Source organism: Scophthalmus maximus, chromosome 22, assembly GCF_022379125.1.
Source record: "Scophthalmus maximus strain ysfricsl-2021 chromosome 22, ASM2237912v1, whole genome shotgun sequence".
Lineage (NCBI taxonomy): Eukaryota > Metazoa > Chordata > Actinopteri > Pleuronectiformes > Scophthalmidae > Scophthalmus > Scophthalmus maximus.
In genome coordinates, this window is record NC_061536.1 from 774,867 (window position 1) to 846,955 (window position 72,089).

A 72,089-nucleotide genomic window follows, 5' to 3' on the forward strand; every position below is an offset into this window, starting at 1 on the left:
TGCTAGTCGCGTTTCTGTGTGTTTTCGTCCCCTGCTATTTTAATCGTTCGGATTTTTAACTATGTTCGATGGTCATTGTCATAATTTATATTAGCTTTTATTTGAGTCTCTGAGCTTTCTGTGGGTATAACCCAACCCTCATGAAAGGAAGACGTAGCTTAATAAGCCCGACCGGGCCGGTGACGTAGGGCCTGGTGTCGCGTATTTGTTCGGCAGGATTCTCGTTCTAGACCTCTGCCATGTCCTCGCCGTGTGTTCGTTTATTCAGAGGGAGAAAACAGTCATGAGTTCAATGCATTCAATCAAATCATGTTTATTTGCTCCAAGCAATAACAGTACTTACAGTGTCTCTGGGTTTCTGTCTCACGAGTCACCAACCAGGGCTGGATCGCAGGACAGGAACCCGATACAATAGTTCATTCGCTATTTATCCCGTATGGTGGGCGCGGTCTGTGCGTGGGCGAACCGCCTGACTATATGTCTGGATTTATCGTAATCGTTCATTGTGTAATTATTTTGCTGTCCTAGGCTAAATTTGGTCTAGACAGAACATCTTGTGACATCTACTGTCTGTATATACTGTATACATACTGTCTGTATGTTAATTAATCTAAAGCACGTAGTGCGGGCTCTGCAAGATTCGTTATAAAATCTGAAGTATAACGTATGTCAAGTTTTATAGGTGTCAGTATTTATTTAGCTTTATGTTATTCCATGATTTTAGATATATGTCATTAGTTAGCTATATGTTAGTTCAGTGCATTGCATTATTTCCATTTAAAGTGTTATTTCAATACAACAGTACAAAATGTTATTTCAGTATTTCAATATTTCAGTACAATTTGACGCAGCTAAGCGGGGCTAAAGTTAGCAACATCACTGGTCGTTTCATGTAATCTGTTACTTCTGCCACTATTCCGTTTGTTAACATTTAGCATTAAACAGTTCAAAGTATCAGCAATGTTAGGACAGGACTAATGGTACTAAACACTCATGGTTTATGAACGTATTTACGACAAAATAATCAACAAAATGTTCTTACCTGTAGGGAGCCACGAAGTTAAAGTGTGTTGGCCTATGTGAACGTCACGACTGATTGCTGCAGTAGAACGATTCGCATTGGCTGGATGGGCGGGGCTAATCATACTCAATTCCGGAAGTGTGTATCAATGTGTACTGGCGAAGTCTTGTCGATAGGGGGAGCAAGGCATACACACATGATACACACAAATCTCCCAAATCCTGACATATGGAACCCTCTCTGAAACTTAGCCGGAGCATTCTGGAGGTGTTCTTGAGTTGATTTAAATTAAAAAACTTGTGGGCCCCGAATTTTGGGCCCCACATGTGACGTGGTCCCCACGAGATTGGTGGGCTAACTCCTTTTTGGCCCCACAGGTGATGGCATGGGAGAGCACACACACACAAGCACACACACACACACATTGATTCTGCATTGAGCAAAGTATGACTGATGTATCCCACCATGATGGCGGAGGATATAAGCTGTCTCAGGTAAAAATTTAACATTTATACATCAAATATGTGGTGGATTTGAAGATTTGCTCTGATGTTTTCAGAGATGTGAGGGTTTGCCAGCTAAAACCAAAATCTCATGGCAAGTTTGTAAACTAACTGTTTTATGGGGAGCTAGCAGTAGAAGCTGAGTTAGTTTGAAAATTCCATGGCCAGGGCTCCAGATTAGCTTATTCACTAGGAGCGCTGTAGCCCATTAATGACAATTTAGGGGCACACCTTAAATCGGCCTGCAACGCAATTAGCCACATTTTTGCCCATTTTAACTGTATTACTGATAAATGCTCTGGTAATGACAATTTACAGAAATTATAATGTGCTGTTTTATTTTAAGTTCACAATGTCACTATTTAATTGAATTGAATGAGGAAGAAGGGTCAGTGGTTATATTTTGCCATTGTTGAGTGAGACGTTAGTAGGGATTCATGCAAAAAAAATAATTATCTGATTGATTTTTTATTTCTTTTTCTGGCCAAGTCATTTTCCCCATCTACCTTTTTAGAGGCAACTTTTTTCCACCATGCGGTTGCTTCCTGTAGGTTTTCTGTAAAAAGGTGGATAGTTTGTGCACAACTTTGACCCTCAATGCCTTCTAAATAAGTGAAATTATGATATAAAAGCAGCACCCCATACATTGCTGCTGTTCTGTAACGCCTCTGCTAGCGCACCGACATCAGGCCCATCAAGCCCTCGGAACTGGCACGATGAGGTGCGACTCTTGGAGTGGAGGGGAGGGGAGGTGAGGAGAGGGGCGACACCGAGACGTCCGGTCTGGACGGGGACGGTGAAAGGGATAAAAGAGTGCAACGTTCCGGTTAAACCGCACCAGGGCCAGCCGGGAGGCCGACCACGGGTGCAGGAGAACATGGAAGGCGAGTCGGGAGACCCCTGCACGCCCGTAACCCGGGCACCACCCCATTGGCAGCGGATGTGGATCTATACTGATGTCATGCGTGGCCTCTCTGGAATCTGATGGACGGAAATCGTAGCGACTGAGAACCTTTTAATTCCTGCGTAGACACACCGAGTGACCCCTGCAGTTGACTTATCACTCCCGGACTCCCCCCCCCCACACACACACATTGGCCTACACTGGCAGTGTGCAGACCTGCTCCCTCGTTGTCTGCACATTTGCATGTCGCACGCGTGCGAGTAGTTGTAAAAAATACTCGTACTGTCTTAAAAAATGATTGCATTTGCAGTCTGGAGCCCTGAGCGTTGCAGAGAAACGGCAAGCATCGAAAAAACTGCCCACCTCCTTTGCCAGAAACTGCATATACGACAAAGACCACGTGCAAGAACTAGCTAAAAAGAAGGAAGCAGATGGATCAGATGTAAACATCGGAGCTGCGGTTCACAGATGACAGAACTGCGAGAACTCAAGGATTCATAAACGGTGTGTAAATGAAAAGCCTTGTTTACAAGTAGCACATAAACTACTATATTCCTAGCAAACTTGACCTGATGTTATTAGAGATGAGACAAATGTCTGCAACTCTGTTTTTTTTTTTTTTTGATTATTGATTTGGGGAAGTTACATTTCATTCTAAAATCCTTTTTTTTATAACTGTTCTTATTATTAGTAAAAATCTGCCATTTGAAAATATGAAAATGTTTGCAAACTAAGCAGCCAAAAGGGCGATGTTATAACAAAAATAACATCATGGTTTTAATTTTTTTCTGATGACTTGCAATACTAGCTTTAAGTATAAACACATTTTTTGTTTTGAAACAAATCAGCTAAAAACATAAGAAATTCAGTCGCACAGTCTCTTCAACAAACACAGAGCTAATGTTCGCATACAGTAATAAGCCAATTGGATACAACTGGTGAAATCTGCAAGTAGCATTCATATGTCATTTCATTTGTCAAAAAGCTAAATCCACAGTTACAAATTAACTGTTAATGACATAGCATATCTCAGAGATTATTGATCGCTGCTTTAGCACATTGAGTGACATTAAGCCTTTTCACGATGACTTGCAATACTAGCTTTAAGTATAAACACATTTTTTGTTTTGAAACAAATCAGCTAAAAACATAAGAAATTCAGTCGCACAGTCTCTTCAACAAACACAGAGCTAATGTTCGCATACAGTAATAAGCCAATTGGATACAACTGGTGAAATCTGCAAGTAGCATTCATATGTCATTTCATTTGTCAAAAAGCTAAATCCACAGTTACAAATTAGTAATTAAGAACCTGCTTTTGTTTACTTATGTCTGAAATCAAGGATGCATTGTTTAAAAAAACAACAACCAAGAATTATGACTTTACATCTGCTGGTGAAAGAGAAATGCCTTATAGCTGCGTGATTTTCAATGTTGATAAGTGTTTGCCAAGATGCTCAGTGTTGGCAAGCAGCAGATCAATGTAAAATACTTAACTGTCATCATAACCCGACCACTCTGTAAAAGTCTCATAAAATGCTGTTGAAATTCTGTATAATGTGTAATATATCGTTAAATATAGAATACATCATTTATCAAAATTATTGTGTACTTTCAATATATGAAACTTGTTCCAGGTTTAACACTGATTGTTGCTGCTTTGTTTGGACTTCCTTGTCCTTGCACTTTTTTTATTGTGCTGCACTGCCACTAACCTCTAAATTTCCAATCCTGTACATATCAATGGCCTTAATGTAACATAAATGTCATGGTTTGAAGTTCTAGCAGGACCCAAATGCATGAACAAAATGGTGAATGAAAGGAGAAAAACAAAAGCAAAATACAACTCGGGTAATCCATATATGAAGCACAAGGAGCAACAAAACAAAAGAACAATCAGAAAACATCACAGGGAGCCACGACGGAACAACACGAGGCAAAAGACATAAAAACCTAACAGGAGTCATCACAGACCGGGTGTAGTAACAGACTGGACAATTACAACAGACGATCTGAAAAAGACAAAGGGAATCACATAGACTATATACACAAGGTTGGCAGGGCAAATTGAACACAGGTAAAACACATAAGGAACAGGTGCAGACAGTCACAGGGACAGGAGACACAAGAGAAGTAAAGCGAACAGAAACAAGACATGGGAAAAGGAAGGGAAGCACCACCATGAAAGTGACTACAAAGTAAAACAGGAAATAGCTAACTTAATGCAAGAAACACAAGTAACTTAACCAATTCAGACACACACTGTTACTGCTGCTTCCTGCTCCTTCCCTTGGGTTTGTGATTATGTGTAAAAATGCTCTGTAGGATGTGTGGTTCCCAGTCGGGGATTGGTCCAACCAGGTCCAGGTCCTCCCACTTCCTGCTTAGAGCTGTTGAAGACACTTGGACAATTGGAGTAGCACCCAGCACCATCTTCCAATCGGGGAGCAACAATCAACCTCACCCATGTGTTTATATACTTTGTCAAATCGCCACTTGGCATGGCTGCGATTATTCTGATTGGCTTGCCAATGTACCTATAGTTGTGCTCTGTTTTCTTAGCGATAGATACTAGTTGTGTGCTTCTTGAGGTATTCACGTGCACTACCTGGGAGACAGGGCCAGGAGCTAGATTAAATTCCAGATAATTGCTCTCACACTAAATATTGCCTGTTTAGCCACACTAGGGGCCTGTACTACGAAGCGAGTTGAACATATCCAGGATATGTTTTCGTTGTCCTGATTTACTTAACCTATCACTGACCATCCTGGATCACCTGTAATACGAAGCTGGATATCAACTGTCTCAGTCAACCCTGGGTTTTCCTGTCCAGTTATGAGCACATTCATGTGAAAGAGGCGGAGTCGTTAATTACAAGCGACATCGTCAGAACCATAAATAAAGTTTTTAATATGATACGAAAATACAACGCTGATATGTGCAGGTCGATTTGGTTTAAGCGAAAAAGTGACATTCCACAAAGTGAAATGAAAATTTAATATAATCAAAAAACTAAAATAAAAAAAGACTTACACCTATGAAAAAGATCTGACCTGGAATCCCATAATTATGTTATCTTACATTAAGCCTTTTCCTTCTTCTATTGGGAAAACACTTATTGTAAGATAATGTCCAAGATTATAGTATTTTGATTTATCACAGGTGTTACTGTTAATGACATAGCATATCTCAGGGATTATTGATCGCTACTTTAGCACATTGAGTGACATTAAGCCTTTTCACGTTAAACTTTGAAGTGATGTCAGACTGTTTCTGCTGCTGAAGCGGAACAGAGTAAGTAAATCAGACCGAACTGTTCATTCATGATCATGAAGAATATTGATCAGTGTGTGGATCATTTTCCTTTGCAGTTTGTGAATATAGCTTTGTTACTCAATTTAAAATCTCTGTTAAATAAATAACTTTACAGCTTGTTTCTCTCTTTGTTGTTGTTGTGATTTTACTGCCAGGGATGTATTCCAGGAAGCAGGTTTAAAAAACTCTAAACTTAAACCTGAACTCTGACTTGATCTACCCTGAGATGGAAAAGTTATGATTTAGTTAGGCGTGTGCCCGCTGATTATAAAAAGCCATCATAAATGGAGCTCCGATACTACGAGTCACCAAGCAGACCATCACAACTACAGCAAATAAGAAGAGACAGTTTGCGTGGGAGGCATTTACTGCCTCAACACATAAGACTGAATAAAATAATCAATCGATTTAAAACAAATCCTTTTATAAGTTGATGGTGTAATGATTAGTGACACTGTCTGGGGTACAGGTGGTCAGGGTTTGGTTCTTGTTGCTCACGCCTGAAAAATGTGAAATCTGAAAACTGTATATAAACATGGAAGTTTTTTGGGGGTTTTTTGAAGCCCAAAGTGGGCAGTTCAGCAGCAGCTCAGCCTTCATCATCATGGCAGGGCCTACCGTGGCCCTGAGGCTGCACCGGGTCGGTAATGACTGTGGTAACGTGGGGTCCGGTACCAGTCGTCCCAGATAACGTTGCATGCGGTAAGTAACACTGTAACTATAAAACAACATTTGAAATTATTATTTGTAACTGAAATTATAATACAATCTTAAATTGTTTTTGTATTAGTGGTAATTTGCGCCACTATATTTTGATTATAATAAATTTAATCATATAAACATAAACTAAACAGAAGTTACATGTGATGGTTAGTTTTCTTGGCATACAGTAAATGTTTTATTGATACTGGCTTGTAGTTTTACTTATTATTGTCGTTTATTTCACTTTTTTGGCCTTAAGGGACATACACATACACCAAACATGAAAATAAAAAACTATAATTACCCACACCACTGTCGTAAACAGTGCACAGATCAAGTTTTCACACTGACAGAAGTCTGTGGTAGTCTACCTTACCTGTACTGCTATAGACATTACTGTACGAGATTATCACTTTAAATGACGAAGAGAAAGGCACTTTTGTATTTGTTAAAAGATGTTTATTACTTTCAGCACATCAGCTGTTGTTGAGTTCACCTGTGATGCTTCCACTTGCTGCACAAAACAAACCAGTACCATCGTCATCTATATTCCGAGATGTAGCTCTTTAGTTCCATTTTATCCTGCAGATGTGACATAACAGTGTTGTCAACATAAAAAAGTGAGTTACACTCTATAGTGGACTTCACATTTTTAATTATCTGAAGCATTTATCACAATCATTTGTTAATGTTATTCCTATAGTCACAATTTGGACGTGGTGATGAGTTTGTCCGTCAAGGTGTCCAGAGAGCTGCAGACCTTGGCGTGCTGTGTTTGGCTGGTGGACTGGTGGAAAAGCCTTTTTCCACTCTGTTCCCACTCCCTGTAAGGAAGAGCAGCAGCTGACGTCCTCATCATCCACTGTTGTGACGACAACCTGAGGTAGATCAGTAGCATCAGGCTGGTCAACATGAAGACAATACAGGTGGTGGACTTAACCCCCTTTTGTCTATCTGTTTAATTGTCTCCTGTGTAGTTACAGGTCTATTTCATACATGTATTTTTCATGTGACAGTCGTGCTTAGTTTTCACTAAAGTCACACCAACAATCAACAGTAATACTTTCAATATTTTGTGTTTTAATAAACGTTGTGACGACCCCTGTCTATATGTTTGTGTGCTGTCAGTATTGTCTGTCTGCTCAGGTCAAAGGTCAGGAGGTAATCACAGCCGGATCTGGAGCACCTGTGCCAAGTCCTCTGCATCATACAAAAGTCCCAGGTTCCTGTTGATCGCTCTCTCCTGCTGCCAGCACCCACAGATGTTTGCTTTGTTTTGCTTTGTTTGGTAATGTATATTTTACACCACAACACCCTACACTACATGATCCACAAACACACACATGAACACCACTGATGCCACTGACTTACATGCCTCATATCATTGTTAATCTTGTTTATTTACGTTTGCTATAATACATAGCTTAATTTTGTCCGAGTTCTGTGTCCTTTCTCCGTTTTTGTCATTGCCCATGAGCCGGGTTATGACAATGTTACGACACTTTGCCCAACTGTAGAAGGAACGTTGTATATCCACTACAGGCGATCACAACAAGTCTGTTTCTGCATCATAATTATCTATTGTGTCGGTTTTAGTAAAAAATACCAATCAAACTTCTTGTGTTCTTCTGTTGCATTTTAAGTTACCGTACAGGCGCAATAAAAAAATCCATCAGAACCAAGAACACACCGCATCCTCTACGTTAACGTTATCTTCTGAAACAAGGCTGATATGTGACATTAACACTTGCGTTACAAACACCTTAATGTACCTTGACAGTAAGCATTAATGTTACGTTAACATTGCATTGCATGTATGGGAAATTTAATGTGGTGGACCATATTTTCCAACCACACGCAGGCGCCTTTTTACCGGCTCATGTTTAATTCTGCTGTAAAGTTGGGCATTTTTTTCCAAGAAAACCTGCCAGAGAACAGGTTAGGTTCACAGAGTCGGTTACCATGGTAACTGGCCGAAAGTTCAATTGCTTTCTGGAACAGTAAACCCAGAGTTTCCCTCTTTTCGGGATTGAAAAACTCAGAATTTTAGCAAAACCTACTTTCTGGAATACACCCCAGGCTGCGATCCCGTTACCTTGGGTGTGGGAAACCGACGCAGTATACACTAGGCCAAAACCGCAGAGTTGAAGCACCACCCACTACCACGTCTCTTAAGGTGTCGACGACTGATGTTCTTCCCACACAAAAGCAACAGCTAATGGATAGTGAGGAAATATTCTCTGGCTTTAAAATTGCTTACTGCCCCTTTGAGCCCATTACAAAAATATTGCATGGACAACCTGAAAACATGAAAAAGAGTATTAAACAAACCAAGATCTAAAAAGGACACAAAGGTCCTCCAGGAGTGTGAGGAACATTTGAGAAGCTTACACAACAGAGAGAGTCATTTACATCTCTTTGTAAGGATTATATAAAACTTAACACCCACTAGCACACTATTCAACACCTTATGTAGGTCACGTACAAAGAAGGATCAAACTCACTTCTCCCTTCTGTTTGACTGGATTAGGTTGAGTTGACTGACATGTTTTTTTTTGGATTTCCCCAGGAAGCCATTACAAATCTATAATATTAGTAGAATTACAATGTATGTGTTCCTCACTGCATTATATTGTTGTCAAGGCTAGATTATTTTGGTTTTTTATATAACTGTAAATATAAATATGTGATGTATATACATATGCGTTTGTGAGTATGTAAACATAGTAGAATTATATAAACATGCTATAAACATTGCTGATTGTGTGTCATGGTGAAAACACAATTGATAAATACCCAATTCAGTGGACAGTGCACAATCCATATTTTTGGTGTACGTTATTGGAGTTTATGTTATTGTTATTTTACCGTTAATTGGTTGACCGCCAAATAAGTCGGCACTTACCTGACATTTTCATATTAATATATGTATATGGCTGACAATTTGCTAAAACACTGCCAGTAATTTTAAACATTCAACAACAGTTATTTTCAACAACCGCATCAACTTTCATAACTGACTCAACCAGGTTTAAAGCACAGGCATGTACATAACACACAGAATCCACACACTCATGCTCACATTCATGCACAAATGTTGCCTATGGCATCTCTGACTGGTGACTAATGATGCTTGTACAGCAAAAACTGGAACTTTCACAATTAATAATAGACATAAGGGCAAGCATTTAATGCTAGGAGCCACACTTACCCCAGAATATGACAGCACAACATACATAATTTGTTCAATTATCTAAAATATCTGAGGAGTGTAGCGTGCATATCCGAGGGCAGCAGTTGGCACACAGGACCATGATTAGGCCTGGCAGTACAAGTGTGCCTGTGTGGCACAGTGTGTGTTTCAGAGAGAGAAGAGAATATGCTGTGTGCATTGACAGAATAATTTACTGAGTGATGCTTTGATCCTGTGCAAGAATGTGGATTTTATACTATTATTCTTAACCTGGATGGAAGTTTAAATCAAGGGTATGCGATTTTGGAAATCGCCCGCAAAGTCCCACTCGCTTCCTTCAGACCACTGTCCAAAGCCCTTCTACCCACAACACATGAACACGCACCGCTGCCTGAGTCTGACTGCATCGGCGGAGGAAGACATGAGCGGAGCACAACATAAGCTAACTGACTGCTCGTGGCTCATTCACAAGTAAGAAAACACCGGACATTATCATAATATAAACGTAAACAATGAACATGGCTATTGTTGGTGGGCACATTTGTCAAGCTAACATGTTAGTGATGGGAAATGTCATTGGAAAAAGAGTTCTGATGCAGTAATTTGTTGCTGGCTAGTTAGCAACCGCTAGCTGCAGGCTGAGCCAAAACATAAACAGGGATAGCTGTACCACACAGACAACGTTTGTTTTGAGTTTATATTTTTATTCTTTCTGTCATGTTGGTTTGAGGATGGTAGGCTGACGTCAATTTTTCAGGCTCCGCTTTGCACAGGTGGTCTTAAAGATAGATGAGAGGAACTGGCTTCCCTGGTCTGACAGACGGTTATTGGGGACCCCCCATCTGGTGAGAATTTCCTGGGTGAGTATTTTTTAATACTGTCTCTGCTGTGGCTTTTCGCAGGGGATAGAGCTCTACCCAGAGGGTATAGTAATTCAAAAGATAAGCAAATATACGTTACCATTGGATCTCCTAGGGAAGGGCCCAACTTAGCGTACCCCTCTAGCAACTCTTTTTCAAAAAGCGACTAACAACAAATCTAGCAACATTTTCTGCTGTAATTGGCCGTGCAGACGGTCTGTAAACGAGCGATTCACAGTCCGGACGTCAAGTGACGTAAGTTGACTCCTGCTACTGGGGCAACCACGCCCCCAACCTGAGCAGCACCTCCCCCCTTGAAGTGCGGAAAAACAGATCGTGTCTATGGCATTATTTTCTCCTCGCAAGCGAACGACGACCGTGGGCATGGCCAAAAGATATAATAATGTTTGCTCTGTTGTTGGATGTACAGACCAACATAATGCCGGACTGGCAAACCATCTCTTTTTGACAGACGGAGCCTTTCCAACTGTCCGAGGTGAAGCCTAGGTATTTGTGGAAGGACTGCAGGTAGAAGCTGGAGATGAAACATCAATAGTTTGTTCTGCTGTTGATTGTGAAAGGTGGGATGGAGGTAGTCTGGTTCTGTTTATTCTCGAATGGCACTAAATCCCTCAGCCATACTGTGCAGCTGTTCACTACATATTGTGATTTCTTCCTGCAGCTGGGTGACAGTGGCTACAATTGGAGTCATTACATCACTGATGTCTTTTAGCATCTCTGTATGATGATGATGGAGCCTCCACTTGAGGACTGTGAACTGCGTCCTGAGATACTCTGTATGTTGTTTTAAACATCCTCCATGAAATTGATGTTCTTGCTTCTGCGTCCAAGCAGGCACATGTCGAACGGTAGACAGGTTGTCTAGCATTTCTAGCATTTTTTTATTGTGGTTTTGTTGCTCCACTCTCCACTGATGAATTTCAATCCTAATTTCTTTTTGGCTTTTTTGCAGATCCGCTGACGTGCTCTTTACGTCAGAGATGTCAGAAGGTTTTAATTAGCAAGAGTTTCCTCTCCTGTGAGTTCCATGTCCAAAAATGACAGATTTGTTTTGTCTTTTCCATTACTCTGTCCACTCTCATAATTGTCCTGCTGTCCAGCAGAGGGCCTACTCCCCTGGATGGAGCCTTACTGACTGGTAGATAAAGGAGGAAGGTGCAGTTGGTCCTCCTGGCCAGCAGATGGCAGCGCCTCCCAGGAAAGATCCAACTGATCTATCAACTCTGCCATTTACTGACTTTTGAAGTTGAGGTTGTCTTTAAGAAATTTTGTTTGTTCACTTGAGTGCCTGTTTTCCAGACTTTTTACTGAGCTCTGTATGTTGACAAAACCAGGGTGTGGATTGTTTTCTCTTGGTGTGCACACAATGAGTTTCGAAACACAAATCTGGGCTGCCACTTTTTTATGTAGCGGCCAATGGCTGCTGAGCCAGGGTGCCAGTCATAGACTTGGTCTGACAATTTCATACTATAATATACAACAACCACAACCTCTACAAAGGCAGAGTTATTCTGCCCTCTTTCGGTTAACTGTGATCCTACACCAAATATAGAGTAGTTATACAGCCAGTAACCACACACTCGAACAGCAAAAAACACACGAAGCCAAACGTTAAATTCCACACAGTGTATTACACAACAATCATGCACCTTCAAAAACCACACATAACAATATTCCTCAACACCCTTAAGTGTCTCAGTCTCTATATACACGTCCATATGTAGAAGGCATTGTATGCAGTAGTGGAATTAGTTCAGCAAGAGTGATACCTTCTGTTTGTAGAATCTGTGAGCTGTGACCGTTGTTACCGCCAGTTCCCGGACGACACAAGCAGAAGATATACACACAAACTTCTTTATTTACAAACTTGTCTTACCATTTTTGATTTGTCACTTTTTATTTAGGAAGGACCTGACGGAAGGACTCTACTGGGCTGACCATGTTCTGTCTCCAAGAGCAAAGAAGAAAAATTATACTGTTATGTTATGTACTGTTACACAGCTTTGAAAATATATTTAAATCACAGAAACCTGTTAATGCTTAATGTGCTATCTGTAGTGTATGAGTTATTTGTCAATTAATAGTCAGATTTGAATTTGAAATTTCACATATTCAGTCAGTATTAAAGACAAAAATAGTGAAAATATGCAAATTACCACTAATACAAATATAAAAAAACTTAATTTTTAAGACAGTTTATTTTAATTTCGCCTAGCTTCTTAGCTTAGCCCCTCAGCCTCAGCTAACTGGGTAGCTTTGAGGTAGCGACCGGTCTGCATTCGGCCAACCTCTTTGTCCATATTCAGATTAGCTCACTGACTGCCTTTTTAAGGGAATTCTTTCAAATTTGGTAGAAACATTATGAAAACATTCACTTGGACTCTTTGGCCTCTTGAATGTGAATCCCAGGAAGGCCTCAAATGAATCACTTCAAATTTGACCACACAACACATTTTATAATATTAATAAATGTACATTTGGACTCAAAGACATGTTGATGGTCAAAAGTCAAGGTCACTGTGGCCGTACGGAAAATATTTTTAGCCTCTTGAATAAGATATCTCAAGATCATCCTTTGGGAAGTTCCTTAAACTTTGCAAGACAAGTTTAATTAACTAAATGTAACGCGTGTATCTTTTGTCTGCGTTGTGTTCTGGATACTTTGGAATCTCAGGAGTCAGAACTGGGTTTCGGACCTTTTTATCATTCAGCATCTGTGATACATGACATCCGGTCATGAAAGAGCAGGCATTTTCTTTATATATACACAGTAAATTCACTAAGGAACCACTGTTACATTAATAACAAAAAATAACATGTACTTAATTCATATAAAATTATAACATAAATTGTCCAAGAAACCCATATTTGCTTTTCAGTACATAAAAAAATAGAAACTGTTACATCAATAATGAACACTTACAATTAAACATCTCCACAACTGTGGTACATGACAAAAATACACATTCGTGAGTTGTGTATCTGGGTTTGCGTGGCTCTCCTAATGAAAGGTAAAATGGTGCTGTAAGAAAGACCACGAGACTTCATCAGTAGAAGCTAACTCAGCATGCTAGTGCTAGCATAACCTATTTTCGACACAAATTAATTAAGAAAACACAACTTAGCGGACTCAACTCTCGGTGGAACTCGCACAGGAGTCGTTGGATATTACAGAGATGAATACTTAGCAGTTTGGTCAAATTTAAATCAGAAATAATAACTTAAAATTCCATTTAACAACAGATCGCGGCAAATCAATGCTCACCTCCGGTCATGTAAGAGCAGGCTTTGACCGGAGCGTACCCGCACCCGATTACGCCATCACGCTCCACGCACAACCCCCCACACATACACATGCTTGCACACAAGACTGGCGACAGAACACACAAGCATGAAATACAGTGCCATAATAAAACAAACGTTTCGGTGAAATTCATATGTTCATAAACAAGGACATATTTTAAACATGTTGCATCAAGATGGATAAAAACTGACTTATCAGAATGCTTGAGCAGTGTGAGAACATTTTGGTTATTCACCCCCACCCAACCAAGAAAAAAAAAGGTTTGAACTCAACCTTGGCTCAAAAATCTAGTTCTGTGCTCAACCGTAGATTGGAGAATCGTTACAGCACTATTTGGTAGTAAAACAAGAGCGGCTGCTGTAGCAGTGCTATACGATTCAACAGACTTCCACTCTATACAAAAATCTAGTAATGGGTGCCATTACTGTAGGTATGGCTAGTAGATAAGAAACATTTATTGAACTTTAAAAATTCATACTGAACCATGGGGGCCTGCATTATTTAAAATGTCTCAGCTGCTGAGTCGAACTCCACTTAGTAAGGAATAGATTTTGATGGTTATCCTCTCACCATAATTCTGTGTTCAAATTAGAAAACATATAATTTAGTTACCTTGAGTACCGTGAAAGGGATTGGAAGATTGAAAGGGTTGTATATAAGGCTTAAAGGTATATTGGATTGGGAATGATTCCAGGTGCCAGGAACTTGGAATTTTTTGCCCAGATTAAGCAAACATCTATGAACAAGCCTTGAACAGGCGCGGCTCGTCCATAAAAAATCATCCACCCAAAACTCCTCATAAACTTTTTTTCCATGTTAATACATGATACATTGATTATATTGCTACCTTTTCTGTAAGTTATTCAACATTTTGATTTTTTAAAGTAAAGATAGTAATTTCAGTGATTGGGTCACAATTTAGTGCATCGTGCAATATTCGGGCAGGAGACCTCAGCGCCCCACTGTCGCTGGGAGATTTATCATACCCAACACTTAGTGGTCAAAGATAGAAACTGCAAAAAGTGCAGAATTGGGGCTCATTGGGGAAGGAATGAGTCCTGTCCTACTGCTGTACTCTGCAGCCCTCTACTGTTTTCTTGAGTTGCAGTGACAGACAGTAATAGGCCTGTTTTTATTTACTTCTGTATATGCTCATGCACTTGATAAGTTTCAGCTCCCAGTAGCATGTCATATTAATTTTTTTTTCTGTGTTGTTCAGCTGTGTTTATAGTGGCTGGTTCTTTGTAACGCACACTGGTTGTAGCCTGTTATCTTTTAACTGTGTTGACTACTGTGGCGCTATGCGTGCTGCTTGCTGATATGGTCATGTACTGTTTATTTTCAAATGTCTTTATCAAAAGTGATTACTATAATAACTATGTGTAATACACTTTTATAATAACAATATGAAAAGTGGGCATGGCTAGCAATTGAGTGCCAGTATCTTCCCAACTAGAATTTATGACCACGGGGCACTAATGTCCCTGAATATTGAGTTAACAAAATAATTATTATGTATTTTTCTCAAGAGAAAAAAAAGACAGATACACCATTTTTCCATCTGCCAGTTCACCACTTCACGAAAACTATAATCACAACACAACAGGTGCAGATACCATCAGAAACAAGAAAAGCTTTCAGACTGAGCAAATCATCTTCTCCCCAGGTATGGTGTTGAATGCTCCAGACCTTAAAACCCTTAAAAGGGTTCATGTACAACCCCACTGGGCATTGTGCCAAAGCTTTCAATCATCGCTTAAGACCTACTGTGTGGATTCCATTAGATGATGGATTCCAATTTTCAATTTCAAGCCTTGCTGTTTTGATGGCTTGTGACCAGAGAGAAGTTTTTTCATGCAGTCGTTTTGACTGTTAGTCATTGTCGTAGTTAATTGCAGATTTGATAATTTTTCACAACCACAATTCAGAAAGAGAGGGCCCGGGCTCATTGTTTGCAGACATTTTCATGACATAGCTGTAAAGCAAGCATATAAATATCAAAAGTCTGCTCACCGATAATGATTTATCCTTTCTTACCACAGCAATAATACACTTACATGACACAAACATACCTACCAAACAAAATGATTTACATAAAAAAAATAAACCTTGAATTGACCTTCACCCCTCTAACTTTGTCCGTTGTCATGCCGTCGGTGATATATAAGCAGTAACTTAGTAAGCATTAGGTCAAATTCAATGAGAGATAATGATTTTTTTTCCCCTGCGCATTCTCACTTAATAAAAATCTCTCTTTTTTATAGTTAAGATGGAGCGAGCGATCCTTATGGAAAATAATAAGGCAGAGGGCTGATTGTGCTATTCAGCAGAATTGTATTATATCCACTTCATGGCTGGCATTGCAGACAAATGACCGGTACCACTCCTCAAAGAGAAGGGGAGAACCAAATAAACCCAAAGAGATGCTATCAAAGCCTATCACAAATCCTTCCACCACTATTGAGAACTTTTAATTTGTTTAACTGTCATCGCTGACTACATTTCGAAACCTGTGTTTGTCATCAGAAGAAGTGAAATGCATTTGGACTCCTTGTGATACCCAATACATGTTTGGGATATGTTTACAGAGCTGGACATCTCTGTGTGAATGTGAATGACATGAGGAAGAAGTGAGCCGAGAAATTGGACTGTCTGACAGTATTATAGCAGCTATCAGAACTTGCTGCTGCCGCAGGTCTCATAATCACAGCTGGTGAGGGAAAATGACTGTTGAATAGATTTCAAGCTTTGCCTCTAGTCAAAATATCCTATCTGAAATGAACAGAATCCAAGCTGGTGGCCTGTGGCTTCTTTTTTTTTTGCTTGCAGAAATTATTCACTAATGGGGTGGCTGACCTTTGACATTGTGGGGATCTGTCATTCATTTACGCTAATCCCCTCGTCCAGAGTCAGAATCTGTGCTCATACACTCAGATAGTGCAAAAGAGAAAGAAAAGAGAGAGTGAAATCATTGCCTCATTTGACATAAACCACTGTAAGAAGATATTGCTATTAACTCAAATTTGTTTGAACAATTTTAAACAGGGCTCTGCATCACACAGACACCATGCAATCATAGTGGTTGCAGCCCCAAGGATCTTTGGCTAATTAAATCACCAACCTGCACATCAAAGAAAGTAGCCACATATGTTTATGCTAATGTATACAACATACAGCAAAGCGACGTGTGATTTTACTAATAAACCCTGACACCACCTTGAAGGGCTGAGAAGAGTTCAGTGCTTGGACCATTGCTTCCCATGTTAAGTGAAGCAAATCTAAATCAAGGAGCACCATGTGGGCTACATCCAAATCACATTATTTTTTTTACTCCTACATTTTAAGTGGGCGGACCCAGTTTGCTCCAACTAACTCTGTCACTCATCCTCAAACACCTGACTGAGCCAGTTAAAAAGCCTGTCTTTGAATACTGAATCTGGCATGGGAGAAAAATAAATGGACGTCAAAATTAGAATGTATGTGAGTGGTCCGAATTTCCCGGGATGACAGTGTTGATTTTGTACTTTGGTGGGCAGTGCTGTTTAGACAGGGGAGACTACCTGCCACGGGACATTGTGGGTAATAATGCATTGGCATTGCACCAACTCAAAGTAGATCTGACAGCAAGGGCACAGAGAGCCATTACTGCTTGTCTAGGGGTTTTATGTGATATTTAGAAAAATGTGACGGCCGCTCATTGCTGCAAAATCCTGTTTGTCAGTTGCCAACACAAAAAATGTTGCATACTGATGAAACATTTTATATGAGAAAACAGCTTCACTAATTGAGAAAAATGACTTTATTTAACATTGAAAAGCACTCTTTATTTTACAATTGATATGCCTTTGATCATTGATTGTCTTGTTGGTTCAGCGATGTCCCGGTTGTCTATTCTAATCAAGCTTGTTAAAAACAATGCCAGCGCATTGGAAGTGACAGGATTCACAGCAAATTTGTATTTTCACGCATTTAAATCAACGGCTCAATAACTCAAAAGGTGGAAGAAGAATCACACTGCAAATAACTTTTAGGAAGGCTAATTAAAATAAACCGTGCATGACTTTCCACAACAACTTTGCCACCTTGGCCATTTTAAAACACATTGGGGAAATGTGGACAAATCCTGTCTGCCCTCACATCAATGGCAATACTAATAATAATAATCATGAAAAGGTCTAAATCAACAACTTCTTTATTAATCTCTGACTTCTCTTCCACAACTGAGGTTCTGGGCCTAAGGCCTTTTAATTCCATGTGAAGATGTAAATCTTTAAAAACGGGTCAGTATATATTAACATAAGAAAACCTGATATAATAATAATAAAATAAATTATTTCCTAAAACATCTGGATACTGAAGTATTCAGCAAACATTGTTCAAACAGGAGTAAATAATGCATATATTGAAATGTGTCACCCAGTGTGACAGTGTGGCTAACTGATGTGGTTTTACAGTTTTAACTTGTGCTCTTCAACAATTTGTTAATTTAATTTAATTCATTGATGTTTGTTGATTTGTTGACAATAAGATAAAAATTAATATCACTTAAGTTATTATTTTACATGTTGAGTAAAAATCACCAATAAGTTATTTGAATAACAGTAGGTCATGTGGGTAATGTGCTGTACAACGAATTGATGATTTAGACTAATTTTGTCATAAAAACAATATCTCAAATGCAGAACTCATTTTATCTTTTATGTTTTTATTTTGTTTTGATTTCACAAATTGGTTAGCAAAAGACATTTTTTCCACCTTGGGTAGACTGTTCTCAAGCCACTGCTTTGCAGTCTCCAAATATCATTGTTATGTTCTTACCATTCCATCAGTCTTGTCATGATCCACAAGGATCATGAATTATTAAGTTATAGTGGTAGTAGTTTAGTATGTTTATTTTATTATTCCCCTTAGTTTCTTGATCCTATTTTGTTGTTTCCTGTTTTATTTTGAAGTCCTTTTCCTTGTGTTGCTGCACTTTCTTTCCCATGTCTTGTTTCTGGTGTCTTTGCTTTTTCTGTGTCTCCTGCACCTGTGATTGTCTGCACCTGTTCCTAATGTGTCTCACCTGTGTTCAATTTGCCCTGCCCTCCTTGTGTGTATTTAGTCTCTGTGCTTCCCTTTGTCTTTGTTGGTTCATCTGTTATTCTCCCGGTCTGTTCCTGTGATTTTGCCCCTAAATATTCTCTTCACCACCTCTGCATTTGGGTCCAGTTCCTGCTCAACCCTGACAGAATGCGCCAACCAAGACAATGGACCCAGCAGAGAGTGGCACAACGGTTAGAGGGACTTTTAAAATATCTACAGCTGGCCACAAGCTTCCAACAGGAAGTCACCGTAAGGACTTTGTTGCAGCGTTTGGTCCAGTCAAGACCGTGGCTCGTGGAGTGGTACCCTTGACTAAGGAGAACAGAGACCTCTGTTGCTGGTAGCCTCCAGTCGACCTCCACGTTGGCTAGCATCGGGGTCCTTAGTCTGCAGCTGGTCTCCACGTCGGCAGGCCTGTGGCTTGCTTGCCTCTCGCTGTCCTCTACGTAGGCTAGCATCAGGCCTGATAACCTCCTGCCATCCCCTTTTCCTGCGTGGCGTCGGAGGTCCCTGCCGACGCCTGCTCCACATCTCCAGTCGGTGGGCTGATCAACACATCCTTCGTCGGTGGTCCGGCCGACGCCTGCTCCACGTCTCCAGTCGTAGGGCCGATCGACACGTTCCTCGTCAGCGGTCCGGCCGAACCCTCCTTGTCTCCAGTCGGTGGGCCGATCGACGCATCCCTCGTCGGTCCGGCCCACGCCTGCGCCACCTTGTGTCTATTTAGTCTGTGCTTCTCTTTGTATTCGTTGGTTCGTCTGTTATTCTCCTGGTCTGTTCCTGAGATTTTGCCCTGGTCTGTTCCTGTGATTTTCCCGCTGGCTCTAGTGTTTTAGTTCTGAATACCTTTTGCTACATGTTGTGGACACTGAGTTGGTTTTTGTTTTACGTTGGAAATTTGTACGTTTGTTTTATTAAATATTCTCTTCACCACCTCTGCATTTGGGTCCAGTTCCTGCTCAACCCTGATAAGTCTCACAACTCTGCTTCAATTTCTGTCCATATTTCAGCCTCATCAGCTGATTCCTGGAGTTTGACCACTAGTAAAAACAATAAGTTCCCTCTGGAAATTGTGGTCTATGCACCGAATGTTTACGTCCCTGCGCCAGTGCTTCTTCAATCCATTAATAACTGGTCCTTAGCGGTGCTGCAGAATGTCATTAATGCTCCTTTGAGCCACTGACCGACACATGCTGGGGACAAGGAATGACAAGCACCCCCCCGAAAAAATCTCATTATCCCCAAGTCACAAACTTTACCTGAGACTGAAACCGGGGAGCTTAACCTCCTGTGAGTTTAAGGAGTTTTATTGTCTTTGAATGTGTGAAACATAGTTTTTTATAATGAACCACACCTTTTTCTCATAACATTACATATATTTAACATTGTTTGGCACTGTTGGCTCATCGTCAAACTCTTTGCAGGCAGAACTCAGCTCAACAATGGTTGTTTTAGCTGTGAGAGTTCCCATGGCAGTCTGCAATTCTCAGCAAGGGGACGTAACTCGGTTTGCAGTCAGAGCAGCGATGACCTGCCTTTTTTCCCCAAAACAATAGGAAAAAAGTTGGCTTATTTATTTCTAGTAAAACTTAGTTTGTGACACTTTAATAATATAATACATGCAATAAAAATATTACTTGATTATTTATTTATTTTCACTTTATCAAATGTGGAAAGCACTCGCATGTGTGTGGCAGCACACTGACGAGTTAAGTTTCACTGTTGTATGAAAGTATTTCACTGACATGTATGAACCAAGATGAATTAAAGGAATAGTCACCTTGAGGAGTGTTAGAGAACATTGGTGAGATTAAGAACAAACAAACTAAAGAGATATCAGACTGATATATGAAAAAGGGATGGGTGTCTCTGACATTGGAAGAGGGGAACAAGGACGTAAATATAATATAAAGAGAATCTCCAGCGATACAGATAGATATAATTATTTTGGAGGTGAAGATGTGGTGGCCCAACAAAGCCTTACAGAATTGAAGTATAACAGTAGCTAAATATTTATTTTATAAATATAAAAACAGAAAACATAGGACTGACATTAAAATACGTGCACGGTGAACCTCTAAGGCTTTATGGGCATCATGTTGAAGTTTTAATCAATAATAAAATGAGTTGCTCCTATGCGTGTGTGAGTGTGTGTTAGTCATTTTCCGTTGGTCCACCGTTTAAGTGAAAGTGTGCTTACGTCACAATCTAAATGAGAGGTAATCATTATGTGAAAACAGAAGGACGTGATAATAACTGTGTCCATTAGTCAACACACACACAAGTACGCACACACACACACACACGCACACACACACAGTGACCAGGTGTGGTTTTGATTTTGAGCATTCCTAAGTAAAAAAAAATGGTAATCAGTGTGCTAATCAGACTTATTTACTGTAAATCATGGCTTAATTAATCTTGAGTGCCTCTGATCAAAAGGGAATGTGGGTGGGCTTTTGCCAGATGAAGAGTGCTTTGGTACATAATGCAGTGATGGAGAAAACCAAAGAGTCGCAATGATTACAGTGTTAGAGAAGATGAAAGCTGACAAATAAATGGGCGATGAAAAACGATGCAGTCGACTGGGATTGTATTTTATATGTACTAACTGTAGATGATTTAAAGGTCAAGATCATAGCATCGTGTGGCTGGGGTGGCTCAGTGGATAGAGCAGGCACACATATACTTCAAGGTTTATCCCTCGATGCAGAGGTCCAGGGTTTGATTCCGACCTGTGATAATTTCCTGCATGTCTTCCTCCCTTTCTCACCTAGCTGTCCTGTCAAATCAAAGCCGGAAAAAGCCCCAAAAAATAATCTTAAAAAGATCATAGAATCTAAAAGTTATGATCTTTTTTGTTACTTGACTAATGAGACTAGAGATTAATATTGCTTCTTTGGACAGAAGTAGGACGTCTAACAGTAATGCTGATGCATATTATCAGGGACAAATGTCAAAATCATTCGCTGTCACCATCACTCAGGGCTCCACAATATTTTCCTATCATGTTGTACTGTACCTGAGTCTTGAATGTTATTAGTTTGCCGTTCACATATAGAATGCATGAGACTTTCAGACACGTTCACAATAGCATGAAAATGAAAGTAACATTCAGGCGCGGATAGAGGGCCTGGGTAGAGCCCACTCGCTTGCTGTGAATTTTCGAGAGATTATCCTACTGTATTTTACAATGGGCTCACTTTTACTAGGAGGCCGGTGGGAAAAATTTAGCAAAATTCATGGACATTTGAGTTCTCACATTCAGCCCCTCTGGAAAAGTGCAGGAAAATGTCCGAACTTCAGTGCATGTCTGAAAGCAGCTTTACATTTTGTCCAAATTTTGAGTATATTGTACAATACAGCACTTGCATCCTCCTTTTATGTCAACAAGCAGCAGCAGCTATTAACCGCACTAAAATGGCCGGGGAATTGCCTTATTCATCCTTTTTTAATTTATTTTTTCACTGTCGCTGATGATCTAAAAAATGCTTTAAGGGTGGTTTAAAAGACGTTTCTCCATCTGAACAGTGAGTGTGGTACTTTGGAGCAATTTTCTAAGTGTTATCTGACAATGCAACAGAAAAGTGGTTTGCCTAAGACTCCTTTTTGATCACAGTCATTTTAACATCTCATGCACTCTATTTCTTTCTTCCCCTTATGTGCTCCCTTATGTCCATCACCATTTGTGGTCCATGTTTAGAGGAGTGGACGTTTGAACTGCATCTTTATTCATTGGGGTGCAGAGCGTGAAACACAGGATTAAATATTGACCTCTCTTTGAATAATGCTGCATTTGCATGTAAAAGGGAGTTTTGTAGAGTTCAAGTGAAGCTACGCAGAGAATAAGAAATGCTCTCTTTCCTGTGTCCCCCCACCATTGTTCCTTGAAGCGTCTGATCTCATTTCTCTCTTTATTTTCCCCTGTATTTGTTTTCTCTGTTTCTTACTTGCACATGCATGCACAAAGGCAACACACACGCTGCACACTTTCCCTTCATTTTACCTCTTGTGAAAAAACACACATGCACACTCACTCAATCGTATCCTGCTTAACTCTCTAATAAGCACTTAAGAGAGTGTTCTTTTTAATGTGTCCGCATTTGCTTCATAGGATGTAAATATGTTTTTTTGTGATGTTTTTCCACCATAGAATAATCTGTTGATTATGAATTGCTCACCCTGCAAAATGTAATGTATAAAAATGTTTTCACCATTGCTGAGTGCAGAAGGGGCCTACCTCAAATTGCTTGTGTTGTCTGAGCTACAGACCAAAATCCACAAGTATTCAATAAACAGCATAAAAACAGAATTAAGTTATTTTTCTCCCCCTCCTACTGGGAGACTCTGAATGTCGGTTTTGGCCTGTGGGTTTGAGAAAACACGTGGAAAGCTTCTTCTTGTTACTCAGGTACATTTAATGACCCTCCAGAGAACATCTCAACACTCTACCACTCACTCATAACACTAATGTCACTTGGTACATGCACTAAGACCCAAACCAGGGTCTGTATCCCAACCCCTACCCGAACCAGGGTTTGCCTCCCACTCCTATCTTTCTTCTCCCCCTCTCTCTTCCCTAACCCCAACCCCTACCCAAACCAGGGTCTCTATCCCAACCCCTACCCAAACCAGGGTTTGCATCCCACTCCTATCTTTCTTATCCCCCCTCTCTCTTCGCTACCCCTCTTTCTAGCCACTTCTTCTCTCTCACCCATTTTCTCTCTCTCACCATACTATTAGTACTATTTTGTAATTTTAAGTATCAGTCTGGTAGAGATTAAACAACTGTTATACAACTCCCCTCTCCCACGATATGTTTACATTACATGTCACTAACTGTCTGTGTTTTCTCTCTATCTTAGTGTATCTCTGACTCCAGAGCTACAGGACCCAGCTTGAGTGAATCATTATTATTATCATTATTATAATAATAATAATTATTTTTTATTATTCTGCCAAATTAATTGCTAATTTGAGGCAATTAACGTGCTCCGACCTTCCCAAAACTTGATGCACATGCATCAGAACCAATGAAATATTTTAAGGGTCTTGTTATTATTATTCTTATTACTAATAATAACAACATCATTGCATTTATGTGTCATTATTATTTTTGTAATTATAAGTATCAGTCTGGTAGAGATTAAAGTGACGTTTGTACAACTGCTCTCTCTCTCTCTCTCTCTCTCTCTTCTCTCCTCATGTCTCTCCTCTCTGACTCTTTCTGCCCATCTCTCCTCTGTCCCCCATTTTTCTCCTCACCCCAACCGGTCAAGCAGTTGGCCGCCCACAACTGAGTTCAGTTCTGCCAGAGATTTTTTCCTGTTAAAAGGGAGTTTTTTCTCTCCAGAGCCAAATCGCCAAGTGCATGCTCATTGTGGGATTTGTTGGGTTTTCTCTGTAATATTGTAATATTGACCTTACTATGTAAAGTGCCTTGAGACAATGTATGTTGTAATTTGGTGCTATACAAATAAAATGAATTAAAATGAAATAAGAAAATGCTGTATGAGTCCAAGGTTAGCACTGGGCTTTTTTCCCCCCACCAGAAATAAGTTCCAAGGATCAGATTTCTGAGTAGTTTGCATGTGTTCCATGTTCTTCATTCTTCCACAGCCCAAATACTTACCAATGAGGTGAAGTGTAGCCTTTTTACACAACTGTTTTGCTCATTCTCCACAGAAGTTGGCGAGGTGTGTGGAGGTGAGAATGTTAAACAGGCTGAAGTTCTCCCTCAAGTCTTCAAGCTGTACACCTGAATGCAACATGGTAAATGATTCTGAGGGGAGACTGTCCAAAAGTGTGCACATTAATCACATACAGACGCAGTTCATTCTTGGAAAGAGATCCAGGAAGATGTGACGATTAATACAACTCTCTTTTCTGTCCATTAAATATCAGGCTACAGCCAGAAGCTGGTTATCTTAGCTTAACACAAAGACTGGAAACAGAGGGAAACGGCTAGTCTTGCTCTGTGCATTAATGAACTCCTTGTATCAAAATTTTTCAGTGAGTATAAAATAAAAAAATTAACCAACCAACCACATTTGTTCCTATTGTTGTGCCTGGACATTGGTGAAAGTACCATTTGTCTAATATTTGTCAATATAATTGATCAGTTATGGCTATCAAAATAATACAATATTAATATTAAAAATGTTAATATTAAATAATAACTTTGATTAATATCAAAGTTCCTCGGGGCACCACCCTTCAAAGGAAGGGAAATGATAGCCAATCAATTGATTTAGTCTCATTTACAATATGCTAACTATGGCAGAGATTTCAGCACAATTACTCGTTGTTGTTTTTTTTATTTTACCAGGCTGTGAACCTGTGGCCTCGGGTAGGTGAGACCGGCGCATTTACCACCAGGCCAAAACCCTGAAGTCGTAGTGTTACTCGCTAGTACCTCTCTTAAGGTGTCGGACAGTAATGTTTTACAAACGGCACACGCTGTTGTGTGGTGCGATCTCAATTTTTTTGTGTTCAATTTACAAAGCCAGGTCAGCGCTGGAAAGAAATTGTTTTTTTCCGGTGAACAACCGACAGCTAGCGGACCATGAGGAAATATTCCGCAGATTTTTGCAAAAAGTTTATTGGATTAAGATCGCTTACTGCTTCTTTAACACATAATGAGCACAATAAGATGGAGCACAATAAGATGGATGAGTAAATGTGTTTACAGTGATGAATGAATTTTTCAGCATCATGATCTGCAGTTGTATGGCATTTACTGCATGCAGAACATATAGAGTAATGATCACTCCTTCCACCTCCTCACTTTTTACTCTTCTCTCCCTTTACTCCACTCTCTACTTCTAAGTTTCACAAACAAGCTCTTAGAGCTTACCTCTAACCTCTTCGCCGAGCACAAATCGATTGGCACTTAGTACTTTGTCTGAGAATTAATTAAGTTTTATGTCTTTTAAGAGTTATGCACTCTCAACCCAATTACATCATTTTACTCATGAGGAACTTATTGCATCATGATCGTACCATGATCTGAAATTCCAAACAGCACAAGCCAAGGAATTTGCCGTGCTAAAAATTTACAGCTTCTGTTCACGAGCTTCAGCTCATTCAAGCTCCACTCTCATTACTCAGGAGCCATCAAATCTTCAAGTTCGCTCTTGCAGCAATCTGTCATTGTTATTCATAAAATGTGTAACTATGAATTGTAGGGTGAGTGACAGTTTAATTTTCACCATTTGCATTATGGGCCCCTCTACTTTCAAATGTTAGCCAGTGCACCATCACCTGTGGTCGATGTTGGTGACATTTTTATTAATAACAATAAATCAGGCTTAGGTTAGACTACTCAAAATGTATGTTTTCAAGTTGCTTGTTTATCATTCTGACCGTTTCTGAGAATGTTTTTATTTCTTGTCTTCTCTTGTCTTTTCTTGTCTTGGAATCTACACGTGATCGCATGTGGGAGAAATCATTTTAATCTGACAGTCTGATAGGAATCCATCCCCCCCAAAAATGCAAACCAATAGCACTTAAGTCATATTGACAACCATCTACTCTTGCATTTAATGTGATTCTCAGCCATCAACAAATTTAATTATTTGTCAGTGTAATAATCCAGTGCCGTTTCTTCTTTCTTTTTTCTCACTCTTCAGATTCGTATTTTTTATCCAACTCATCTGCCAAAGTCCTGCTAAAAGCAACGCCGGAAAGGTCAAACAACATTTGATTTCATACCACCATGATGGAATATGACAGCATGAAAATATACAGCTGAACGTGACATCAGCATCCAGATTTTCATTAGAGGGGAATATCTTAATCTTGGCTGTGATTGCAGAGATGATGCTGAGAAGGACTGTAGATGGAAAATGGAGTGTGTGTGTGTGTGTGTGTGTGTAAGGGGGGGGGGTGTAAACAGGCGGACGCATTTCTCTACTGTCTCCACATCAATCTCCTGTTGTCCTGCCCTAATTAGACTTCATTTACTCCCCCACACCTGCTAAAATACCACCGCTGTTATTCACAGATCATCCTGTTTGCGCAAGCAGTCATTCGCAGTTGAGACAAAAAAGCATGCAGTTTGAGGGTTCTTGAGTGTTTTTGTCTCTTTGTTGGTGAGGTGAGCACAGGTCAGGAGACAGGATGAAGACATTTGTACCCTGGCTGACTCGATTGTTTCTATTCTTCATATGCATTTACCCTCTGAGCTGGATAGATCTGATGCATGATGAGTGTCTAAGTAGTAAGATATGCAGACAGAAGCGTCTCACTCAGGACAGGGCAGCATTAGATGGCCTGGAAGAACATTGCATTAAAACATTGATATTTTTGCCCCTTTATATTAATTTGCTCATTCGTGTACTTAAATGTATTATATGTCAATCTGCAGATGCCAAATTAAACTATTTTTCACCAGCAAATTGCCCCCACAAAATCATAAAACCATGCAAATTGCAATAAGAACACTTCCAGTTTATTTAGTAAATTTTTTGTCTGATGTGCCACAACAACCCTATCATATCATATGAACCATATGAACCATTCAAAAAGTGGATATTGGTACATTGACTATCAGACTATTACCACTACTATTACCATTTCTTTTAGCTGTTCTAACCATATATTTGTAAGTTTTATTATGTAAGTTATACATTACATTTATATCGTTATATATTTTCTATCAAATCATAGTAATCTTCTGTCACACCCTCTTTCGTCTGATTCTCAGTAATGTTCTTTGCGTCTGAGATACATTCAAAAGCTGCTTGAGGAGAAAGAACAAATAGTTGGCACAGTTGAACTATTGGCTTTTTGATCCAGCACAGCATGAATAATATGCTGTGTATACTCTGCATAAACAGCATCTTAAAACAGGCCTGGTGTGCCTCTCCAAGATGAATGGAGCTGGGAAAGTCAGATGTGGAGTCTGTGCTGTGACTTTGGGAAACAGAGCTTGTTTGTCGCGTAATTAGACTGCTGGAGAAGTTGTTGTTGTTATTGTCTGTGGGCATGCACGCGTTCCTGGTTGTTGCCTGCAAGAGCAGTATTAACACCGCCATCCTCCCATCTTGTCCACACACACTTGCATGATGACACATTCATTTACACACCAAAATAATGGACATGGCCACGGTGATAAAGCCTGCAGAATATTTTTATATTTAATGGACATGCATTATACATCATGCTGCAAGGTGTCTAAAAAAGACAAAGCTGTCCAGCACAAATTGTTGGCTGAAAGATGCCTGCAGAACACCCACACTTCATCTTCTTCTTTTTTTGCTGGGATAAAATTCTTATCTCCGCTATGGACACCTTGTAAAGAATCGAAATGCAAGAGTGATATCCACAAGGGCGTCATAAATAGCAGCAAGAATGACAAGGTGGAATGTATTTTCACAACCATATGTATGGGTAGCTGTACTCTGTGTTCCTACACATTGGTTGAAGACAAGAATGGTCTCACACAGAAAGAACACTATGACTAAATTTAGTGCAAATAAATCCTAAGGATTTTTGTGATCCCCTGATTCTTCAGCATGAGCTTGGTGCTTTTGATTTCAAGTGAAATGTCTTAATAACCGTTGATTTATGAACAAATACCTACAGAGCTTGTGATATTCCCCTCAGCCTCAGCTCTACTTTTAGTCAGGAAATGTTACCATACCAAGATGCTAAGCTAAAATGTCAAATATCATCAGTGATCATGTGCTTAACATACGCATGGTAACATTTTCAATGTGAGTGTGTTGCACCCTGACATTAGCATTTAACTTAAGGCACCACTTAGTGGAAGGGCAGCCTCATGGACCCGCTAGCGTGGCTATTCAGTTCATGGTTTCTTCTGTGTAGCCACATGGGTCTGAGTGACGTCAAGTTTTGCCATCTACATCTATGTGGACGTCTGTGTGCAGCCCAGACCCACTGCGAAAACATACATGATTATGTTAATATAATACTCCTCTTATAAAGCAATGACAAATAAACTCATCATGCCAATAGCAAGGTCAGATCATGCTCTTATGAGTGATATTTCAAAGGCAACGTCAAAGGAGCCTGTTATGTCATTGTCATCATGTCCGGCATTTCCATGGTAACATATGATGCTCAGCCATTAACCTGCCATTCTTCAAACCAACGTGCACATGAAACACAGCTTTCTTGGCCATTTATTTAATTAATTTAGCAGAAGCAAAGAAATAACCACAAGCTCACCTAATACTTCCATGTTAGAGGAGGCCAAAGCAATGTAAGCTTGCTAGAATGAATGTTTTCTGACTCATTACGTACACTTGTATGAAAGCAGCCAAGGAGGAACCGTGCGATTTTAATTGGAGAGCAATCTTTTTTTTTCCTGACATGCAGCATGTGCACTTTAAACTCCCATTTAAAAAAACAAAAAACAAAATGTCAGGAATTATAATCCCATGTCCAGATTCTCAAAAGATATATCAGTCTCTGTAATGTTGCATTATTTCTCAAGAACTAAACAGCAGTACAGGGATGGGAAAGCAAAAGAGTGGCCATGGAAGGTGAACAATGTTATACATCATTTACTGTGAGTAAACGGAGGCTTTAAATTTGAAAAGAAAGTATTTAGATTAAATATTTTGAAATTAAGATGTAAAACACGCTGCCTCTAGGTCAGTGAGTAGACTTTGGTGGCACTTTTTCTTATTTCAATTTTTTTTAATGCACCAGCAACAGGACTAGCTGGAGGCATTATGTTTGGCAAGAGCTGTTTATTGATGCTTGATGCATAAGGGAGAGAAAAGAGATGAGCAATACAAGTTAACCGTAATGCCACCCAGCTCTGAAGGCTGTCCTTTACAGGGCATTTAAGTATCTTCACATGGCATGGACTTAAAGCTACAGTGTGTAATATTTAGAAGAACTTATTGACAGAAATTTAATATATTGTTCATAATTATGTGTGAATTATGAAATAAATATTGTTACATTAGGGGGATCTGACTTCCGTGTAAGTTGCCATGTTTGCTACGTAGTGTTGAATACGGTTGCATTCAATGGTCCAGAATATGCCTTTCACGTTGAATTTTCAGCAATGCCGGAAATCAGAAACGGAATCAGCGGTGCGCCACCATAAAGTGTCCCTGTCTGTTGCTCAGTTGGTTGCGGTTTGCAACTTTACCACCAGAAAGATCCCAGTTACCTCTGTCCTGACTTTAAGGTTGTTAATCTTGGCTTGGTTTGTTAAGGCAGTCTACCCTATCTGTAACGTCACAGCTATACCAGAAACAGACGTTTGAATGTGACCTGTGTAAAAGGCATTCCTCGAATATGACAATTTTCGTGGAACAGACTAAATGAAAGAGAATGATGTCTGTCCCATTCTTGTGAATGCTTTGTGTCAGGAACACCGTGAGGGAATTTCTTCAAATGTGATGCCAATATTGACTTGAACTCATGGATGAACTGATTAGATTTTAGTGGTCAAAGGTCAACGTGATACATCTGGAATGCCTGGAAGGAATTTCATTACATCTCACAAGCATCCACTTGGACTAAAGGATGCAATGATTAGAATTTGGTGGTCAGATGTCAAGGTTAGTGTGACCTCACAAAGAACACTTTTGCTCAAGAAATCATATGCTAATTTGGATAAAATACACATACAACCTTGAGGTTTTACTACATATATGGCCCTGGACAGACATGGATGTAAACTGCACCTTTACTGGTTGTTGGAGGCTTACAACTCCAAGATGGTAATTCTCTATCCTACTATCCTATTGCTGCTTTAAATTGTGTCACAGAAATGAGTTTCGGGGGCACTAATGTCACAAAATTGCCCAAATCAGTGCAATTTTGTGTAATTCCAATAGCCATTATATGTGAAAGTCCCCTCAAGACTTGATGGGTTACAAAGGTAACAGGAATACTTTTAAAGGACGGGTAGGCGATTTCGAAAATCGCTCGCAATGTCCCACCCGCTTCCTTCAGACCTCTGTCCAAAGCCCTTCTCCACACAACACATGAACGCGCACTGCTGCCTGACTGCATCGGAGGAGGAAGACACAAGCGGAGCACAACATCGCTAACTGACTGTTCGTGGCTCATTCACAAGTAAGACAACACCTGACATTATCATAATATAAACGTAAACAATGAACATTGCTATTTTTGATAGTAGGGCTGAAACGATTCCTTGAATAATTTGAATAATTTGATTACAAAAAATCATCACTTAACGAAGCTTCAAGGCAAAATTATTTGCATAGAAACTTTGTTTAATCAATCTAACTAACGTTGTACCCTGGTGGTTGTACCGCTCACATGTGTTTCCGCATGGATGATTATTAGTGGCGCACAATTGGCTTCTGCTGTTGACACGAGACATACGACCCAGCCCGGATTTAAAAAAATGGATGAAGAGAGCAGCGGAAGAAAACAACAAAAAGTTTCAAAAGTGTTGGATCATTTTGAGATCATTAAAAACTTGGTACGGTGCGTCTATTGTAAAGTCGTACTAGCTTATCACAATAGCACGTCCTCAATGTTGCAGAACCTCAGCAGAAAACACTGAATGTTTTTATCCATTCCACAGAGTGGACCCAATGCAAGGTAAATTAACATTAATTAATGATAAGTAAAATAATAAATATTCATATACACATTTACATACATATTCACCTAAACTCATCTTAAAGCAGAAGAGCAACAACCTCAGAATTTCATTCAAATGAGATAAGATAAGCCTTTATCAGTCTCACACTGGACAGCAGTCAGGTACTAGATTTAAAACAGCTAAATAATTTAAAATACAAACAAAAAGTAGTGTTTGAAAAAAAATTTTTTTTTAGCTCATGACAGGTAGGGGAGAAAAATACTCTACGAAAACAATGTCGGGTTGAGCAGCATGATTTTATATATTTACTAATATAGAATGATTCCTATTGTTTCCACAATAATTCATAGTTTTATAGTTTAGAGCTCCTTTTTCTGATAATATGCAGCCCCAGTAGTTGGTGTTGGAAGTTTATAGATCAAATAGTATGATACATATTTTGTTTATGCAGCAGAAATGATTGCAACACTTAATAAAATGTTAAAGTATAACTATTGAATAGCTGCATGCACACAATCAGTTGGATTGTAGTCTATACTTTTTAGATACATTTGTTTGTTGAATAAGTTTGTCTGACAAAATTTCTTACTAGCATTTATAGAGACAATTTGCCAACTTTTTAACTGGCTTTGTCTGCCTGGTAATTCATACCTATAATTATTATAATTTCACCTATTTTTCAGTAAATCACAGACTTGTATGGACAGCTATGTGCGGCCAGCTGCCTCATGTTCAACTGAGCAATCAGCTGAGTTCAAAACGTTTTGAACATGATTGTCACAGACATGCGCTCGTTATCCATTGTGGAGGATGAAGGTTTTCAAAAGACTTTCAATCCCAGATACACGCTTCCTTCAAGAACCTACTTCATGACGATAGAGAGTAGAGAGAAGTATGAAGAAAATCAAAGGAAAGTCAAAGAACACCATTAAGGAGACTGACAGCATTGCACTCACAACTGACATTTGGACAAGTGTTGCTACAGAGGCATATCTGGGGGTGACGTGTCACTTTCTTGGGGAGGATTGGGAAATGGAGTCCTACAGCCTGATAAAAATCCCCCTTGAAGAGAGACACACAGCTGCAAATATTGCAGAGTGGCTTTAGGATGTGACCAGAGAAAATCTAAGCTGTTGTCCACGACAATGGTGCTAATGTCGTAGCAGCGGTGAATATTTTGGCATGGGCATAAGTGCAATGTGCAGGTCACACCCTGAATTTGGCTCTGCAAAACGCTCAAAAGAACAACCAAGCTATCTCCAAGTGTGTGGCTGCTGCAAGATGCCTGGTCGAGCTGGCATGCACCAACCTAAAGGATAAGCAGAAGCAAATGGGCACACTGCAACACATGCTGGTGCAAGACGTAACTACTCGCTGGAACATCACAGCATCATATGCTGTCCAGGCTGCTGGAACAAAGATGGCCGGTGACTGCTGCACATTCAGACCCAGCAGTGACTCAGAGAGGAAAACACCACTACCTTGATCCAAGCCTAAACAGTGGAGCCTAATAGAGGAACTGAGCCAGGCCCTTGAGCCATTTGAAGGCGCTATGGTGTTCCTGACTGGGCAACAATATGTTACCCTCTCTGCACTTCCACAGCTAGTGCAAAGTCTTAAGAAGTCTGCACAACTAATTAGTTGTGGGAGACAAGTATAATGATTTAGTGATTTGTTGGTGGACCAGCCACTCTTTAATATGGATGTATTATGACTGTGAGGGTTTTGTGTTTCTTTTGCCCTGCCTCTTTTCCCCCACCTCCTTTGTGTTCGTCCCCCTCTGCAGGGCTAGTCTGACGAGGCACACCTGCAATCCATCTCAATCATCCCCTCCATAAAGGCTCCTGAATTCATCCTACTCCCCTGCCAGATAATTCCGTCCCGTTCGTGCCGTGTGCCTCGCTGCCTCGTCAGCCGTGTGTTTTTTCTCTGTGCTTGAGCTGTTTTTTGTGTTCGGTTCCCGGCTGCCACTGGAGTCCACCTGCCCGACCTGCCGGCTGCTTATTGTTTTCTGGTGGAGCTGTGTCTTTGTTTTTGTAAATAAACCTTTTTTGCACCTAGGCACTCGAGTCCTGTCACTGCTTCGGGGTCCGACTAACTTCAGGCCGTAACAGAATCATCTGGCCCCAATGGACCCCGCAGAGACCTCGGAGCTCCGACAGGCGCTAACTCTTCAAGGAGCCCGTATTGGGGCAACACGAGGAAGACACGCTTCACCGCCTTACTACTGGTGTGACTCAACTCAAGGGGCTGTTTGGACCAGGTATCCAAGCACCTCCTCACACCTGCGTCTCCTACTGCTCCCACTCCAGCTCAAGCTCCTTCTCCAGCTCCAGCTTCTGCTCCGGCTCTTTCACCCAACCATCCTTGTGAGCCCTTGATCCCCACACCTGCCAGGGATTCAGGAGGATTAGGGTCCTGTAGACAGTTTCTTCACCAGTGTTCCTTAGTATTTGACCAGCAGCCCTTAACTTACTCAACAGAAAGGTCCAAGGTTGGTTTTGTTATGAGTTTGCTGTCATGTAAACCACCTGCTTGGGCTTTGGCCATGTCTAACAGCAACTCTCCCCTTTGTAGTTCTTTTCCATTGTTTACCGCTGAGATGCGGAAGATCTTTGACCACCCCTTACAGGGTAAGGAGGCCAGTAACCAGCTCCTTTCATTGCACCAGGGATCCACCGCAGTCTCCCAGTATTCTTTTGATTTCCGCATCCTCGCAGCTGAGAGTGGGTGGGATGAGAGGGCATTACAAGGGGTGTTCTTTCGGGGTTTGATTGACGAGCTCAAGGATGAGTTAGCTGCTAGGGACGAGACATCATTTTTAGATGAATTAATCTCTTTGGCTACTTGGTTAGATAATCGCCTCCGTGAGAGACGCAAGGAGAGAGCAGCCAGGCTTAGTTCCTCTTTCTCCCCCTCTCGCCCCTGGACTGCTCGACCACCTGCACCTTCTCCTCCACCTGTCTCCGGTGTCTCTCCGCTGGCGGCCTCACCGCTTCTCGGCGCTGAGGAACCCATGCAGCTGGGTAGGACGAGGCTCACCCCAGCTGGCATCTTGGGCTCTGCATCTTCTGTGGCCATGCTGGCCAATTCCTCGCCCAGTGTCCTGCTCGACCAAAAGAGCAGGATCTCCAGCCACAGGAGGGGCGCTGGTGAGCCATATGTCAGTCCCTTCCTCCCTCCCGCGTCGCCTCCAGCTGAAAGGTACTGTGTCTTGGTTGTAAGTTTCTTGTCCCATTGAAGTACTGATGTATTCTGGAGCTAATGACAATTTTATTGACTCTGGCCTTGTCTCTTAGTTTAACTTTCCCTCGGAGCCCTTACCAAGAGCTAAGGATGTGGTTGCTCTCAACGGAAAACTGCCTGACCGAGTTACTCACCGCACCCCTGTCCCCGCTCCTTTCTGGTAACCACCACTAATCCATTTCTCTGTTCATCATTTCCTCACCCACTACCCCTCTAGTGTTAGGTCTCCCTTGGTTAAGACTGCACAATCCCCACATTGACTGGTCCACCTCTGCCATCACTAACTGGAGCCTTTTTTGTCACTCCCATTGCCTTCACTCTGCTATACCTACCACAGTCCCCTCCACACCAGTACCACCAAGACCAGTGGATCTCACTTCTGTCCCCTCACAATATCACGACCTCCAGGAGGTTTTTAATAAGGACCGCGCCCAATTCTTGCCACCTCACAGACCTTATGACTGCGGAATAGATTTGCTCCCTGGTGCCTCCCTACCATCCAGCAAGCTGTTTAACCTCTCCAGGCCTGAAAGGGAGGCCATGGAGGCTTATATTACAGACTCCCTTGCTGCCGGACTTATTCGGCCCTCCTCCTGTCCTGTGGGGGCGGGTTTTTTCATTGTCGATAAGAAGGACAAGACTTTTCGCCCCTGTATAGACTACAGGGGTTTAAATGACACAACTATACATAACAAGTATCCCCTACTGCTCATTGACTCCGCTTTCGGCTCCCTTCACCATGCCACCGTTTTTTCCAAGTTGGACCTTCGCAACGCATACCACCTGGTGCGTATTAGGGAGGGGATGAGTGGAAGACAGCTTTTACCACTCCACTGGGACACTTTGAGTACTGTTTAATGCCCTTCGGGTTAACTAATGTTAATGTTAACTAATTTCAGCCCCTAGTAAATGATGTCCTGTGTGACTTGCTGAATAAGTGGCCCACTCTTACAAATAAGAAAAAGATACAGAGAATTCTGGGGTTTGCCAACTTTTTCTGCCGCTTCATCAGAGACTACAGTAGTGTCGCTTCCCCGCTGAGCAGACTAACCTCTGTAAAGCCTCTTTTCATGGTCACCTGCAGCTGACCCTTTTTTTAACAAATTTAAGTGCCAGTTTCCTCTGCTCCTGTGTTGTCTCACCCAGATCCAGCAGTTCAGTTTGCGGTGGAGGTCGACGCTTCGGACACTGGGGTGGGGGCTGTCCTTTCCTAGCGTTCCGCCGCGGACCAGAAACTGCACCCCTTCCCCTTTTTCTGAGGAATTATGATGTGGGGAACTGCGAGCTTCTGGCTGTTGTGCTGGCTCTCCGGGAGTGGAGGCATTGGCTGGAGGGGTACCACCTTTCCTTTCATTGTTTGGACTGACCATAAAACCTCTTCTCCCTCCTTTCTCCCTGTAGGTTAAACTCTCACCATGCTTGGTGGGCTTTGTTCCTGGGCAACTTCAGCCTACTCTACCGGCCAGGCTCCAGGAACGTCAAGCCCGAGGCCCTGTCTCGCCAGTTTGCCTCTCCGTAGGGGGACCCATGTGAGGAGACCATCCTGCCTTCATCGTGTGTGGTTGGAGCTCCCAGATGGGAGATCGAAAGGGTGGTCCAGGCGGCCCAGGAGGACCATCCGGCTCCTGAAGGCTATCCACCAGACCGGCTGTTTGTGCCTCTGCCTGCCAGGTCTCCAGTGCTCCAGTGGGGGCACGCCTCCAAGGTTGCCTACCATCACACCCTAACCCTCCAGCAGCAGCGCTTCTGGTGGCCCTCCATGTCCTCAGACACCAGGGAGTATGTCTCCGCCTGCTCCGTCTGCGCTCGCAGCAAGGCTTCTCACCGCCCTCCTGCCGGCTTCCCGTTCCTCACCAGCCATGGTCTCATATCGCCGTGGATTTCGTCACGGGCCTGCCTCCATCGGAAGGTAACTCAACCATTCTGACTGTTGGTTTTTCCAAGGCTGTGCGTTTTATTCCTCTGCTCAAGCTTCCCTCAGCCCTGGAGACTGTGGTGTCAATTTCTCATATAATCATGTATTAACATATACTGTTTAAATTGTGTTTCTGGTATGTGGGAAAGACTGTTCACGAGAGGTAATAATTAGTTGAGCCTGGGGTAGAAAAGCAGATGAGGGAAGTGTAGTTTAGAAGGGGTTAATGTACAGCAGGTTTTATTAGGGGTAGTAAGACATTTGGGCCAGGAAGAAGGATTCAGGGAGATGATAAGGCCAACATTCTTGGTGACCTGGCCGCCTTGGCCTGGCTATTTAAGGTGTCTTTTCCGTGTGATCTGGGTCAGACCTCTGAACCATTCCATGGTGAAGGAGCTCTGAACCAGCTGAACAGACTCTGTACTTTTGACTTTGATTCAATTAAATATGTCTTGTAGACATAAGTTATGTTTGAATGATTATTTGTTCATTTCTTGAGGAAATCAAGATTTCCGCCACAGAGACCGCCAGTCTACTCATCCAGCATGTGTTTCAGCTGCATGACATCCCTCAGGACATTGTTTCCGACCGAGGTCCCTAGTTCACATCCCAGGTTTGGAGAGCCTTTTGCCAGGCTTTGGGGGCATTGGCCAGCCTCTCCTCAGGGTATCATCCCCAAACCAACGGCCAGACGGAGTGGGCTAATCAGGACTTGGAAATGGCTCTTCGTTGTGTCCGCCACAAGTATGTCTCCTTTCATGGCTTCTAATGGCTTCCAGCCCCCACTTTTCCCTACGCAGGAGGCGGACTCAGCTTTACCTTTGGTGCAGGGGCATCTCTGGCGGGCCCACCAGGTATGGCGAGAAGCCCGGGCAGCCCGCACCGCAGCTCGGAACAAGAAGTTGGCGGACCAACACCCCCAGCTCCTGACTACCAGCCTGGGCAGAAAGTTTGGTTGTCCTCTCCTGACCTCCCGCTACAAACTGAATAGCTGGCACCCAGGTACATTGGACCTTATGAAATTGACCGGGTAATAAACCCCAGTGTGGTCAGACTGAAGCTTCCACCTGCCTTAAGGGTTAACCCATCGTTTCATGTCTCTCTCCTCAAGCCAGTTTTCCACCAGCCCTCTGAGCCCTCCGGCCAAACCCCTCCACCCTCCCGGATCATCATCAACAACCACCCCGCCTTCACTGTCCGGCATCTGCTGGACATGCGGGGCGGGGCCGGGGTTTTCAGATCCTGGTGGATTGGGAGGGATATGGGCCAGAGGAGCGGTCCTGGATCTCACGCACACTCATCCTGGACCCTAGTCTTTAACAAGACTTTTATTCTCTTTGGCCATGTGTTTTTTTCTCTGTGCTTGAGCTGGTTTTGTGTTCAGTTGCCGGCTACCACTGGAGTCCACCTGCCCGACCTACCGGCTGCTTATTGTTTTCTGGTGGAGCTGTGTTTTTGTTTTTGTAAATAAACCTTTTTTGCACCTACGCACTTAAGTCCTGTCTCTGCTTCGGGGTCCGACTAAAATCAGGCCGTAACAATGACTTTTTTCAGATAAATATTGAAGATCATAAGTAGTTCTGAGGTTCAAAAATCTGTAAAAAAACATTTAAAATAACCCTTCTGGCATATATGTTTACACTTTGGAATTTGTTACAACATTGCCATATGGATTTAAAGTAGCTTTTGTACACAAGTATGTTGCCACTTCATGCTCAACCTACAGTATCATAAGCCGACTCACCTGGTCCTCTGCTGACTTGCTGATCTCGCTGTTGACGGTATCGTCTGGTCTCAGTGCTCTTGTCCGTGGCAGACAACCTTCAGTGTGTAAAACCTACAGGTCCTGGACTTCTTAATGTACCACTTGCTGTACCTGGTATAAGAGAAAGGTCATCTTAGTGAAATGTTAATATTACCTTACATTGAACAGTACTTTTCATTTCATTTCTTGCCGGTCATCGAGTCCATAGTCGGGGAGCAGGGAGACCGTTTCTCTAGTGTCGAAGCTCTGCCTCGCTCTGGGACCTGCCCCTCGGGAACTGCCCGACAGCTTTATGAAAACCACACGGTGACTTGAGGCGTTGTGGCATTTATTATTGCACACAGACTACAACATGCACATCAACTGCTAATACAAGCCTCTAGCCACGCAAACAGAGCATTCTCACTACGCCCGCTCCACACACACGCACATAACACTACGTCCCGTTCAAAGCTAAAAATAGATGAATATTCAAAAGGCATTTGCTCATAACTACAGTGAAGAACTCGCCGAACACACAGGCAGGGTTAGCTGTAGATACACACAAGCTAACGTAGCATTAGCTCACTTACCTACTGTACTCCAGTGAAGCTAACTTGGCGCTGACTAATACACACAAGCTATCTAACGGTTTCGTGGTTACACAGTTCAAGAAAATTAATCGTTCACCCAAACCGAAGTAGATAATTACCTTTTACACGCTTTTCCTCCGTGAGTTCACGCCAGTGTTGAAGAGCCACACCGAGGTTTACTCCTTGTAGAATCCAACCTCTTTTTGTCCGTAGCTGTCTCTACTGCTGTCTTTCGGTTGCCATGGCGGAAGTTGTTGTAGACATTTTGTCTGCCATTCTGCAACTCTGTTCTTCTTTAGTTCAGTGTAGCAACTCTTCTGCCAGCTGTAGCTTTAGCTCTGTAGCTGTAGCTCTGTAGCCTCTGCGATGGATTAAAGCAGACTATCTTTCATTATGTTTTCAAGTATTCACTGGATAAAAACGAAAATCCTAAATTTCATATACTATTTAGTTCACTCAGTATAGCAAAGTCACTCTATATCCTTGTCTGTACTTAAACCCCATCTCCTCAAAACTCTGTTCTTCACAATCCCCCTGTGGATCATTTCTCATCTCCTATAATAACTCTAATTACTGTGAAAAAAAACTAAAAAAAACTTTAACTGTCCATTCAGCCGTTATTTTGTTCTTCTTCTGGCACTTTTATATAACAGCATTATTTACAATTTCAACCGTGTTATCAGGTCCCTGGGGCTCTGACCTTGACCTTTATTAGTTGCTAGAAGGGGAGTAATAATATATCACAGCTGTTGCCTACAGAGGAAGAGGCAGCTGTCTCGTGAATTTTCTGCTCGGTTTGACCACTGGAACAGTTTTGCGATCTCTGTCCTCTGGCCAGCTGAGCATGTGGCATGCTAAAGCCTGAAGGAACCATGTTTTACTGCTATGTACCATATATCATAAAACTTCCTTAGCAACAATAGAGTATCTATCTATCTAACAACCTGATGTACAACACTGCCCACATAATATCGGTGGAAATGGCATTAAAACAATCTTATTATGTTCTAGCCATTGTGTAAACAGCAAATCAATATCTCTTTAATAGTCCAAACATCTTTACTATCCAATTTAGGCTGAATTAATTGAAAACAACTTATAAACTCTTGAGAATCATCAGTATTCCTTTGTAAGATTATTAAAGTGACCCCAACAATCCTGGTTTTGCTCTTACTTTTGCTTGTAAGTGTTGAAAAGGGTATTTACCCTGCCACTTGTGAGACATATCAGGCCAAAAGGTTAAAGCTGATTGGTTGTAGCTGTCTGGAAAATAGTATAAAGCCAGAAATCGATAGGAGGAAGATGAATTTTTCAGGGGAAACAGAAGAGGAAATGTGTACAAATACAGTGCTTTCATCCTGACAAGAGAGATAACCTTTTTTTCAACTTTGCTTTTCATGTTACAAGCATGAAACAAGCTTAAAAACCTGAAAGAACCTGAATGAAGCTATTTTTAACAAATCCAGTTTAGGTATATTTATGTTTTGTATGTCTTGTCATATTTTTTACACAAATGTAATAAACTGCTTGCACCTAATTTGTTTTGTAATCTTCATGTTGTGTGGGGCTGCCGGGGCTCAGCCGCAACTTTTCAGCTGGTAAACCGACAGACACTGTTTCCGTGTGCATGTGTATGGTCTTCATAGTTCAGATCCTAGATCAACTATAGGTCTATATTTGAATCGCAGGAGTGTCTTTGGGTTGTTAGTTTTTCTTTGTTTGAATGCTTGTTTGCTGGTGACCAATTGGGATTTTGATAAGTGCTCTATTAATAAAGATTATTAAAGCCACTATAAAGGCATCACATCACACTTACTGTATATTAGCTCTGGTTTAATTCTATGAATTTTTTAAGGAGGAAAGAAAATAACATGTACCAGAGCTGAGGAGAAATTGTCTGTGCATTCTTTAAAGATGTTCAGATTCTGATACCAGTTTCAGAAATGCCTTCAATACTGCCGAAAATGCCTGGCTGCGCATCCGCATATCTCTTAAAGCAGACCACATCTTTAAAGCAGTTTCACCCAGATAAAACTGCAATTTACTCTTTCCGGAAATCACTTTTTTTGCCGCTTAAAAACACTGGCAACTTACACTGTCAAGTCTGTTTATAGTGTGTTGAAGAAGAAGAGATTCCCAGGCCAAACATCAATCATAGCTATCATCACTTCCATACAGGATCAGTAGCAAACAGCTGTTAAAATACTTTTCTATTTATTTAATTTTTTCAAAGTTTTTAAATACACTGGTATTGGATTGTTACATGATATTGGCTAAAAGCAAAGTCTAGGTATCAGAATCTGTATTGGGAAGGGGAAATGGTATCGGAACATCTCTAGCAATCTTGTTTGACTCTGCTAAAGATTTCCATAGGATGTTGAAAAGGAGTAATTGATGGAGTGGATGATGATTCAGAGAGATGGAAACCGTGGGTGTCTTAAGCAGAAGTACCTATTATAAGAGCTCAATATATGTCAAGGAGATTTCTGGCTTGTTAGGGTTAGATCAACAAGGTGCTCAGTGTATGGCGCCCTGAGACAATCTGCCTGTTCTCGGTCTCTGTAGTGTAATTAGTTTAGGGTAATGTTTTCATTTCCCTGCGATGACACCTCGAGAGATACTTCAGCTGCTTGATGATTGTTGTGGCTTGCAACAGACAGGTTGACCTCGCTTGGTGCCTGAGAAGACTCGTCTTAAAGTTTCTCAGGGGAGGATAGAAAAAATTCCACGACAGGTTCTCCCTTTTGTTGATTTTTTCAACACACAAACATTAATTGATAAGAACTGGGACAGTTTTTGAAACACCAAGCACTTAAAAGAAAAGAAAATCAAATTGCAAACAGAAATCAAAGCGCATTGAGCTCAGTGAATTTGGACCCCGCCTCAATGCACAAGCGTCAAGTCTCCAGGACTGGATGGTTCTTCCGACCATAGCCAGGCATCAAGGGGGCAATTACATCAGACCTCTCTGCTAATCAGATTGGGACCGCAAATAATACTTAGTAAATTTTTGACCGGTGGGTTTTTTAAACACCAGTAGCCGCTCTCGTCCTGAAGATGTCTTAATTCGTGATTTGTCAACATGTATTCGTTATTTTATTCATTAAGCTTCATTCATTCTGATCATCACATTATCAATTCTTTTTTTCAGGTCACTATCACAAATCTAAAACAGATATGCTCAGGTCTGCAGAGGTGATGATGCAGATGACTACATGATTTAGCAATTCAGGCATAAATTAATGGCTATATCTCAAACAAGCAATTAAGTATGGGAAAAAGAAAGCAGTTATTAGTGATATATTGTAACAGTGTATAATTTTCACTATTTTTTTTTTCATTTTTTCATGTGTGTGTAATTAAACATACTCATCTTCCTCCTCTAACCCCTTAGAGTCAAGCTCCTCCATTGGAGCGTAATCTCCCCAGCCGGAGTTGGATGTCGGATTTCCCACCACCTGCTGTGGGGCCTGGGTAGCTACCTTGCCAGTTCTGCGGATCAATATCTTACAACCTGTTATCTAACAAGAGCACAAGAAAAGCACTCCAAAAAAAGCCATGGCAGCTATTATCAGGATTCTGAGCAAGGCAGCCCCCCATGACCCAAGCACATTGGTGGGATTTCCCCACTCAAACCCATGGTTATGATGTAGTTGTCTGATCCCAATTGCTGTATTATGGACCATGTTCATAACATCTGTTGTGGCATCAGAAATGTAGGAACAACATTCAGTGCCAATAACTTTACATGTGCCTCACTGTGAAGCTCATACAAGGTCTAAAGCCATTCGGTTTTGTAGAGTCACAGTTTTAATATCCTGGACCTCTCTGTGTTCGGCCAAAATTGTTCTACTTGATACATTAAGATGCCTTTCAACAACTTTAGTCAGGGAATGAAGCTCCTCTTTTGTTACATAAATACCATGGGAGGAACACGCTCGCTATTCTATTTGCCTCCGAAATCTCTCTTCTTTGTCTATCTATGGGAGGATAGAGCGCAACTAGTTCTGTGGGGTCCGCTTTCCTAATCAGTGGGATCAGATAAGCCAAATAGCATGTACCCTGTGGCCTATCATAAGGCAGGCAACTGTTGGCCCCCTCCCCACAAACGAGATATGTTCGGATTGCAAGAGAGACTGTCTTAAGGTCACATTCAGTACAGAACTACAGTTACTCTGGCCAAGGTTTTCTCCTGAACCTAGTCTTTTAAAACACTGGGATACATTCTGTAGCTCATGCACTGTTGTTGGGGGCAAATAAATTGAACAATCTGTAGCGGGCGTGGCCGCCGTTATCAATGGTCCTGAGCAATCCTGCACCTTAATTTTAACTGACGCTACAGTTTCACTTCCAAACCAAGGTTGAACATAAACCATAGCCTCGACCAAAAGAGTGGGTATATATGACTGACTAACACAGACATTGTCATTTGAGGGATTTGAGCAGTTGGTCTGAGCCAAGGTTATTTGCACTCTGTAATCAAATCCTAATTGAACATAAATTTGTACACAAGTGATGCGGAGGAGGGTTGTATAGTTTATTCCAGGCGGGAGATGTGCCTCATTCACTGTCTTCGCCACATACTGAGCAATGTCTACATACTTAGAGGACCCTAAGTTTAATGGATAAGTTGGTGTGTAACAATCATCTGCTTCCATCTCTCATTTTTGAAGCTAAATTGTTCCAGTTAAACTGTTTGTAGTCTGCAGCATTAAATGGAATCCGACTAAACTCTAGCAGTTCCACTAAGTTTGCAGCTTTTTTGGATCTGTATCATTAGGTGGAAAACTTACACTCCAAACTCTACAATCTCGGAACCTGCTTAGCTGTTCTTTTGTGAAACACCATAGCTCCACTTCCTGGTTTGATCGAAGGTTAAAATCAGGACGTGTATAGTGTATTCTTGTTACCTTAGGTGAAATCATATTGAGTTTGCGGGTTTGTGTCCCACCGCCATTTTCCGCTTGCATAGTACATAGGGGAGGCAAGAAAAGTTATAAAATCTACATCTATCTACAGGACAATCAAAAACAATTAGATCCACAGCACTTTTTATGCGAGTTGTAGATCAAGAAACAGATAAATCAGTCTTTTAAGTCCAATCTTCATCAGAAGTATTGTATATGTGTGGGACTGTGTGCTTGATACCTGTTGCCTCCAGGAATTCATACTGGCTCCTCTGACTGAGCCCATTCAGGAGGGCGAGGATTAGCCAGCCAGTTAGCCTGAGGATGAGGGAGAGGCTTCTCCCTGCTCTCCATTTCTCGTCGCCCCCTCGTGAGCGGCCGATGGGGGTGTGAGCCTGCACCTGGTTCCTTGAACCCATCCAGATCGGCACTCGACCTTTTTAGGAGGTTCTCGTTATCAGCAACACCTGAAAAGGTCTTTTCCACCTAGGGGACAGGGACATTATCCAGAGAATTGATTAGTACATAATCACCCGGTTGACTTTACTGATGGTTTCGGGAGCCTGCTAGACACCTGTGAATGGAATCTCGTTGATATCTCTGTTAGTTCTTTAACATATTCTGTCATGTACTCATCAGCCCAGAGAAGAGTGACTTCATGGAGTGATAATGGTGGATTCTCCCCTTGTGTGCATGTGTCTACCTGTCAAGATCTCATTAGGAATTAATTTGGTTGTTGTGTTAGGTGTACTGCGGATATGGGACATGTAACTGACAGTTAAACCCTAACACTGCTGTTAGGTTCTGTGTTATCTTTGCCACGAAAGCTGGACCTCTGTCACTGTTTATTCCCTGCGGGACATTAAATCTGTGTCCCACAGTTTTCGCATCTTCTTTTCTGCATGGATACGCTTCTACCCACTTAGAAAACATGTCTGTTATCACAAGCAAATACTTATAACCCTGACAGCTTGGCATATGTACAAAAACTATTTGCATATTAACAAAAGGACCTGATGGGGGCTGTAAGTGGTCATGTTTCACAGGACCTCCTTTCTTTCTGGTTTGTTGACATTCCATACAGGTACTCATTATCGTCTGTGAGATCTGTGTGATTCTTGGAGCAAACCATTGTGACCTTATTACATAATTTATCCCCCCTTTTCCCACATGTGTCTGACCATGTGCCACATGGCCCAAAACGTGAAGGAGAGAACGAGGGCAAACTGGTCTGCCATCAGGGTGGAGCCACAAGCCAGACTCCGGATTGCGTGTGCAACCTTTGCGACCCCAGGTATCAATCCCCTTAGCATCAGCGCGGCTTTGCATGGCCATGACATCATTAAAAGAAGGTGTATCTACGGGATCAGTGGGCTGCATGGAGGGGAGTTGGAGCACCATGGAGGGGGAGGAAATGGTAGCCTGCTTGGCAGCTGTATCGGCCAGCGCATTTCCACGTTTTACTGAATCAGACCATGCGGAATGAGCAGCGCATTTAACAATAGCTAGTTGAGTTGGGAGCATTATCGCCTATAGCAAATCAGCCACAAGCTCATGATGTGGAATGGGCTTACCTGAAGATGTTAGAAAACCTCTAATTTTTCAGAGCGGACCAAAATCATGAGCGACACCAAATGCATATCTGCTGTCTGTGTAGATGGTTGCTACTTTATCTTTGGCTAGTATGAAGCTCTAGTGAGGGCGTGTATTTCTGCTACTTGAGACGTGCCATAAGGCAGTGAATTGGCTTCCAATACTTCCCAGTCATTCAGTATCCGGCCAGATATTATATCTGATGGTCGACATGCTGATCCATCAGAGCACAAAATCATATCAGAATTTGGAATCAATGTCTGCATCAAGTCTGGTCTGGGATAGGTACTACAAATCAATGACAGTGACATAATAACGATCAATGTCTTCATCATTCATTGGAAGAAGGTTTGCTGGATTCAAAGGAGACAAGCGTTTTAAAGAAATATATGGGCTTGACAAAATGATAGCCTCATAGCCAGATCTCCTTCTGTTGAGTGGTAGATGTGTTCAAAATTTGCAGCACTGCATGTGGGACATGGATGACACAGTATTGACCAAGCACAATGGGTGAGGATTTATCAATCATAGTACCAATATCGGATACAGATCTGAGACAGCCCACCATGCCAAGGACGACAGGTGGAAGCCGGGATGAGGAACACGTGACATGGCGGTAATGTGACCCATGCTTCTGCACTAGGATGCCAGATGCATAGCCATCCTTCTCATGAACGTGCAAGTGAAAGGGCTGATGATAGTCCGGGAGGCCCAATGCCGGTGCTGAGGTGAGGGCTTGTTTTAGATCACAAAAGGCTTTATGCATGCATTCTATCCACTGGACAGAAGAGGGTGCAGATAGTAATGTAGCTGATCGCAAAACAGAGTCCATAGAAGCATAGTCATGAATCCCGTGTCTGCAGTAATTAGACATGCCGAGGAACAAAATTATCTCCTTCTTGGTTTTGGGAGGGGGCAAATTGTTCAAAATGGCCACTCTGTCGTGAAAGCAGACGCTGGCGCGTCTGAGGTCGCGCGTTGCATCGTTGAGCCATGGTGTTGACTGTGCTTTAGTGCGTTTGGGCTTGAAAGGGCCAACGGAATCCAGAATGCCAGTGCAAGCTGATGAGAACATAGAAAGAAGCTCATCAGCAGTATACTCAGAGCTAAAGCCCAGTGACGGCCTACTCAAGGGGGAGTCATTGAAAGCGGCTGAAAATTGCCCAGCAGTCGAGGAGTTAAGCATGCGCGAGACCCGTTTGGAGACACTAGGGGTACTACCTGAGCATGGGACTGACACAGTGAACAGAATTGGGGAGTGATCGGAGAAAGACATGGCACAGATTTCATTTACAGAGACAGAAACACCATAGGATAACAAGAGATCTAGTGTGTGACCCTTTTCGTGTGTTGGGCCGGTGACAGCTTGCTTAAGATTGAATGAGTCCAGGAGGTTCAAAAAGTCCTGGGTCAGAGGCTGTGACTCACAACAAACATGGACATTAAAATCACCACTTATTGTTATGTGATCATATTTTACCATAAGCCCAGATAAAAAATAAGCAAAGTCATGGATGAAGTCTTTGTTGAATTTAGGTGGGCGGTACACCACTGCACACAAGACGGGGGAAGACAGAATTATTTCAAACAGTTGCAGTTCAAAGCCAGCAAAACCAGCATGTGGAATCTGCCGACAGTGAAATAAGGACTTGTAAACAGAGGCCACACCTCCACCCCTCCCAGTCGCTCGGGGGGAATTAAAAAAGTTACAGTCCGGTGGAAGGAGTTCAGAGAACGGCGTGTTTTCGCCGGTAGAGACCCAGGTCTCACACAGAAACAGAAAGTCCAGCTCCCTGGAGATAAAAAAAGTCGTTAAGTATGAAAGTTTTGCTCGCCAGGGACTGCACGTTTATCAAGGCCATCTGGAGGGTTAGCTCGTCGCCAGCCGATGGTCCGGTGCGCTTCAACAGGCGTAGGCTGGAGTGGTCAACACCACGGCTGCACCTACGCAGGGAACGCCGTCGAGTTGGGACTTGAGTACGACGCGGTCCGGTCAACGCTGTCGGGACAGCTTGAGGGGCTGGAAACAACGGCGGGTGAGGCGGTTTAGCAGCATCACGGTCGAGGAAGGCTTCAGCAGGAGTAACAGGCGAGGCAGCGACAACAGGACAGAGCCGTCGCACTAGACGCCGAGCGGCAGCTTGATTTGAAGGCAGTTGGATCTTGAGTTTCACCAGCAGACCACCCCTCCTTCCTCGTCTCCTGGAGCGCTTCTTGTGAGGAGGGGCCGTGGGCGTGCGGCGCAGGTAAGCTGGGATACCTGACAGCACGGGAGGGGGAGGTTTGGTCCAATCTCCTGGTTCGGGTCTAGCTGCCCGACCCTCGGGGAGATCTAGGTCGCGGATGTTAAACAGGGCTTGACGATCGTAGCACAGTAGGGCAGACACATCCAGATAGATGCATAAAAACAGGGCTGTAACAAACGTAAAACAGAGCGCCCGTGGAAGACGAATCGCCGAACAGACTGGCGCCATCTTGCTACACGAGAGTGACACACGCGCAGAGACAGGTCATCAGCATGAGAGAGCAGGACAGAAAAGCTTAGCATGTGAAAATCTTCCAGGTCATGTTTCACCACTGCTGCATATACTGAAGGGGCTTCACTCAGTCCTTGGGGCAATCTGGTCCAAGTCATTTGTTTAGCTTGGAATGTAAAGTCAAACAAATACTGGCTCTGTGGGTGCAATGGGATGGACAAAAAAGGCTGACCTCAGGTCTACGACTGTATAGCACATTGAAGCAGAGGGCAATGAAACCAGGATAGAGTTGGTATCTGCCACTAGAGGGCTCTGTGGAATGGTGATATCATTCAATGATTGCAAATCCTGAACAAATCTCCACTCATCAGGGTGATCAGGCTTTGGGATTGGTAAAATGGGTGTGTTACAAGGACTAATAGTCTCAACCAACACACCTTGCTCCAATAGAGATTGAATGACTCCTTTAATCCCAGCAATGGCTTTTGAAGACAAGGGACACTGTCTTATTGCGAGTAATTTAACATTAGGTTTAAGGGTTATTTTGTGAGCAGGAGCAGATTTGATGATGCCCACAAGGTTGCAGAAATTTCAAAAAGGTCTGATGGTGGGCTATAACAGACAGCATTGGGGGGGTTTTGCAGAGAAAATGTGCCGTTTGGCAGAGATGTTCTTTTAGACACAACAAGTGAAGGTGGCTCCTCAAGCATCTAATCAGCTGTGTGCTTGCGTGAGATGAGGCTATGTTCCAATCGTGTGGCGTGTGATGAGTGTGCTCCCATTGGCTGAGCACGGGCCTCCCCCTCTGCCCCGTGACGTCATCGTAATCCGAGCCACTCTCAGAAATGCTTCTCCTGTTTCTGTGTCTTTATAACAGCTGCGGAATACAAAAGCAATTCATCATCTGTTTTCTTACTACATCTGAGTTTCCTGTAAGCTTGAAGTTGAACTTTAGTTTGCCCATTCAGCTGGGACCGGACTGGCAAATTTGCATGTCAGCACAGACAAAAATCTCTCCGTGTTCAGTTTGTCCTGGTGCTTTGCCCAGCCATGAAACATAGCTTAAAAATGGACACTTGATAATTTTATACATCTCGCTCGCTCTCATCTGTAGCACTGTCTGCAACAGAGGCATGTGACAAGTGGCAAAACAACCAGCGCATTTATCAATGATCTTTATCATTTCACTCGAAACAGCGGTCACACGTTTTTCACTCGCAGTCTCACGCACATCATCTTGCTTTGTCCGCTGACAGCAAATCTCCTTCCACACAGCAACACATTCTTTCATATATTTAAAATCCCATGCTGGATTTCCTTTCGACACATATGACTGTTGTGCACGAGCACCATGGGTATAGGACAACTTCGGCCTACATGTTATCTCAGAAGCCTGACTGCATGGTCTTCTGAAGAAAGGGAACGCCAAGACCCCTGGACCCCCGTGGCGACCACGCATCTCCCACCTGAGGGCGTGGTTTAGACATAGCCCAACTCGCATCCCTCATTGGCAGAGACCCGCACGGGACCGCGAGGGGTCGCGCGACGTCACAGACTCTATAAAACATTGCGATGCCCACCGATCATCGCTCTCCAGGAAAGAAACCCACTTTGATCAGGTGGGTTCCTCTGACCTACAAAGGAGGCAACCACTTCTAAACTTAGACTTCATCCACTGCGACAATCACTCTAGAACCCAGAAGAAGTGACCGTGCACACACTGAACCAGGCCCAAGGATTCCCGACTTCGCCGGACGAATCGGAATCCTTGTGCGCATTTGGAAACGCACACTGCGCTGGTACCGAGACAAGAGCCGCCGAGATGGAACACTCTGTCTATTGATTCCTGCAGAAGGAAAGATCTGAACCCACAGTCTTTCAACCGAGTCGACCGCCAGTCCGATCCGAACCCCGGAGGACCGCGCACCCTGCCGCCAGTCGCTAGGAAGCGCCGCGGCTCCCGCCTCGCGCATCGTCGCATCCGAGGACGGACCACACACGCTTGTTCCCCCGCAAGGAGTACAGTAAGAGGCTTTAGCTCTGGGCAGAACGTAGATTACTTATGTGTGTTTCAGTAAGTTAACTTACTGTGTATTGTTGTGAAGTTTGTACCAGACCTCCGTGTCCCGTTTATTGCTGCTATAATAACCGCGTTATTATCAGTGTTGCTTGACTGTGATTTGTGTCCGACCACGTCGGACTATTGTGTGTTGCTCTGCCATCATGTCTGAACTCAGCATGCTGTCATCTGTTTAAAGACCAGAGATGCGCCGGCTCACCAGCTGAGCCGCTGCGCCCCTGCGTCCCAGACCAGGTGCTGGACCTCAGTCATCATCGCATGAGCCTTACTGCTGCTTTGATCGCTTTCCCTTTGCTTTCCTACTAACAAACATTTACACACACTCGTGGGTGCTGGAGAGATTCTGGTCCGAAGTTAACTTCGTCCCGATCTCTCCTTTGTTAGAGTCACATGTTTAAAGGTAGCCGCCGTTTAACTTGAGGTCTCACGCCCCACCTTTCTCTGGCGCCACGTGACTTCCCAGGTCACGTCCGCCATCTTGTTCCTCCTCCCCCTTTCACGGGCACACGCCTGTGCACACACTCGCTCACGCACAAACACACACACTCACTCACACACGCACACACACACACACACACGCACACACACACACACACACTCACTTGCTTGTTGTTGTCTTTTCATATGATGAGCATATGATATATGATTGGTAGCTTAGCTTATAATAGACATTTATTAATAAAAAGTAGTATTGATTGTAAATTGATATTGCTAAAGTTAATAAATGCTGTTATACTTTAAAGATAAGTTGTTTTGTGTTATTTGCATGTACATTGTGATGGTAGCTGGTTGACAGTCAGTGCTCGAATTCACACCTTCAGTTGACTCCATAAATGTTCATATCTACCAGATATGAACATTGTGAGTGAACACCTTTAATTCTTGAGACTGAATTAACGATTTGGTTATTGGTCCCAGTTTCCGGGTGGTGCCCCGTTGCTATTAACATCGATTAATAAGCTCTATTGATTTTCATAATTCATAATTATCTTTGATAATTATAAATTATTGCTGATAACCAAATTAGCCCAAACTGATTCACAACATGACATTGTTTCTGCCAACCATAGCTTGGCCGCATCAAAAGAGCCCTGATAGTCCCACTCTCCGTTTGTCCATTCACATTACTGAGCCGTAAGGCATGACATGATGCCACCCTTTCTGTCTCCCAACAACACCGGCTGGCATTCTGGGTGAAAACAGTGGATCCCTTTGAGTCTTTGCTGCATTTCATTTGCTCTCTTGCTGAGATGATTTGGATGTTTTAATTTTGATTAATGAAAATGAATGAATGAGCTCTAATACAAATTCTGTGGTGTCTCTAAACAAATACTCGGAAACCTAGGATTTACACCTATGGGCAGTGTGCGTAAGTACTGTGGGTACACCTGAGGTTTCTAAAACACATCAGGGCCAATGACATCTGTCTAAAATCTTCACAAATGAACAAAATAAATAAAACCCAGAGTCCCTGGCTCCCCGATGGACGCAGGCTCCCCAATGTTTTAAGCTGTGCCTAGTTACCCTATTTCAGACAACATCGGAGGAGACGATGAGCACAGCCGCACTGTTGGATATCTACCTGTGCCAGACTCAGCTAAAGACAGAGCCGGAAGCAACTCTCTCACAGAGAGGACCTATGCAGTCCCACTGTACCACTGCCAGAGCACACCATCTCCACAAGGGCACGTTCAATCCCAATGGGATTAAACTACTAAATGTAAATGGACTGTATTTATATAGTGCTTTTCTAGTAATATAGACCACTCAAAGCACTTTACAGGAAAGTCATATTCACCCATTCCCACAGCGCTGCTATTTACCTCGCATTTTTCTGTCACATTCATACATTGTCGGAAGAGCCGTCAGAGTCAAGTTAGGGTTAAGTGTCTTGCCCATGGACACAACGGCATGTAGACTGCGAAGCTGGGATTGAAACGCCAACCTTTGGGTTGGTGGCAAAGAGACTCTACCTCCTGAGCCACAGCTGCCCTAAAAGTCGTATTTCAGCTCCAACTTTGAACTTTATTTAACTCCAGCTCCTTTAACTAACTGAGTTTATACATCTTATATTAATTTGTCACAGGCCAATTCAAACTTATACATTTTAGCCAAATCAGTTTTTTTTATGATTCCGTCAAACACAGACTAGACAAGGCAGTTAAAGAATAAATAAACTTTAAATTTGCACTTACCAGTCTCTGTTGTATGAGGAATCCTGTTTGCTAGACGCCAGTTGAAAAGGAATAATTGATGGAGTGGATGCTGATTCAGGGAGATGGAAACCGTGGATGTCTTAAGCATAAGTAGTTATTATAAGAGCTCAATATATATCAAGGAGATTTGTGGTTTGTTTACACAGATCAACAAGGTGTTCAGTGTATGGCGCCCTAAGACAATCTGCCTGTTCCCGGTCTCTGTAGTGTAGTTAGTTTAGGGTAATGTTGTCTTCTCCCTGCGACTATGACACCTCGAGATAGACTTCAGCTGCTCGATGATTGTTGTGGCTTGCCACAGACAGGTTGACCTTGCATGGTGTCTGAGAAGACTCATCTTAACAGTTTCTCAGGGGAGGATAGACAAAGTTCCACAACAGATGTCACAAGAAATCTACATTGTGAGTTTTCTGTACTGCAGGATATTGGACCATGACCTTGTGACTTACACCTCACATAGCAGCACTGGATGAGTCTGGCTACTGGAGACAAATTTTAAAGCTTTAGTTTATATTGAAAGGACTGTTACTCGTGGTATGAGTGTGTGAGCATCAGATTTTTAATGCCCTTGTACTTTTCTTAGAAAGACATGTGAGTAATGGTTCTATAGTGGAGGAAATTGTAGTTAATGTGTCTGCTGCTGTTTTTTTATATCATCCGTGCTAATACCTTTAAGCACAATATGCAGACACACCATGACATCTCATTGTTCTTTTACTACCTCTTTAATGCTGGCTGCACACAGTCCCTTAAACTGAGATGAGGCGTGAAGTGATGTAATCAACTATTTCAATTAAGTTGATTAATACACTGTGGAGTCCCCAGAGAGCAGTGAGAAATCTATGAGAACGGATTTGTGAAGAAAGTGGTGATTAGTTTTTAGTGTGTGTGTGTGTGTGTCAGAGAGAGGGAGGGAGAGATGGTGATTTGCTTTGATGGAATGGGTTAATGCTTCAAACTTATCGTTTCCGTGACAACGGAAACCTCCAAAAAAGTAATTAAATTAAATTCAATTTTATAGCGCCATATCACAACATACATTGTCTCAAGGCACTTTACATAGTGAGGTCAATATTACAATATTACATGGAAAACCCAACAAATCCCACAATGAGCAAAGCACTTGGCGACGGTGGGGAGAAAAAATTCCCTTTTAACAGGAAGAAATCTCTGACAGAACCGGACTCAGTTGCAGGCGGTCATCTGTCTCGACCGGTTGGTGGGAGGAGAGAAATGGGGAAGAGGAGAGGTGGGCAGAAAGAGGGTGGGAGGAGAGACAGTTGAAGAGAAGAGAGAGAGAGGACAGTTGTACAACCGCCGCTTTAATCTCTACCAGACTGATACTTATAATTAAAAAATACAATGATGTTGTTGTTATTATTAGTGATGATATTAATAATAATAATTATTAGTTTGGGTCCTGCAGCTCTGGGGTCAGAGATACACTAGGAGAGATGGAAAACACAAACAGGGTTAGTGACATGTAATGTAAATATATCGGGGGCTAGAGGGGTTGTATAACAGTTGCTTCACCAAATAAGCTTGATGAAGGATCTGTAATTGAGAGCTCAGCGACACTGTTTGTGAGGGTGGAAGTATTTTTGTCCCCTTGCCCCACTTCTCAAATCATGTCCTTTCCGATTGAGTGAGACCTCAAATGACTTAATGCAGGTTTGCGTTAGTGTGTGCTAGTTTTTTAACCAATCCTGTCTCTTTTCAGCACTGACCCAAGGCACTAGTTGAGACGTTGCTATGATTTGGGAATCATAAACGCAAGATCATCTCTGTGTTTGTGTTAGTGTGATAGCGATTCAGATGAATATGCAAACAGCTGTAGCTGAGAGGGGAAAACAGGCTACTTGGTCTAATGCTAGTGTGACATCTCTCAAGATCTTTGTGGACTTAAAGAAAATCCGCTTCTCTCCATTCTGCAAGATATGAACAGGAGATATGGCTCTGTGTAGCCTGACTTCAAGTGTGTGTCTAAGCCTGTATGGATTAATCTACCAAAGCAAGGCAGGGTTTTATTTTTTTGGGGGGTTGGAATGGCTGAAATGGAGCTTGTGATCCAGACATGGGCGTGACATGCAACACCAGGGAAAAGTGATAAAGGACACTGATTCTCCCAATTAGGACACACCTCTTCCTTCTGTTGTTCTGTCTGATTTTCTCCTTTGTTTCAAATTTCCAAAGGCAATCTCACATATCTCGTACTCTTCTATACTTCTTCATTTATACTTCATTCATTTATTCACATTTATTCACATACATACATAGGTTAATCTTGTCGTGTTTGAAATGTCAAAAACTGTCAAAAACAATAACATCACATTTAATCTGAGTCAGAGGTTTTATCAAAACAGCAGTTGAAACCAGGAACCACAGAATGTGTGATGTATTACTGAAATCAGTCAATCAATCAATCAACCAATCAATCAGTTTCAGAACATTTTCTTTCATTCTGCCAATTTTTTTTCTATTAGGTTATTTGTCTTAAAGGTGACATATTATGGTCATATTCAGGTTCATACTTTTTATTTGGCAAAGGAGCCATTAGAGATTTGAAACACTGCCTGCAGTGGTTTAATTGAACTGAAGATATCGTATTAAAAATATGGCAACATCCGTTGACAGATCTCTAGTTTGCTGATATATATCATTATATCTCCCAACCTTAACACTCAATGTAGAGTTCCATATGTCTATGCGGTTGGCAGTAAGATTGTGTGTCCAGAGCTGGATAAATACACCTCACACAGCCGCCTTATCATTGTGGATATAGGCCGCATCTTATGCCCTTCCCTGACAGCTACCTTTAGAACTAACTAATAGCCCTGCCAGCCACCTTTAATTGGAAATCTATGGCTGCATTTATTTTAGAGCACAACTGACAAGCGCAAGTCTCTTTGTTTATGTGTTATCAAACTGCAAACAATCAATTACTAGATGACAGGACCTGATATTTCATGGGCAATACCTTTATCAATTCATAAGCAGGCAACGGAACAGGCCTGAAGGAAAGAGAGTGGGGGAACAGATGGTAGAGGGCATTATAAGGAAAGTTATTCTTTAGCTGGGCAGTACCAAGAGGCATAGCCTTATTGTTTGAAGTCAAGAAACAAGGACTCTGGTACACAAAATGGGAACCACCCTTTTGGATTATGAAATAAAAGTTGACCAGAAGGAATATTTTTTTTCTTTAAAAAAGAAAATAATACAAAAAACAGGAAAGACGGTGCGCATGCATATATTCTACGTGTGTTCTACATTCATCTTCACTCGCTGATAACAAAACACAAGGTCACCTGTGCCTCAGTTCCGTCATGGGGAAAGATCAGCAGGTGTTTTGGCTTAACTTTGTGATTTAATGCTGTGTGGGTAGGGACTTTGACTTGTTTGCATGTACAGTACGTAGATGCCTGCATTTGCATCTGAGTGGATGCATGTCCAGGACTGTAGATTGTGATTTAAAGCTGTGCATTGAGGGACCAATTAATAAGAAGTTGGTGTCACTATGAGAGTGGGTTATGAATTTGTCTCCCTGGGAAACAAGATGCAGAACATAGACTTTAGCTTTATTGTGAACATGTTAAAACCATCCTACTCCTGCATTCCCTCTCTTCATCTTAAGAAACAATTTTTCATCTTGTGTTGCTGTACACTTCAATTTTGTCCAGAATATTAAAACAGTAAATTAATGCACAGACTCAAAATCTCAAATAGCCTTTTTTCTTGTGTTCAGTTTATTTAATTCAGGGTGGTATTTCACATTCAACAAGAAGGTTTTCTGCAAAATTAAACAAAAAATTCAGCTGCCCTTGAAAAGCACAGAGACAAAACTCCCAATCTTGCACCCCAGTGCCTTTGGTATATTTCATCTTTGATTTGAGTGCAAAGCACAGGCCATAATTCAAGGAACTATCACTGTTTCATATGGAAGTCATGAGCGTGTGGTTACAACATGGGCGGTTATTAACACGGTATATAAGACATTCAAGTGGTGAAGTCATGAGAACATGATAGACATGGCAATTTTTATTATTAGGGCCCGAGCTCCACTGACAAAAATGTAATACGAGGGCCTATTGTAATTATTATTATAACCTTTATTTGACCAGGAGTAAAACTCGTTGATATTAAAAATCTATTTTTCAATTGAGTGTCCTGGCCAAGACAGGTAGCAGCACATATATCACTGTTTGCAGACAAATACAAAAACATAGAAAAAAATTAAATGACAGACCACATTCATTGACAATCAAAGCATTTACTGCCAGTAGTGCTGCTTCTAGGTCAATTAGATCACTTTTAATAGTGTCCAATGAGACCAGTTCTTGGAGCTTAAGGTCTTTTTGCAAGTCATTCCAAGCCGAGGGTACTTAAAAGCCCTTTTCCCCAGATTTATATGGACAGTTAGTAGCAATGAGTAGTGGGAGCGCAAGCAATAGTTTCTCGTAACCTTTCTAAGAATGTACATCTGTAAATAAGAAGGAAGCAATCCAAGTATGACTTAATAAGAATGGTTGAGTCTATGGGAGAACAAGGCAGACCATCCAACACGTGCATGCAAGGAGCAATGGTGAGTAAGAGCTTTAAGATTTGTGATAATTCTCAATACTAGTGTCCACTGGGTGTAGGCATTGTGATGATGCATGCATATAAATCACATCACCATAGTCCATGCACAGGCATGAAGTTAGAAGCAACAAGTCTCCTTTTGGCCTCAAAAGAAAAGCAAGACTTGCTTCTAAAGTACAGTAGAAACCAATTTTAGTTTTAGTTTTTCAACCAGATGCACAATATGAGGCATAAATGAGAGAGCATCATCAACTAATGCCAAGATGCTTACAGTTTGTTTCGATTGCTAAACGACAGTGGGCACAACTGGAGCCACATGTGCAAAACTCTAAGCACAGTCTGCATTACCAACAGTCACCTGAGCTGAACAGTTCACATTATCTGCAAAACTCATTCCAAACATCACAACTCTTCACACGTCTCAAAACAGGCTCAGTGCAGCGAAACACTTTGAATAATCCTCATCGAGACAACACGTCACTCAGAATACACAGAGTAAAAACACTACCATCTACACCAATACAGAAATTAGAAACTTTTAATTTTCATAGTTAGAATAATTTGAGTGAATTCACACAAATCAATGTTTTCTGTAAAGAAATTAATGAAATTATTTCACATGTTATTTTTATAACATACAAGTCTTTTTTAGGTAAACAGGAAGGAAGGAATATTAGCAGTTTGCTTCAATTGATATATATTTTTAATTTGTCTGGAGTCATTTACGTAATTAAAAAAAGAGGTTTCAAACTAGAGGTAAGTAATAGTAATAAAGAATTGTTAGGAAAATCCTCCCGATCTCCAGCATCAGGTCACAAGTTTTCATCAACATCATATCAATTGTCCTGTTTTTTCTGTTTTTCGCATTACAGAGGCAACTGTAGATCTTTGCAGATTGGGTTGCACCCTCAACCCTGCCTCTTTCAATGAGAGACCATGATTCACAACATGGTCTATAAGTGTAGACATTACAGCTCTTTGTCTTCTAAGTATTCCTCCATGCATCTGCACTCTCCCTGCCACTCATCTCTTTCCACCAACCTGTCTTCCTTGGTCCATTTCCAAAAAAAGTCTTTCTAATGGTTTCCCTATATATATATACATATATATATATATATATATATATATATATATATATATATATATATATATATATATATATACATATGCTGTATTGTCTTCACTAACAAGTCTAAAACAAGACACCTTAGACTTTCAGCTGAAATTGCAATCAGCAGTGTTTGAAATGCACTAGAATGAAATCCATTCTGTTTTGAATGTAACTTTACAGTTTTGACAGCAGTGTGTTAGCATTTGAACAAAGTGCTCTAAATCCACATTGTTGTGCAGGTTGTGGTTGAAGCCATGGGATAAGTGTGTAGAATTTTGAAAAATGTTCAAGCAATGAAAAACGAACTAGAGTTTGGACCACATGAACTGCTGCTGTGCAGACTATGGTTAGAGTTTTGCACGTGGCTCCAGTTGTGCCCACTGTCGTTTAGCACTCGAAAAAAACGGTAAAGCTGCAGTCGGTAGGATTGAGAGAAGTGTGGACATAGTCTCAGAATTCAAAATCGAACGACTCCTGCTCCCTCCCCCTCCCTCTCCGCTGCACCTCGGTTCTGCCTCCACAGCTCCTTCAAGCCCGCCGTGCCCATGCAGGATACCATGGCAAGTGGCTAAATGACCTAGATTCTGTCACAGATGATCTGTCTCACATATTACTACCAGGATATAGCGACAGTTTCAGCAAATATGGAAAAAGTTATTTTTGCAAATCCTACCGACTGAAGCTTTAATGCAGCATGGATACCACAACAATTTAGCAAGCTAACAGGCAGGTAACTTAATAAAGTCAAAAGTAAAAGTTGAGTGTATTTGGAATATCAATATTTTCCTCACCCATATTATAAACATGCAAAGAAACACTCTATATGACTAAAATTACAATATCCAACCCAAACAGGTGCTAAACACATTAACAGGAAACTAGAGCTGTCAGTCAGACCCAATTGGTTCACACCCACATTGTCCTTAGAAGAGGTCTAACACCTATGTGGGTGGACTATAGGTGTGCAGAGGCTTAAAAACAGGTCAACACTTTAATGATGTTTCTTTTTTATTATGATTAAAATTTCTTTTTTTCATCAACTTTGACATGCAGTTCGTCAGTGGGGGCAGGCACATTTGTCAGGTTCCATGAGGCTTGTGTGAGGGAAATTACGTTGAGTGATGAATTAGCATAGTAATTGTTAATTACTCAAAGATCAGCAGGGCCATTGTTTCTTAGACGGCTCAACATGTTTTCCCTCAGGTTTAGGTCAGCTCTTAAGGAGAAATATAATTGAGTGCCTTCTGGCTTATTAATGAGCTTGCACTAATTACAGGGAAATGAATGAGGAAAGAGACCATGGACACATGCACACACTCACCTACTTATCTGCTTTCATTTATGTTACCATAAGTGTACTTTGGACATAGGCAACCCATAATCAGTTTACTGTACGATTCTTTGATAGACAAGACATTTATAGGCGATGACAGTGACAGTTTGGATAACTGATTGTTAAAGATCTTCGCTAAGCAAAACTGCTGAGCATTTATTGCTTCCAGTTTTTCCAATGAAATGATTTGCTGGTATTCTCAGTTGTAAATAATTTGATTATCTCTGGGTTTTTGAACACTTTACAGAGACTCCAAGCTCCATGTTTCTGTCCCAAATGTATGGAAACCTTAATCAAACCAAAGTTATAATGTACATTTTGAAAAATATTACTTTGGCAGACTCAATAATTTACCATGTGTTCCATTCAAGATATGGTTGTTGTTGTTTTTTTCTCTTAAAGTTCTTAAACTACACTCTTTAATTACTCTTTTTCCCATAAGCCCAAGCTGACTGTAAGCATTGTCTGCTCAACAGATGGAGGTGAGCTCGTGGGCACGTTGCTACCAGTAGATGAGATGAGGCTGTGTTACAGTTTTTTTCGATTGCTAAACGACAGTGGACACAACAGGAGCCACATGTGCAAAACTCTGACCACAGTCTGCACAGCAGCAGTTCATGTGGACCAAACTGTAGTTTGTTTTTCATTGCTTGAACAGTTTTCAAAAGTCTACATACTTATCCCATGGCTTTAACCACAACCTGCACAACGTGGATTTATAGCACTTAAAATGCTAACACACTCCTGTCAAAACTGTTAACCACACATTCAAAACACAATGGATTTCAGCCTGGTGCATTTCAAACATTGCTTATTGCAATTTCAGCTGAAAGTCTAAGGTGACTTTAGACTTGTTAGTGAACACAATAAAGTATCAGTCAAAACGTTTGATTAATACTGTATTGAATATATATATATATAGGGAAACCTTTATAAATACTTTTTGGGAAATGGACTAAGGAAGACAAGTTGGTGGAAGGAGAAGAGTGGCAGGGAGAGTGCGGATGCGTGGAGGAACCAGTACAGTACAGTACCTAGTAGAAGACAAAAAGCTGTAATTTCTGATGAAATAAGGGCTACACATATAGACCATTTTGTCAATCATGCTCTCTCATTGAGAGAGGCAGGTTGAGGGTGCAACCCAATCTGCAAAAATCTACAGTTCCATCTGTGATGTGAATTTCCCACAGAACAAACAGCACATCCAATATGATGTTGATGAAAACTTGTTGCCTGATGCTGGAGAGAGGCAGGATTAGACCCACAATTCTTTGTTACTACTACACACCTTTAGTTTGTAACCTTTTTTGTCAGTAATTACATAAATGACTTCAGACAAAATAAAAATATATATCTATTGAAGCAAACTGCTGAATGTTTTATCGATGAGGATTGTTCAAAGTGTTTCACTGCACTGAGCCTGTTTTGAGACTTGTGTGAAGAGTTGTGTTGTTTGGAATGAGTTTTGCAGGTGATGTGAAATGTTTAGATCAGGTGACTGTTGCTAATGCAGACTGTGGTTAGTTTTGCACATGTGGCTCCAGTTGTGCCCACTGTCGTTTAGCAATTGAACAAAACTGTAATAGCAGGGTAGACATAGTGCCTCAATGACATCAGTGACAGTTGAAGAGTGTGAGGATAAATCTAATTGTTATGTTGTGTTGTGCCAGGCACTGTGGGTATATGAGAACCCGGAATGCCACATGGTCTGCTGAAGAAACAGCAGAACAAAGAAAGGAAGCCAAGACCCCTGGACCCCTGCAGCGACCTGCAGCGACCCCGCATTTCCCACCTGGGGGTGTGATTTGGACACAGCCAAACTCGCATCCCTCATTGGCAGAGACCCGCACACCACCGCGAGGGGTCTCCTGAAGTCACAGACTCTATAAAACAATGCAATGCTTATCGCTCTCTGGGAAAGAAACCCGCTTTGATCAGGTGGGTTCCTCTGTCCTACAAAGGAGGTAACCACTTCTCATTTAGACTTCGTCCACCGCAACGATTACTCTAGAAACCAGAGGAAGTGACCGTGCACACAGCTGAACCAGGCCCAAGGATTCCCGACGAACCGGAATCCGCCTTTTTTTTCCCTCTTCCTTGTGCGCGGAAGAGGAAACCTCTTGATGGAACTTGAGGCGCTGCGGCATTTATTATTGCATACAGACTGCTACATGCACATGAACTGATACTACAGCCTCTAGCCACGCACACCGGCATTCTCACTAAGCCCGCCCCACCAGTGTTCCCAATTCCTAAGTAAGGAAAGTAGCTATTGACTGTCCTAAAAGTCGCTAAATGACGTCATCACCTAATTGCATAATTGACGATGGGCATGTAAATGTAACGGACGCTGTAGGAGAGAGGAATAACGTCGTCGGAGAGACAAACATGGAGTAAAAAGCACCCTTAATATGTTTAGAACTACGAATGAATCTTCTGTCGATTCTTGTTTTTTTAATGTCACAATAAGTTAAAGAAAATTTTACATTTACATCCCGCCCTGACTGAAAACCAGGGCGAGATCAGCCAGTGGCGGCTTCGCGCATGCGCGGTTCATTTGCAGTCTGGATGCGGAGGGCTGAACGTCATCTCCAGCTCTGACTGCAGCTGGGAGTGACTGCTGCACTGCCTGTGAGTGCTTTGCGACGGGGGAGGGACCCACGGCAGCACCCGCTGCTCGCTGAGAAGAGTAAAAACGATACATGCTATCACGTAATAGTCTCCAAAAGTCTCAAATAACACCAGAAAAAGTCGCTAGATTTGTCACTAGTCAATTTTTTGAAAAAGAGTCGCAAGATGAGTCTGAATACTCGCTAAATATAGCGACAAAGTCGCTAGGTTGGCCACACTGCGCTCCACACACAAACGTAATGCTACGTCCCTTTCAGAGCCATTATAGATAAACAATTAAACAACACTTGCTCACTATTGGCGAACACACAGGCAGCGTCAGCTAAAAAAAATTAACCGCTTTCACCAATAAAAAAAGCAGACTGATGCCAGCCTTGAAGAGCCAAACGGTTGTTTACTCCTTGTAGTATCCAACCTCTATTTGTCTATAGACATCTCAGATGCTGTCATTCTGTTGTGACCGGAAGCTGTTGTAGGCACTTCGCTGCCACTCTGCAACTCTTTTCTTCTTTAGTTCAGTATAGCAACTTGTTTGCTAGCTTTAGCTCTGTAGCCTCTGCTCAATTTGTTTGCCTTGTAGGAGACTGGTCACGCGCTTCAGTGTGTGGCGCGCGAGCAGTGCACGCAAGCAGAAAGAAAGCAGCTTCATCCAATAATTTTCTTCAGACCGAACTTTCTGATGGGCTAAGGTTTTTACAGTCCTGTATCGGCCACAGATGACCGATTGTTTTCGTTTCAATGTCAGATCATTTAATTTATTCATTGATCGGTATGTTACAAGAAAGTGCTTCTCAGAAAATTTGCCTACCTTTAATTTTTTTGGGGTTTGCTAACAAGCATTGTTCAGTACTGGAGCCACTTTTTCAAAACTCTTCATACAGTCAGCACAACCAACATACAAGTCATCCAGAAAAGAAATGAGCCTCTTTGTTTTGTAGGTGCCAATACGTGGTTTGCATAACGCCAAACCATCATTGCAAAGTGCTGCACACATTGTGATGTTTGCACCTCTCTGGCTTGGGACATCCATGGTGGCTAAAAAGCCACTCCAATTACGTTTCTTCCCCTGCGACAGGTTTTTGCCAGGTTGAATCCAGCTTCATCCACAAAGATGATTGTCCATTCCCATTACTCTCTAAAATACAGTAAATACAAAGTTCAACAACACTTACTGTAACATTATGAAAAGCTTTGCATGTACCATGCTTGGTTATTATCTTACCTGGACATATTGATACCGGAGTTCTTTCACACGTTCACTGTTTTGCTCAAAGGTTACAGTGTACAACTGCTTCATCCTTATTTTATGTCTCTCTAGGACTCTGGCAATTGTCGTAATGCTGACCTTATTCACATTCGCAAAAGTGATGTTGTCTGCCAGCACCCTGTCCCGAATTTCCCGCAGTTTTATTGCATTGTTGCCGATTACCATGTCAACATGGCAATTTCCTGTGCATCGGAACATTTTCTGCCTCTACCTCCTGTAGGAGGCAACCTTTGAATCCTAATTCAATTTTTTTTTTTAAATTTAATTCAAAATTAAATAAAACACAAAATAATCACTATATTTTGAAAATGTAAATTCAAGTAAGATCTAACATCTGTATTTATGTAGGCCTCGTTAAATTATCAATGAAGGATCCACATCTCACCTGTTAGTTTGTCGGAATAGTCGTACTATTGAAGCTACTGTTGAACACAGCAGATTTAGTTGCACCCTTAAACCAGCCTCGCTCAAAGAGAGACCATGGTTTACAACATGGTAAATAATTGTGGCCCTTATCTCATCAGAGACCACCAGTCTTGGTCTTCCTCTCTTCCTCCCTCTCCCTGCCACTCTTCTTTCCCCACGAACATGTCTGCCACGATCCATGTTTCTAGACAAAATCATAATGAAGCCGTCCTCTTTTATCAGTTTGGTAACCAAAATAAAATGACCTGGGTAGGCTTTCAAGTGAAATTGCAATCAGTCTTGTTTGGAATATTATAATATTGTTAATATTCTGCTAAGATTTTCCATGTATTTCAATATGGTTTCTGCAGAAACGCATGAAATTTTCCATTATTCTGTTTTGTAGTTGGTGGAGTATGAATGAGAAAAGAGTTAATGGATTTTGGAGAGTGTGGTCATTGAATAGATTTTGTGTGAAAGCAATGGAAAATGATTCACAGTTTGGTCCACATAGACTTCTGTTTCGCTGACTGTGAGTTTTGACCAATGTATGTTGGCAAACGAAAAAACTGTAACACATGGATACATTACATCTCACTGATTGTAAAAATAGTAATAGATTTTTATTCACAAAATGTAATCAGGTCTGTCTTTCCAAATTTTATTTGCACTGCACAAGCAGTCAAAACAGGTATGTGATTCTTCTGGTGGAGAGTGGTAAGGCAGTGCCCTAGTGCCCTCTATTTGCTAGCTCCCACTGACATATGACTAAATTGTATTAGACATGCTCCTTTTAAGAGATTGTCCTCCCAATAAAAAACGATTTATCCAGTATGTTAACATTCAAGTGACATCGAGCAACAGAGGGAATTATGACTCTCCCGTTGGTGGCAATAGAGAACTTACACACCAAATGTAAAGCTAATTTTTTGTGCCATTACTTAGATTTCTTACAAAGTCTATGCAAAGACGCACCATGCAATGCGAAAAACACGAAATTTGAGCAAAATATTTGCGTGACGCAATGTCGAGAAAGCCAATTAGCATTGAAATTCTCTCGAATTCAATGACGTCCATGTCCCAAAAGAGAACAGTCAAATATTCACGGGTTGTGTTAACACGCATTACTCGCCCAAGATAACACAAATGATCCTGTGGCCAAACTTGCACTAGTAACGCAACCCAAAAATTCTTGCATTTGGTGTGATACTGATATCGAGCAGCAAAGGGAAGGGTTTAGGATGGATGAATGAATCAAGAAAACATTGGACTTAACACACTACTGTAAACTTAGTGTACTTCTGCAAACAACGTTCTAACGCCCTTCTACATGAAAAATATTGTAACAGGGTTAAGAGTCTCAAAATCCTCTGAGGGATGTCGTTGAGATGGAAAGACAGGAAAATCAAATGTTAAGCTTCGACTTGGGAGATTGCTGTTCGCAAAGGTTCTGTAACCTTTACCAAGTAGTTATTTCAACCCAAACCATAACCTTTCCCTAATGTGTCGTTCTGGAGGGCAATCTCATACCTAGTTTTTCATAGCATTTGAACAACACATTAGTCATCAAGCCATGCCTCTTTACTTCTATACCCAAATACACAAACTAGGATGAATGATTCATGAGGAATGTCCAAAGATAGTTCCTTCTAGGTTTAACTCCAGTCACCCCTTGTCTGTATTATAGGTGCGGTTAACGCTTCATCACTTTACCCATCTGTTCGCCTGTAGTACTTTGCTGGATTATATATTTTTGCATTCAGACCTGTTTTCTTTCTTTTCTTCCTTCTCCATTTCTTTGTCTCTCATCTATTTATCCATCTTTGAAAGTAATACCCAACCTCAGATTCTGATCCCCTGGGTTCTTTCATCGTCCAATCAAGAAGAAGACGTTCTTGTCTGTCATCTAATCTGGCAGAGGTGTTATTAAGCTAATGACAGACACAATTTCCTCTGCCTCTAATGATGTGTAAATAATACCATCACATCAAACCATAAGCCAGATGAAAGCAATTCCACCAGCAGATAAAAGAAGAGAGGAAGACAATGCAGTTGTTTGTCAACTGAGGACAGCGGTGGCTGTCTATCTTCCTTATCTCTGCCTCCCTACACAGCATGTTTGTTCTTCATGCACCCGCCTCTGCCTCTGATGTCAGATGGAATGAAACCCGGGTGTTCGTCATCAGGATCCAGGAGACCGTAGGAGCGCTTACCATGGCCTCCCATGTTCACAATTTCCATTTCAAAGCCATCTCCTTTTACCGTTATAATTCCATCTAAGGCAATTGTTAAATGAACATTCCTAACTGCTGACTAGGAAAAAGATATATATTTAAAAAGAGGGAGATGTATGCATCAGCAATGAAGTGGAGAGAAGGTAGGGCGAGTGCGATCAAAGGTATGGTAATGCCTATGGTAAAAAGGATGGGAACGTGCAGGGCCTCTGGAATAAGGGGGTACAGGGGAGAGACTAAGCAACTGAAATTTCTGGGGAACGATGTTAGGAGACAGGCGCAATGGGATATATTTATACAGTTAGGTTGCACCGGGGCTATAGATAGGGTGCTTTATATATCACCTGAGAGATACAGTCCCCCTGTTGAGAGGCAGGCTGGGGAGCTTTTTAGCAATTTTATTCCCCTTCGCTACAACCTCCCACTTTGAGCATGGAGTGCAGCTCGCTTGCCACGGATACATCATTGATACTCAGTCTGTGAAAGTCAAGTGCAATGTTGTTACGGAAAAATTCTGACACCTTAATGAGAAATCTGACAATTTCAAAAAGTTTGAAAGAACTACCAAGTGATTTAGAAAGAGATTGTTAACATTTATAGTAGTCACTCTTCAACTCCTGTCTTAAATACCAATAAAGTTCAGACACCTCCTCATCCCACTTTCTCTTTCCGTTTATTTCTCCTTGTATTACCTTTTGCTTCTCCTGCTATTATTTTTCTTCATTTCTTTTTTCAGCCCCGGCAGATAGATGAGGTTGGACCGAGGCCACGGAACGAAAATATTGAAGGTACTGAAACATTGACAACGGGCGCTGGGATAAAAACAAAAATGTAAAGAATACAAATTTGAACACAAAATATGGAAGTGCATCATTGAAACATAAGTTAACTTTTGGAAGCTTGAGTACCAATGAGGGGTGTCACAGTGGATTGTTGGTTTTAGAGTCATAGAGCGTGTTTACAAACACAAGCTGCTTCTCTTCTCCTTTATCTCCATCATTCTTGTTTCATTTTTACCAACACATCTACAATTAATGCATTTCTTTCAAGGCTTCCTCTTTTTCTTCAAAGAGCCTAGCCAGGGGTACAGCTGTCGCTCCAACCATCAAAGTCCCCCCACTCTCTTCCTTCTGCCCTCTACTTCATTTTTGACTCTCTCCATCCTGTTCTACTCACTAGATTATTACTTTTGCAATAACAGTGAAACAGTCCTCTCTGTCTTTCAATTAATTTCAATCCATCTAAAAAGATAAATGGATACATGAATGTAACACAAAATGTGGGTCTGCCGGCACCCAACGTACAGATGCTTGAGTCCTGCAGCTGCTGCAGGTTCAACTCCACCCTGCCCTTTTGCTGTGTGTCCTTTCCACTCTCGCCCCCTTTCACGCTAAAACTTTCCAGTCAATAAAGGCTTAAAAATGCAATAATTATCTAAAAAAATTAAATAAAAATGTGGTTCAGATGCAAAGCAGACAGGTTCAGTTTCTCTCTACTCTTCCAGTCTCCATTTTGTCTCAGTGTCTGCAATTATCTTTTCATCTTCTCCCGGGAGCTGAGTGATCTAGGTGCACACGGCAAACATTTATTCATCTCAGAGTTATCATTTCAGCCATGATACCTGACTCTCAAGTGCCACACCGCTCTCTAGAGCAGGGCACTCTGGGATATGACTAATGCTTTCTCCAAGTGTTGTGATTTGTCTAATCTACCTGGGCTTCTGGGATGTGCCTAAGACTTCCTTGAATGTTTCCTGAGTTGGCTCACAGCTGTTTTCCACCTTGATGGCTGGCTGATATCTCCCCACCCTGCTTTATATACAGTTTCTCCTTTTCTCCCTCCTCCCTGTGTTTCTACATGGTTTCCCTCTGAATCTCCCTTACTTCATCTCTCAAAGGACAGATTCAGAGGTGCACACATACACAACTGCAAAAAAATTTTTCATTCTGGTGTACATCCATCCCAAAGCTAATGCTGGCGCTGCCACTGAACACATCACAACATCACTGAACAGACTGGAACGTATCTCACCAGACTCACCAAAATTTATCCTGGATGATTTCAACCACTGCTCCCCTGGGAAAGCCCTTAAAGGTTTTCATCAATATGTCACATGCATCTCTTCCCAACGACCTCAACTCCTTCTACACCAGATTCGAGAAAGATAACACCATCCAGCTAGACGAGTTTAGGACCACACTTCAACCCAGCAGCTGTGCACTCACCTTCAACACAGAGGATGTGGTGAGTGTTCTGAGGAGGACTAAAGAGACCAGCTCACCTGGCCCGGACAACATCAGCGGCCGTGTTCTAAGGTACTGTGCTGAACAGTTAGGAGAAGTGTTCCAGATCCTCTTCCAAAGATCCTTTGACAGCTGTACAGTTCCCCAGATGTGGAAACATTCCACAGTCATCCCCATCCCTAAGAAGAGTACCACCAAAGTACTCAACGACTTCAGACCTGTGGCCCTCACCTCCCTCGCGATGAAAGCTATGGAGAGAATCGTTAAACGACACATCATCAGAGAAACAAACCCACTGATCGATCCTCTCCAATTTGCATATCGAACGAGCAGAGGCGTTGATGATGCCAAAAATATTCATCCTGGACACTGTACACAGACACTTGGAAATGCCAAAATCTTCAGCCAGACCCCTTTTTGCGGATTTTCCTCCGCTTTCAACACCCTCCAGCCTCACATCCTGGCTAACAAACTCGCCTCCCGCTTTCACCTGGAAGACCAGCTCATCCTGTGGTTACTGGACTTCCTAACCCACAGATCACAGAGTGCTGTTCAACAACACTTTCTCTGACCTTCACTACACCTCCACTGGCTCTCCCCAGGGCTGTGTCCTCACCCTGCTGCTCTTCATCCTCTACACCAATGACGGCAGATCTACACAGCCCAACTCTCACCTGGTCAAATATGCTGACGACACAGTCCTCCTGTCTCTGCTGTCAGGCCCCTCACAGCAACATGGATCAGCACTCCAGGAGTTTGTGGATTGGTGTGACAGCTCTTGTCTGGAGCTGAACATCAAGAAGACCAAGGTGATGGTGGTGTCCTTTTCCAATGAGCAGAGGGCACTGGCTACAGCAGTGACCACCATAATCCATGGAGAGCCTGTTGAGCTGGTGGAGGAGTACAAGTACCTGGGTACCATCTTTGACAGTTCGCTGAAATTCTCCTCCAACACCGAGGAGATTCTCAGGAAATGTCACCAGAGGCAGTACCTCCTAAGGAAGCTCAACTCCTTTGGAGTAAGCAAGATCATCCTCCGGACATTTTACTACTCCTTCATTGAGAGCATCATCACCTTCTCCATAACCTGCTGGTTCCACTCAACCAGCATCCAGAACAGAAACCGCCTGCAGAGGACTGCCACTGTATGTTCCAAAATCATTGGATTACCCCTCAGGACTCTGTCTGCTGTGTATGAACATTTAACATGCAGGTTAGCGAACCGGATCATGCAGGACCCTTTACACGCCCTCTTCTCATCGTTTGAGTGGCTCCCATCGGGTCGCCGGCTTCGCTGCCCTGACGAGAAGGATTGTTGTTGAAAAGGAATAATTGATGGAGTGGATGCTGATTCAGGGAGATGGAAACCATGGATGTCTTCAGCAGAAGTATTTATTATAAGAGCTCAATATGTATCAAGGAGATTTCTGGTTGTTTACACAGATCAACAAGGTGGTCAGTGTATGGCGCCCCAAGACAATCTGCCTGTTACTGGTCTCTGTAGTGTAGTTAGTTTAGGGTAATGTCGTCATCTCCCTGCGACTATGACACCTCGAGAGAGACTTCAGCTGCTCGATGACTGTTGTGGCTTGCCACAGACAGGTTGATCTCGCTTGGTTCCTGAGAAGACTCGTCTAACAGTTTCTCAAGGGAGGATAGACAAAATTCCACGACAGTTGTGACTTGTGAGCCTGTCACATGGTCACTGTCGCTGCCCCAGTGTCATTGCTGGTTAGACGAGAACTGGAACGCACAAAATTATAATATAATTATAATTTAATATAATTTAATACATACATTTCCTTGTATGAAAAGAACTGATGATAATTAGTGCTGATGCACAAGCATCTGGTTCACAACTTGTATTTGCTCTATATACTTTAATTTTTTTTCAGCTCGCTTCACAGTGCTGTCTCTGTCTTTTATTGTCTCTGGGACTCACTAACAAAATGTATAAAAACAAAACAAATTCTGTTGGGAGGAACACGTATAGATATGTGACTCATGTTGGGACTTGGAAAAGAATTTCATCCCTCTAACTCTCGAAGTCATGAAATATTGAATGTGATAGTATCAAACTGAAATACAGGTCTCAGGACAAAATAGGAAGAATTTATAAACAGATGGAATGATTCGGGTTTTGATTGTATCTCCAAGCAAGTGAGGAATAGGCAATAATGCTCAACCCTGAAGCTGAAACATAATGTGTTTCTTTTCTTTTTACTACTATATTCAATCATCCCCATAACCAAATTGTTAAACACAAGTTGAGCTAAAGTGTATAAATGTAAATACTAGCCACAAGCATATAGAAAATGAATGTTCCACATTGTTGCTTAACCTTAATGCTACATGGGGATTTTCCTGTAACCTGAAGGGTTGGATTCCAGTGATGCATTCTTGTTGAGTGATTACCCACAGTAGCTTGACCACTCCCATTCACACTGGCTCGCAGGTATAGTAGCAATACATTCATCTAACTGTCTTATTTATTTTTTCATTTTCAATTTTTTTCCCCATTTATCCGTATTACTGCTTTGGGAGCTTGAGCTGCGATAGCAGTGATTTGAATCTTAACCTTTTGTGCGTTTCTTCTTTTTATAGTGAGAACCCATAATGGCGAGCTGGTATTCAGTGTTATATAAATTTGAATTATTTTTAGCAGGGATACGAAGGATCTTATTTCCAAGATGATGAATGTTGTGAAAACTATTAACTCTTTTTTTCTGTAGGCCACAGGATATTATCATTCTTTATTCAAAATCATATTTATCAGTTTTTCCTCTGGTATGTTTGATCTTCCCACAAGCTTTGAAAAATTATATTACGAAATAAGGCATAATTTTATATTAAAGTAGTACAGTGAAGTCAAAATTCAAACACATACACACGCACTGAAACACATCACTGTTGCAAAATTTGTGCCTGCTGTCCTTACTAATCCAGAGTTTCTCTGCGCATAGAGGGGGGAATTCTCAAAACACTGCTGGCCCCGTTCTAGTTTGTAAACACCGGGACTGTTGTTTTGTTAATGTTGCTTTTTATTTTTTTTATTTTCTGCTTCTTCATGCTTATGTTTGTGTGAAGTGCATTTGTGCACCATTCCAATTATCAACACAGAGATGCCTTATCCAGAGATAATTTTAACAGCCCCAGCAAGTGTAAAAGGGATTATACTCCAAAAAAAATTGTGGTCGTGAAAATAGTAAATGGACAAAAAACCCACACTGCTGGCCAAGAATGGAACAGTTTAACTGTAACCATGAAGTAAAACTACGACAAAAATCATGACAATGAATATCAACTTGCTCTGCACCACCTGTGTGTGACTGTGAACTTACTGAGCTGCTGAAGATCACACGCATGATCTAAACAGTGCGACACATGCCAGTTAGGACCCAATAAACAGAACAAATTTTTTGGTTTGTTTTATGGGTGGCTATTACTTGGAATTTTGGATTCGGCTCTACATTAGATTGCAATTCAAGAACATAGCTGCAAAAACGGCTGTATTGGTGGGTGCCAGAATGTCTGTCCTGGGGAGTGACTTTTTGTCCTTCTGCTGCAGTTGAGACGAGGGGAGATGGAGTGAGTTGGCATTAGGTCAGGGAGCTGCCTGTGGCTTTCACCAGCCAACACAGCATGGAGGGTAAAGTTTGTGTTGTTGTGTTTAGAAGTATGGTCAGGGGATTACAAGGTTCAGTAGAGGGACACACAGGTACCAGGGTGTGTGTGCGTGTGCGTGTGTGGCGCCTGGTGAGGGAATAAGTAAAAGTACAAGGTGATTCATGGCAGGTCAAAGAACAATGTTGCTTGTTTCATTGGGACTTATCAGTGCAGGCTTCACTTACTTTTCAGCATTTACAGGTTACAGAGATAGACAAGGGGAGCACACACACACACACACACACACACTGTTAAAAAGGACTTTCTCTTCATGAATGTCATCATCCGACTTTTTTTTTCGCAATTTAGTCAGTGTGGGAAAAAACATTAGATTAATTCCATTCATTCACAGACACTTTTGTCCAAAGCGACT